At 39.5% G+C, this 60948-nt stretch overlaps 6 protein-coding genes across 7 annotated transcripts; 4 read left to right on the forward strand and 2 right to left on the reverse strand.

The window, feature by feature from the left end:
• Positions 1 to 2734: 2734 nt before the first annotated feature.
• On the reverse strand, positions 2735 to 20474 carry LOC116311466 (centrosomal protein of 63 kDa). 2 transcript variants are annotated; one of them, XM_031728591.2, is made up of 8 exons: positions 20235 to 20474; positions 17986 to 18143; positions 16668 to 16900; positions 15036 to 15123; positions 12443 to 12555; positions 10052 to 10201; positions 9853 to 9940; positions 2735 to 3346 (listed from the first exon to the last, which is right to left on the reverse strand). In XM_031728591.2, exons 1-8 carry the CDS (start codon positions 20329 to 20331, stop codon positions 3308 to 3310), a joined length of 966 nt encoding a protein of 321 aa, XP_031584451.1. In that variant the 5' UTR covers positions 20332 to 20474; the 3' UTR covers positions 2735 to 3307. The 2 variants fall into 2 exon arrangements, with proteins under 2 accessions (XP_031584451.1, XP_031584450.1); XM_031728590.2 differs by having other exon boundaries at positions 2737 to 3346; positions 9853 to 9943.
• A 1711-nt stretch (positions 20475 to 22185) lies between these two features.
• Positions 22186 to 29366, reverse strand: leprotl1 (leptin receptor overlapping transcript like 1). The gene is made up of 4 exons (XM_031728607.2): positions 29246 to 29366; positions 28516 to 28591; positions 26399 to 26585; positions 22186 to 25117 (listed from the first exon to the last, which is right to left on the reverse strand). Exons 1-4 carry the CDS (start codon positions 29259 to 29261, stop codon positions 25001 to 25003), a joined length of 396 nt encoding a protein of 131 aa, XP_031584467.1. The 5' UTR covers positions 29262 to 29366; the 3' UTR covers positions 22186 to 25000.
• Positions 29367 to 29792: 426 nt separating this feature from the next.
• On the forward strand, positions 29793 to 39113 carry srp72 (signal recognition particle 72). The gene is made up of 19 exons (XM_031728605.2): positions 29793 to 29931; positions 30405 to 30525; positions 30738 to 30858; positions 32486 to 32629; positions 32789 to 32900; positions 32999 to 33030; positions 33346 to 33470; positions 33614 to 33671; positions 33777 to 33908; positions 33995 to 34123; positions 35262 to 35334; positions 35598 to 35662; positions 35813 to 35908; positions 36103 to 36206; positions 36366 to 36443; positions 36834 to 36971; positions 37101 to 37138; positions 37462 to 37621; positions 38465 to 39113. The coding sequence occupies exons 1-19, from the start codon at positions 29832 to 29834 to the stop codon at positions 38643 to 38645; spliced, it is 2007 nt and encodes a 668-aa protein (XP_031584465.2). The 5' UTR covers positions 29793 to 29831; the 3' UTR covers positions 38646 to 39113.
• A 1984-nt stretch (positions 39114 to 41097) lies between these two features.
• LOC116311468 (snRNA-activating protein complex subunit 1-like) lies at positions 41098 to 42192 on the forward strand. Its single transcript, XM_031728593.2, has one exon. The coding sequence runs from the start codon at positions 41098 to 41100 to the stop codon at positions 42190 to 42192; it is 1095 nt and encodes a 364-aa protein (XP_031584453.1).
• A 1319-nt stretch (positions 42193 to 43511) lies between these two features.
• arl9 (ADP-ribosylation factor-like 9) lies at positions 43512 to 48568 on the forward strand. Its single transcript, XM_031728589.2, has 4 exons — positions 43512 to 44025; positions 45407 to 45584; positions 45736 to 45911; positions 47468 to 48568. Exons 1-4 carry the CDS (start codon positions 43741 to 43743, stop codon positions 47642 to 47644), a joined length of 816 nt encoding a protein of 271 aa, XP_031584449.1. The 5' UTR covers positions 43512 to 43740; the 3' UTR covers positions 47645 to 48568.
• A 1083-nt stretch (positions 48569 to 49651) lies between these two features.
• LOC120443206 (testicular haploid expressed gene protein-like) lies at positions 49652 to 60369 on the forward strand. The gene is made up of 8 exons (XM_039621367.1): positions 49652 to 51262; positions 51353 to 51383; positions 52491 to 52547; positions 52991 to 53125; positions 55084 to 55212; positions 58275 to 58416; positions 58945 to 59079; positions 59779 to 60369. Exons 1-8 carry the CDS (start codon positions 51244 to 51246, stop codon positions 59908 to 59910), a joined length of 780 nt encoding a protein of 259 aa, XP_039477301.1. The 5' UTR covers positions 49652 to 51243; the 3' UTR covers positions 59911 to 60369.
• Positions 60370 to 60948: the final 579 nt, after the last annotated feature.

Below are 60948 nucleotides of genomic sequence, written 5' to 3' on the forward strand. Positions count from 1 at the left end.
GTGTTTTGTGCAGCCAACAATAAAGGCTCACTTTCTGTTAGACATCCACCTTCATCTCTCTGTTTTCTGCATTTGGATCCACTTCATTCTCTCCACACTATCTGCCCTACAGAAAATCGTGAGAGTTCACTTGCACATTGCTGCGGTCGCCTGCAGTTTGCCTCTAACACTCTGACTCATCTGCAACTCTTGGAAACAACAAAAAGCAGGTGACCACTGCAATCTGCTAGTGACCAAAGCAATCACCGTATATCGCTTTGCTACTAATTTCCCTTCGCGACTGTCAGCACCCACTTGCCAACCATTGAGGGAGTCCACATTTTTACCTAGCAACTGGTGGTAGAAGGGGGGTCACTGACCTGTCTCTAAACCTGTGTTACTGAAGTCAAATTGCCTTAAAAAAAAAACCCCAGCCTGAAATTGAAAAACTGAGTTTTCACTATCTACTGTAGAAATTTTAAACCTTTCTGTCATATTATTGTTTCTGTTACTTAGTTACTTTGGTGTAGTATGAATGGCCATGGGAGGAGTTTTTTATTAGTAGGAAAGCTGTAAAATGTACACAGTTAAAAGTCCAGAATTTATAAGCCATCCAGTGGATGAAGAGAAACTTTGACCTTGAATGCCACCAGATAAGATCCTCAAATGGAAATCTGCCTAATTATCACATGGATACTAGAAAAACTTGGCTGAAGTGTTCATAAATATTCTTTCATGATGAGCGGAGAATTTTAAAATTACAAAAAGACTTTAATTATTGCCTGAGTAATGAGTACCATCATCAGTATTCACTCCAGTGTCTCCACTTTGTGTAAGTGTGATTTCACAAAAAAATCTGCCATTTTATTATGAGTTGTTCTTTTCTTTCTTTTCTTCTCTGTTTTTGCTTTTAGTTTTTTCCACGGTACTTCTTAGAAGATATTTACACTTTTATGACCCATCAAACTCCTCTTTAAATCCTCACATTCCCCTGCTGTTGGGTGCTTAATAGATGTGTGACCCATCTGGCATCAGTAGGAGAGTAAATGAAGAACACAACGACTGTGATTCAACTTCATGCAAAGTCAGCCTCAGTGTGCAGCGACCTCAATATGCAGGATTAACTTTGGTGTGTAGTCTAATTATCACACAGGAAGAGGTGATGAAATTCAGTGTTTTGGTTGATGACTAAGATGCTGAACTAATCCTCAGACTGAAAAATAAAGAGTCAGTAGAAAGTATTTGCTTAAAAAGTTTTGTGAAAAGTTTTGGTCGGTCTCGAAGGTTAATCGTATTACATCTCCTTAAAAGGTATAAAGTGTTATCCATTATTCACACACACACACCCTTAAGCATTAATTTAGATCTTATTTATATGTTACTGGTACTGCCTTTTGTTAACTGCCAGATGTGTCTTGGTCCTTTCGAATTCAAAGAAGTACATCTAAAAAGATTACATAATATATATCCCACAAATATGTACAAAGAAAAATATAATTGAAGGTTAGCATAAGTATTTGTGATTTTTTTTTTTTTTTAATTTGTTTTATCCATAAAGCTAACCTTTTCATCAGTTTCTAATTGACACTGATGTTATTAATATCATTTGGAACAGGTTATGTTCCAAAGCAGGTTACCTCCAATGTACCCTGGTAAGAAATGAACCAGGAAACCCAGGGTTACCCTAAAGTTACCTGGACAAAACAAAGTTCTGCTTCGTAGAACTGAGGTGGATGTTCAGAGCTTTATTTGCTGTCAGACAGGCTTGTAACCTGTTATTAATTCATTTTTAATGAGCAAACATTCATTTGGCAAAAGGAAGAATTCTACGGTAGCATAAACTACCAATTCAGTCACTGCCTTTTCTGTCACTTTGTTACCATAACAACTAAGCAAAAGAGTCAATATACCTTTCGATTTGGGGGGTTTACGATCAAGCAAAGGCAGAGCTCTAAGATGGATGTGGTCCTGGTGTGATTTAGTCGCAATATGTCCTCCAGTTCTGAAATGTAGAATTTCATTTTTATAACAAAATTCATAGGTTAATGCCCAACTATCTCTCCTCTGCAATACACCATGTAAATTTATGATCTGATAGGCTATGGGCCAACATAACTTAATGATGTAAGTTATGAATATATATATATATATGCATTATTTTTATTTCACATAGAGAATTAGCAATATTTCCAGGCTAAAAACTGATTACCTCAAATACTGGATCAAGCCCTGAAACCAGTAAGAACTGTAATGGTTCACTCATCATGAAGTCAGCAGGTTTTTGGTTGTGAGATTTAGACATAAAATGTAGCAACATACCCAAAGTTTTAGATATGTTTGATATTTGCAAACAAATTGCTATTCAGCATCATCGGACTGAGTGCAGGAGCTTGGTGGTCGTGCCATTAAAGCTATGAGACTGTGGTGTAGTTTGTATAAAGCCTACAGAACATGGAGTCAAAACTTAAATCACACAGGCCTTCTTGTCCACTGTTGGTCAAACGAACCCCTGTCATGCTAACTTTAAGGTGGGCAAAGAAAAAAATGTTGTCCCAGCACCACCGATGAAATATAATGATGGTTCCAGTGTCATTAATGGTTTAGTGATATTAAGATTTCTTATGCATGTTGAAAGTTTGCTGTAGTCCTGAATAAACGTGTAGCTCCTCATGTTGATTGCAGTGTAATGTTTGTAGTGTGACACAATGCATACTTTAAAAGTCTTGGCTCACCGTGTGTAAACTGCGTTTGCAATATGTGTGTATCATATGGTTCACATATGATAAAGCGTCTGAGTCACTGTGTTTAATGTGAGCCACATGCAAACTGATGAATGAAGAGATCTGATCATCAGAGTCAAGCTGTACCAGTGGGGGGATAATCAGTATAGCTTCATTTTGTTGAAAAGAACATTTGTTGCTTCCTCTGCACGCCAGCTGCTGGTTGTCCTGCAACGTTTCATTGGCAAAACAACAAAAGAGAACATTTGCAGGTGCTTGTGCTCTTGTTAGTGGTGTTGATTACAAGGTTTGAACAATGGACAATTACTGAAAAATGTGACCAGACAGACTCGAGGCACATGTGATGTGCATGTGTGACACCAAAAGCGGGACAGGAGCACATTGTATTTTAATTCGGTCATATATCACAGTGAACAATAGTGGAAACAAAACAATGCGTGTGTGGCTTCACGGGTGTGTTTTTCCAAGGGTGTTTGGTTTTTCAAAACAATGACTGGAAGGTAAGCTAACCACAAACACATAAAACATTGCATCTCCTGGCTTGCAGAAGGTGAGAAAAGAAAGCAAAGACATCCAGGCTTCTGTCCTCATGGAGGTTTTTGGTATCCGTTGATAGGGCTCCCTGCCTGAGGGCAGAAAAATAAAATGTAAGTGAAGATGACCAAAGACAATAAACATAAGAGTGCACAAGAAGGGAATTGAGAGTGAGAAAAAACCTCAAAGAAAGTAAGTACAGGTCAAAGGATGGCTGGAAATGAATGCTAAAAGTGAGATTGAAGGATATTTCTATTTTAACCAGCTGTATTTTCCTGTTAATGTGGCTGTCGTAACTCTGTGCTGTGTATTCTCCACAGATTGTAAAAAGCAAATCTACTTGCAAGCAGCATATATTATAGCAAAAAGTGCAAGCTCTCTGCAGCTTTCCAAAACACACGATTTTACATATAACAGGTTAGTCTACTTTGTAATTTAAGTCAAAACTCAAAATGGCACTCAGTAGTTGTTCCTATGGTGTCTCCTCCCTGATCTGGACAGGGCATCACTGAGCTCCTGATAGTCTGAGGTGTAATCTGGTGCGTCAGATGGACAAGCATAATGTCCCAGAGGCATTCTATTAGATTTAGGTCAGATGTGCGTGGGGGTCAGTGGTATCAATTCCTTCATCCTCCAGGATCTGCTTGTAAAGTTTTGCCTCATGAGCTAGGGCTTTGTCACACATCGGGAGGAAGCCCAGGGCCCACTGCACCAGTGTATGGTCTGATAGTGGGGCCAAGGATTTCACCCCGATATTTAATGGCAGTCAGGATGCCGTTGCTGAGCCTGCAGAGGTCTGTGCATCCCTCTGTGGTCCCTCCCTGAACAGTGTTACAGGCAGCATAATGTTCCCCACAGCTTCTCCAGATCCTTTCATATCTGTCACACATCTTCAAGGTGAAGCTGCCCTCATTTGAGAAAAGCACAGGGCACTAGTGGTGGACCTGCCAATTCTGGTATTCTGTGGCGAATGCCAATCAGACTATATGGTATCAGCCAGTGAGCACAGGGCCCAAAAGAGCACGTTGGATCCCTCAGGCAATTTTCATGAAGTCTGTTTCTGAATGTTTGGTCAGAGACCTTCACACCAGTGGCCCACTGGGAGTCATTTTTTAGGGCTCTGGCCGTGCTCATCCTGTTCCTCCTTGCACAAAGAAGCAGATACCGGTCCTGCTGATTGGTTAAGGATCTTGTACGGCCCTGTTCAGTACTCCCAGAGTAATAGCCTGTCTCCTGAAATCTATTCCATGCTCTCTCTTGAGACTGTGCTGGGAGACACAGCAAACCTTCCAATGGCATGTATTGACGTATTGATACTGAGCAATCGGAAAAAATGGTCAGTGACCTCCACCTGTAAAACCATTCCTGTTTTCGGGTTGTCTCATCGTTCCTCATCTAGTAGACCTGTTGTAAATTTAATTAACACAAAGGAACCAGAATTTAATTAAGAATCCTCTCTGTTATTCAACTGAACAGATCAATATCCCAGAATTTTAACTGAGTTGATGCTATACTTTGATATAAAAGGGTTTCTTATTTTTTCAAAGGCAGAGTATCTTCTCCTATATTTCCAAAACTACCCAGAGAACCAGAGTTAGACTTATTGGCCTTTCAATGAGTTACTTAATCTAAACACTAGAAGAAGATTCATATTGATATTTAGCCAAGAATTTGAGACTTTTTTATTCACCTGTACTTCAGCGACACCATTCTGTCTGAAATAGCACATCTCTCTATCTCTGCAGATGTCAGCCCAATGAACAGTAAGCGTCCTCCTTTCCTCTCTTTCTGTCATCTAACAATACTTATGTCTACACAATGTGAATCTCCCATTTGTATAAATCATGTCAGAGCTGGTAATGTGTTTTTTCATGGCTGTTTCCTCCATGACTCCGCTGCTCCCTGCTCCTCCAGCTAAATTTCTTCCCTCTCTCAGCTCAGCAGGGACTGCAAAAAAAACCACTCTGCATCATCTGCACTCAATCAGAATAATTATCCCAAGAAATGCACTGCAGAGCCTGTGAGAGGTGAGGGGAATGAAGCACAGAGGCTATTGGCAATCACCTCCCTCCAGTCATTATTAGTCATCTCTTTGCTGCTTTGGAAAAGGACTCGAATGGCTTGGGAGGAAGCCATGTGCAGCCGACAGACAGACAGACAGACAGTGAAAAGGTCTGATGTGAATGCAGAGCCCAAAAAATATCAGCCACCTCTGAAGGCTCTGGCAGCCTGGCAGCTCATCTGGGGGACTGGCAGCCATCCGCACACGATTATTAGCCTTATGTTCTGTCTGTCAGGCTTCCTCTTATCCCCATTTTTTAAAACACTGAACTTGTCATTCTGAAGATGTGAGGGCTTTGAAAAATCCCCAAAGTGGCCAGGCAGACACCTTCCACTATAAAAATCCTGCAGGAGGATGAAGTGTTTGAGGTCCTGTCAGGATTTGTGAGCGCTTCCTGAAGGACTTCTTTGTGAGACATCGTGGGGTTCCTGTTTGATTGCAAAATGGCTTTGAAACTTCAAGTTCCTCAAAGCCCTCTAACGTTTTAAAGCATGCTGCAGACAGAAAAATAAAACACTGATTAGGCTCTGGTACCCATGAAGTATCAGTTATATGAATGTTCTGGCTGTTCTGCAAGTCCACAGGGGACTGGCAGCCATCCTCGCATGACTATCACTGTTTTGAATGTCTGTTTTGCTCTTGAGTTGTGCATTCTTCTTTTATCCAAAGATTTTAAAACATTAGACTGGTCACTCTTAAAGAATCCTTTCAAACAATCCCAAGGCTGCTACTATCTGCACACTGCTCTTCAAATGAATACACTCAGGAGAAATATGGTTAGTTAGCATAAAGACTGGAAAAACTAAACTGGAAAAACATAACGTTCTGGTTTTATGGGGATTAAGCGGAGGACTTTTCTTGGCTTGGAGCAGTGACTCACTGGAGAATCTGCTGAGTGATGGAAAACGTCCCAGTAATGACATATTTGTTATTTTCACACTGTTTATTTTATAGATTAAACAAACAATATAAAACACAATAATTAGTAAGCTTAAAAGCCAGTGGTAGATTTATGCTACCTTTGCACAAAACTAGTCTGTTTCCTTGTATTTCGGTTCTGAATACTAAGATAACTAGTTGCTCGCTCCAGATTCATATTTAGTAGAAAGAGGTGGCAATTCTTTCAACTAGCCTTTGAAAATAAACCCATTAAGCTTATCTCTCAGAATTTTACATTTTAACAAACACAACACGTCAGACATATGAATCCTCCTCTTTCAATTCAGCTTTTCAGTGATTTGCATCAAAGACATTTCAGAAAATTCAGCAAATGTGACGCAATGCCATCACAGCAACAACAACAGAAAACTGGGTGTACCAAGTTCTGAGTGTAGCATACTATGGATGTGTATAAATAAAATAATAAAAGCCACGATTATACAAAGAATTAAAAACTACTAACAAAATCTAAACTGGTACTTTGATTTAATCCAATATGCAATCAACATGTCACAAACTAAGCTGCAACTTTCAGTGCATAAAAATTAGGTAGTGGGAAAGAAGAACTCCCCTTTAACCACTTGTTGGAGGGTGAGGAGGAAAGAGAAGACAGAAAAGGAGAACATAAAGACACCAGCTAACTCAAACTTGTAGCCTGTTATGAGGTACAGACTGTTCAGTAACTTTACACTTAAGTGTTGATGAGAACATTCTAATGTTTTATTATTCTGTTACTTAGCAGTTATCTCTGTGTATCTATGGGAACAACTTTGCTAACCAAGCTTGCTACTGCTAGCTGTTAATTGCTTAGAGTAAAAACAGCACAGCAATCTCCTTGAGACCAGGAAAACTCTCGTTGTTTGGTGATTGCATTGAATTTTTTCACCTTTTGTGACCAGTTTTCAAGCAGTTGTGGCAAATAACCGATCGCCCAGAGGTTGAACATGCATCATCCTCAGACTCTAAGTGACTATTGTCGATAGCGATATTGTCAATCGCAGTCTGTCTTAGACTGACTACAGTCACTCTAAAACAGACTGGTGAAGGTTTGAGTGAGTTTGTGTCAATGAATGCAACTTGTTTGCAATATTCGACCAAACTGGTTTTAGTTGTGTTGTGGTTATATTCTTGTATAAATACAAGGGTACCAAGCACCTGTGCCGTGTTGCTCTGCGTCAACTATGTCACTATTTGTGGAGGAATTTCTGTTTCAAATCTATGAGGTTTTGTTGGACTCTGGTGTGTTAAGACAGTGATAAAACACCAGTGAGACAGTCGGTTTGACGATAACAACTGATTGCGAGTGGTTGCACACCTGGTTCCCATCTTAAGAGCAACCATTTCAATGGCAACAAGATCACTAGTTCATTGCACACAGTTGTAATAACATCTTTTCTTGCTACAGACTCCGACCACTGTTCTTCCTAATGTTACTGTGGCATTTAGAACACCATCCTGTGGTCTGAATATATTTTGGGGGGAGTTTTGTGACACATGGCTCACTGGCTTGAAGCTTTGTAAGAAGTTACTGTAGACACTAATAAAAGGAGCGTCTGACCCAGCAGGTAAAAACTTTGGATTTCTGTGCAGTAACCATATTTATGAGAATGCAATGCTTTGATGCAACTGATTTCCTCTTCAGTTAGTCTGGACTCCACCTTGGAGATTGGATAAGTTCAGACATCCAGAAAGAGCTTGGAGTAAAGCTGCTGTCTCTTCACGTTACAAGGAGACAGCATAGATGGTTCAACAACATCATTTAAACAAAAACAACATGGCAGTGACCAAAAACGTTAAAGTTGATGCTTCAAAATGGAACAATCCAGAAATCAGTGGGTGAGGTCACTGTGCCTACACCATCTTTTAGATACAGCCTATAATCATAACTAATTTATTTATATCTGTTTTCATCTGTTTCATTGGTTATGCTACCTCAACTTTTTCAGATGTGTTTCACTATTGGATTCTCCAAAGACCTAAAAAGTCAACGACTGTCATCAGTTATTATTGGAAGCAGTCCTCCAGGGTGACTTTCTAAAACTTTAAATGGTTCCACTTTATGTGCTGAGTGGATATTTTTAAATCCAGTTTTTACCCAGACTGTTATTTTTTCAATGTTCTGTTTTTTGGCTTATTTAGTCCTCCTATATGCATGCAGTCTGCTGTACAGACTCGTGTGTCCATGTTTAAAAACACTGATGATACTTCAGTGCACATGAATGTTCAGAGTCTTTTGGAAAACTCTCTGGCACCGCAATGAGCCCACAGCGGACTGGCAGCTGTGACCAGATGAATATGGTTTGGATTTCTAATATTTCAACACGAGTCTGCTCTTGTTTTTGATCCAAATATTTCGAAACACTGAAAAGATGGCTGTAGAGATAGAGGTGACATTCGAGGGGGAAAAAAAGGGGGAAAATACAGACTGGTTTGTGAATTCTAAGGCCAAAGGAAACAGCCGATGTTTCAGGTGTCCCAAAGAAAGCACAGCACGAGCCGATTGTTCAAACAGCCTACTTTTATGTTTAGCGGCCAACAAGAACTCCATCTATATGATTAAATTGGGCCTTTTTTCTGCAGTTCCATGCAGAAGTGTTTAAGCAGAGATTGTTGACCTAGGAGGCAGTACATCTGACTGCCCCCCACAAGGGTCCTAATACAAGGATTCAAGGAAGGAGATGGTGGTTTGGGTTGAAATACGCTGAGTTACAGTGTATTATCAGATTAGAAAGGTCAGCTTCCTTGGTGTTCTGAGCGATGAATTTGGATATATGTAAAAGTGGCAATACAAGCACACATTTACATGCACATATTATCCCAACTGTCACAGTTTCTTCATGAAGAGGACACTAGAACTGTATGTATGTAATCTTGGTTATTTGGGGAACGCACTGCGGTTACTCACTGATTACTTGAAGACTACTCAACCATATAAAGTAAAAAAAGAAAAAATCAATTATTAGACTGCGGTTCTGTGAGTCTCCTGGATATTTGACAATTCCTTCAGGGACTGGCAGTCACATCCAGATGAATGCTAGCTCTCTTTTTTCATGTCTTCTATTTCAGTCCTGAGATCACCACCAGATTTCTTAAAATAAAGGTTCATCTGAGGGCTGCAGTGACACGCGAAGAGAGCCAACAAGCATTTGAATTCTCTTTCACGAAACTTCGAGCTGCCACGAAACTTCAGTTTGTCATAACATTATTACAGAAGATAATCACCACCGTGCTTCACACATGAGAAGTAACAGAGCTTTACGCAACCCACACAGGTACCTTAAAGTGAGCCCTTTAGACGATCCACAGCAGAAATGTTAGACACGTTTATCCAAAGCACACTTGTAATTTCTGGAAGAACTGACAGCACGGCAGCTCCTCTGGGGATTGGCAGCCATACTCGAATGAATATTGGCACTGTAATGAAGGTCTAATGTTTCACGTCCAAGGTTTCCACGTGTCATCAAAGATTTCACGAGACCGAACAGGCGTGGAGACATTTTGAGTAACCTTTAAGTTGCCGTGAGAAGATTTCTTCTTCGGGAACTGCAGCAAATGTCGATAAGAAAACCATTCAGGAAGAAAAACTTAAAATGATACCTGGTCGAGGAGCTCTTCGTACAGCACGCTTGACTTCTCCACCTGAGACTCCAGGTTGGTCACTGCGTCTGCCTCCCATGATGTTATACTGCTTTAAGAGACGAGAAGTTTAAATGTGTTATAAGGTGAGTAAAAGTTGAAAAAGACACTCAGACAATAATGAACTAGTTCCTCATTAAATCTGTTCATCTATCACTACCTGTCACAGCTCTCGGCGTCCTGAAGGGGGCAGACAAGCCTCCGTGTTGGACTGCCATCGTGTGAACGCTTTAGTTTCTCAGCTTTCTTTTCCAACCTGCTGACCTGTCGCAGCAGAGCTTCTCTCTCCTCCATGAGGCAGTCTTTGAACCTGTAGAATATGATAACTCAGCAACTCGTCAAGCACAGTGTACATAATCTCATGAGTTTCTAAATATTTGCTAATTAATCTATAAAGGAAGCAGCAGCAGCATGAAGCCTGGCTGAAGGAGGGGGTTATAAATTGTAGGGTTGATTTCCAGACCTTCCTATCCACATGTAAAAATGTCCTAAAGCAAGATGTTGAACCCCCGTGTGCTTTCTGAATTTTAGCTGCTTTGGATACGAGTTTGCCAACGATTCTAATGCAATGTGCTTAAGCAGGGCCCAGAATATGAATTATGTGCAGCACCTGCACTGATTGCATTAGAAATTTCTAGAGTGGGGCTTGTAATCTATCAATTTGAAGTGAAAGATAAAAAAAAAAATACAAATTTACGCTCTCAGTCAAAATTCCTCTGATGTAAACACCAGACTAACAAAGAATAATACAATTCGGTTTCTTACCCTGCCCCTGACAGACTGTCATACGATCCAACTTATCCTCAACATGAAATCTGTATTAATCTTTTGGAGAGTTTAATGTGAGGAATTCTGGGGCCTAAGGCTGGGACACTAACAGGAAACATTTGGGTCGCAGAGGGGAGATGTTTGAAAGCACTTAACTTTCTTCAAGAATCATCAATCTCTATTTTTTTTTTATAAAGTTGATCTAGTGACTCACGAAAACAGGTTTTAAGCGATTCCTTAAGGCTGCAATGTTTCTTGTTTCAGTTATAAAGGCAAAACATGGAAGATGCTTTAAAAATATCATCCAGTGTGTTAGAAGGGCTTTCAGGGATTCTAGCAGAGCTTTCTGACTGATGAACAAACATTGCTGGTTAGTTAACTTTTCAAGAAACTAATGGTTACTTCTGTGACCTAAATGCATGACGATGAGTGGTATCCTACCCACATACACTATAGTACTTGGTTAATTACTAGCAAACTCAGCTGTCAGACCTCTATCTCAACTTATTGATCTTTCTTTAATTACAAGAGATATATAAAAGTCTTTAAAAAAGGGGGTTTTGTGATATTTTTGGAAGCTACACCATTCTTTCCAGATCTCTTGTCTGTAACATTTTAGCACCTTTAAGCATATTGTTTCAGTTTTACAACCTGTAGCAGCTTATGTGCTGTGGTGCACCCTCGCTGCTGTTTCCAGCTGGTGCAGACAGCTGTTTTCAGCTCTGACAAACCAACCTGCATGGCAGCACAAAGATGCAGTCAGAGGCTTGTTGGGACTTGAATTTTGAAGTTTTTTCCCCAGAGAAGATGGTGAAGACGGAGTTAAAGTAAATAAGATGGGTAGAAAGCAGACTACAAAGTAAATTAGGTCCCTCTGTGTCTGCTTAAGTGAGTACGTGTAGCTCATACTAACACAGTGCTACCAGTAACATCATAACAAGGCCAAAACATACCATGGGAATTTTAGGTAGCTTTGTAGTTCTGCCACAAAAAACACAGACAGATCAAAGATATTAATGCTTAAAAAATAGTTTCAAAACTTTTTAAATTCATCCAAATCTCTCAACAACAGCTATGATGTTACATGTCTTTGTATTGTGTTACAGTGATATCAAGAAATCAGGATGAGCTGTGCTCTCTTGTAATACCACTTTGATCCACATGATGGTGCACTGAGTGTCTAATCTGATTTAAGTCCAAAAACACCCATTACAGCAATATACATGCAACAATTTACAGAATTATTGTTACTATCACACTTTTGTTGTGTTTTAGGTGGACAACTACAGTAGAACTTTCTGGTAAAACACTGCCATCTTGTGGTGAAATGTTTAATGACATTTGCAGAGGGTAATTGCAAAAAGTACCTTTAATCACTGTTTAGAATAAATCAAGTATTTCTATACAAATAAAAAATAATTGTGTCTGAGTAAATGACAGTCAGTTAAACAACTGGAATAGTTTGCTTGTTTATTTTAATCACATTTGACATGCATTAACTCTGGTAGATGCTTTGTATATTATAAGAAATCAGAACGTTACTCACTTCCAGTCAGATAAAAATGCAAGTAGATAAGTCTCCTTTCCAATAATCATTTACAAATGTATTTTCTATGCAGATCCACATTATTTATATCAAGAAGGGGTTTTCAGGGTTTCGTTTACATCAACTTTGAGCATGTGTGCAGACAAAAAAGACTTTAAAAATCTGATCCTGTTATGTTTTTTGGTACACACAGCTGAGATATATTTAAAAACAAAACAAAAAAAGAACCCTGCTCACCTCTTCACACAAGACATCCAGTAACGCTGTTGCTGACAAAGCCACTCGAACTGCTCTGCCGTCTCCTGAAGTTTCCTCAGGCTTCCCTCATTTTCCTGCTGCAGTTCTCTCACCTCAAAAAAAATAAAAATAAATAAATATATTTCTCCCAAAACCAGGATGTGACCAAGACAACAAAATTAGAAAATTATGATGGGGGCGTGTAAATATAAATCAGGAAAAGAAGACATGTCATGTGGAAAGATGAGCGGGTCCAGTGGAGTCAGACTTAATCTTCTGCTCCCAGGCCTTTCACAATAATTTACAGGCCTTATCCCCTGCAAATAATTGTTCTCATTAAGTTTCTCACTGACTCTGCAGTCTGTTGTTCTCTTCTCTTGGCCTTGTGAAGATGTCTCAAAGGAAAGATAATTGTAGACCTGGATTGTTTGCTGTTTGATGGACTGGATGAAGCAGACGCCAATGCGGGAGTGAGTCTTTGAAGCCGAGTGTAAATAAAGGAGGAATGTTCCGCTAATGCCCGGACCCAACACACACCAACACACCGACACACACCAATGCAGACCTAATGCCAGCAACATCTGAATTAGTGCTCTCACTTGGGTGGTTGTAGTTTTTAAAATTTGGACAGAGTACATAAATTTGAACCCTGAGGTTTTCGGAATCCAGCGGCAGATCATTATTCACAGCTGGCACTCTGCCACACTGACCTGAACTAACCTGAGACCGCACAAACAGTGTTAATCCATTACTTCTGATTGGAGGAGCCGGCTGTAGAGAAATAATCCCCGTTCACTGCAAATCCATTAAAGCTCTGTCACTCATCAACAGTTTTATTTGTGTTTGAACCCAAAAAAGGCCAAAGCAGTGTTTAAGTAAGTGTCTGATCCTGACATCTGCTGGACAAAACTGGCACTGCAATCACCAAACTGATGATTTTATTGAACCTCCTCATTAGCCAAAGTCTTGCATTGCACACTTTTTTTCTTTTCCAGCAGCATTTGTCTTGACGAAGGGATGTGTCCTCCGGTGCTTCTGCTGAGATTTCTCCCATCATGTACAGCTAATAGGTTGTTTTAGAGGGTGGTTGTTTAAGGTGTCCAAGAATACAGGATTTTGATGTTATATGTGATGGTCCTGAGCCCTATACTCCTTGTTTTGCCTGCATGCTGCACCTTTCAGGTACAAATGCTTGACTGCCCTTACCTCAATAAGGAAATTACTTTACTTTCTGAATTTTCCTAATTGAATGAAGTGACCCGTGAGTATCTGCGTAGCAGCCATAATAAGAGCTGGTCAGATTCTTTACTACTAAGGAATGTTGCTCTGATGCTTCCTTTATTACCTGCTTGACCAAAAGAAACACTGGCTTATCCTTTATGAAAGGAAATGCAATAAGGTCATCTTATAAGTCAAAGTGACACACTATCCGACGATCGTTAAAAACAAATAATCAACATAACTGACAAAACCCATGAGCATCTCAACGTTCTTTTTTTATTGTCTTACAGTTTTTTGTTTAAGCCAGAAATGTTTGACTTTGTTAAATAAATGTTAACTTAATTAAAATTCTTGCCGCGTGGGTCCACCGTCTTTATAACATCAGGATAAGCTTATTCAGAATTTGAACCTGTGGCTTTGCTCATACCAAGCAAGATCACACTCAACAATGTCCAAGCACATGGACACTTTCACACAGGAAACTTCTTGCCTCCTTTATTATTTGATTTAAATTCAATTAATTTAATAAAGCACTGTGTACTTTTTGTTATGATGCAATGGACAGTTTGCTTTTACCGACAGCAGTATTTACTTTAGTGCTTCAGAGGCCTGATATGAGTTTGTTTCTTCAGCAGTGTTTATCTTACAGTTCTCAGATCACAGCAGAGAATCATTTTAAAATACTTTTGCTTTTTCCATAAATCATAATCATCAGTAAGGACGCGTATCAGATCTCCAGACGCAGTGCAAACCCTGCAGCTCTCTCCGTTTGGCTCATCCTGGACTACTCATCAAAAACTGAACATAGTGAAGCTGCTCAAATGTGGAACAAATTACCAAAGGAGCTCAGGCTGGAGAGACAGTGCCGACTACTTTTAAAATAGTTTTATATTCAAACTATAGACCTGCACATTTACCACCGATTTCAATAAAACGTACTGTATTCAGATTTTTTACAGCGGACTCCCCTCCTGACGCAAACCCCAAAGGGATTTGGCAAATGTGTAAACTGCTACACAATAAAGAGAACTAAAAGTAGGGTAGGTTTTGCAAGGTATGAGTAGCTTGTTGTGTGTTACTAACATCATGAGTGTGCAGCGTCCCCTCACTGCCCCCTCACCTATGAGATCTACTTTCAAAGAATGAAGATGACTTTTTATGGTTTTGAACCATAAAAAGTTGATGGTTCAAAACAGGACCTCACAACACGGTGGCTGTGTCCATCCTTTGTGTACAGTCTCTGCATGACTTTTCAGAGACACTTTTTAAGTCTTTGCGCCGCAAATATTACACCTTCAGCCTTTTGTTTCGAATTTATATGCAGTAAACTCTGAGCTTTGACCCACGTCAATCCTAAACTCTTCCTTCTCACCTCCTTCTGATAAGTTCTGCGCAGATCCGTCAGCTCTTCTGTCAGCGTCCTGTTAGTTTCTTCTAGCTTTTCCAGCTCCACTGTCTTACTGTTGATGACAAATAGAAAAATATCTTATTTACCTGTGTCAGCTCATTAAACTCTGCTTGTAGCCAGTTTAACTTTAGTATCTTTATTTGATCTTTAATCAGTGTAAAGTGTACTATAAGATAAACACTCATACTTAAAATTTACAGTACTAAAGTAACTAAAATACTCACTCTTATCATAGTGTGTTTAGATGTATTTTATTTTTTTCACAGTCCATTTATTCATTTCTTTGTAGCCATCAGATAAGGAAATGTGTTGGTCTTGATAAAAGTTTTAGGGTAAATATTTTGCTCTCTGCGAACGCCCAAATTTCTTTCATCTGTATTTCTGGAGTCATGACGTGATAACAAACTCTGACACTAAGCCGACACTCTGCAGGGATTTAACGTCAGCAGACTGAAGCGCGCCGCTGCTCGGAGGACTTTTCAGCTGATTTAAAGTCGCGGGTCCGGGCTCGATGTTTTCGTTCAGCCTTGAAACAACAGTCTGAGACAATTTTCTTCTCTGTGCCGGGCAGCCCGTGACAGCTTTGCTTGGCTTCAGTTTCCACCAGATGGTAATCAAGAGTCAACCGTTTTAATGTTTTTTCTTTTTCTGTCTGCAGCCTTATCTGGGTTAATGTTCATTGTGTATGTTTAATGTCGATAAGGTTTTAATCAAGTCATTAACAATTCAGCAATACAGAGGACAGGCGGCTGTTTTAAGGTAGTTTCTCCAGAGCTATGCAATTTAAAAAAATGGAAACTGCACACAGAAAGGTCCCAGCCGGGGTTTAAATCTCTTCTTGCTGTGAGGTGACAGTGCTAACCACTGTACCACTGTGCCACCCACAGTATTTAGTGGATTAGTCCATTTTTTTGTTTAGAATACGAAGTAAGAACACAGCATTATAATGACAGCTTTAAAGCCCGGAGTAGTCGTGAGGTCCTGAGCCTCTGACATCTGAAGTCAAATGTTAGAATGTTAAAAATGGCAAAAATGACTCCAGACAACCACAAAAAGAAAATAAAGTTAAAAAGTAATCCATGATTTCTACTAAAAATAACAACAAAGAGTTTTAAAACAGTTATAAAGAGCAACAAAATGACCACAAAGAGACACAAAACTTATAAATTGTTTCAGAACTAGCTGATGTCAGTTACAGAGAGATGCAAAACAACCACAGGAGATGCAAAGAGATTTAAAAGTTAATACATAACATAGATACCTTAAATTATAAAAATGGCATGAAAAAAAATGTAACAGTGTGAAAAAGATGCAAAGCTACTGTCTTCATCAAACATCAGGAGGTATTTTTACTGTCTCAGAACCCATCTGTTGTCTAAATTTTGGAGCAGTTTTGGAGCATGTCAGAACATTAACTTAAAGTTTAAAAATCATCTCTTAAAAAAATGTATTCCTATATTACATGAACTCATTGTGTGTTTTGCGGCTTATCTCTGCAAGTTTTTCTAAGTAAACGTAAACCAAATTGTACTGTGTAAAGTAAAGAAAGAAAACATGATTCAGTGTTTTGTTATACTGGAGAGACTGAAGACCTACCTGCGCAGCTCTGCGTGGAGGCTCTCAGTGAGTGCAGCTCTGTGCTGGAGATTTTCTGCCACCTCAGTTCTATGTTGGGCCTCAGCCTGCAGCTCCTCCACCAGGCCCTCCAGCTTCACCTCAGAGCTCTGCAGGCAAAGCAGCTCTGCGCCGACCTGCCGCAGTAGCTCTGCATCCCGGGAGCTCGCCTCCACTAGCAGGACCACGCGCTGCCGAAGCAGGTTCACCAGGTCCTGCGGGGAAGACACGGACATACTGAGAATACTGCAGATGTGCTCACATGAACACTTCAGCACTTCCTACCCTTTTCAAATCTCACTGGAGACATGCTATTCTCCAATACAGTCTGCATAAGTGATATCAGACACACCTTTAGGTCAAAGAGTTTGGGACAAGCCCAAACCTGATACTGTCTTTGAGGGGAAAGTGAGGGAGTCAAGCTCTCCAAAACTCTAACAAATACCACTGACGTCTCTAAGAGGGCTGATAATTTGTTACTGTGCAGCCTTAAAGTAAGACACGGGATAAATGCTGAGCTGTGCCCTGCTGAAAAATTACTTGTGTCTCTAAAAGCATGAAAAATATTCCTTCTGACCACTTTAATAAGCTGCTGAAACAACTTTAAACTAATTTTAGAAGTTCCAGGGAGATTAATATGACAAGAAAGCTGTTTTGATGCTCATTAGATTTCTTTAGTTCAGTGAAATCTCTCTTTGGTTCAAAACTCTTACTTCTTGCAGCTCATACTTATGCAGTTTGTAAGTAACCAATGCCAAAACATCTGCATTTTCCACGTGCAAACACATTTACACATTTCCAGTGTAACTAACAGACAGCAAAGATAAGCTGATCTGTTGATGTCAGAGGTACAGATATGGTGGATAAATGGAAAGTTTCATATTCATTTCATAGGCTGTATTTATCCACCACATCTTAAGAATATTGAAACTAGAAGCAATATATTTAAAAGAGAGAGATTTCTGTACAGAAACCAACCAATAGGAAAATCCAACAAATACTTATATCGTGCAAAATTTAATTTATTTCCACTTCCACTGTAAAATGAGTAGCGTATGAATGAACAAGAACTATTGGGAAGTGGCAGTGATTACAGATTCGACTGAAAGCGAATACCTCAGAGCTTTGTGCAAGTAAGATGTGAAGGTAAAAGACACTGAAACTGCAACTTTAAGTTGTATTTATTAGTTAATTATTAGCAACTTATTCTATTTGATCTATTTTGAATATATAAATTGAACATTTATAGCAGGCAGCCTTGTTCTGTCTACATGTAACAGATAAATCATAATCGGTCCACCTGCTGCTGCTGGATCCTGCTGATGAGTTGGGTCTGGTTCATCCTGAGTTCTATATTGAGCTGGTCTTGCTCGAGGAGTCGGGCGGTCACAGCTTCCAGATCATTCTGCAGCCTTCTCTCCCTCTCTCGGGACACCAGAAACTCTCTGTCCAACACCGCTGCCGCCACGAAACCAAGAAGAGTTAGTTCAACTGTGCACAATAGATGTAACTGTGTGGCTGACTTTACTTAAACACTTAATATTAAAAAGTCAATTTTGTACTGCAGACACTTCACGCTTATCACTCCAAAGTTATTAATCGCTGATATCGCTCATATTTTAAAAATAAAATATGGACAGTGTATCAGAACTTCTCTATAGGTTGTATAATAGTTGCCAGTGTGTCTAATATAATACTTAATGCACTTAATGTAATAACTAAATTTTGCTTAAAAACGGATGCATCAGTTTTATCAAGCTGAAAATGTACTGCATAGACTACTTTTGATCCCTAAAAAGTACTGATTCAGTCAGTACTTAATTAGCTCAGTTATTTAAAAGTTCTATATTTAAACCATTATTGATGTAGCTGCTCAGTAATTTGTTTTTGCTGCAACAAGTTATTTTTTATTCAAGATTAACATTTTCTTAAAGAATAAATAAATATAAATAACTGAAATTTAAAAACAAAGTTAAGATGTGAAATTTAACCACTGATTGTTTTAGTTTTGCTTGTACTTGTTTTTGTGTGTGATATGTTTAAGAAGCAGTAAAAAGTTATAACGTAGCGCATTTTTTAGAGTATAATACTTACGTTCGGATTTTTTCTACCAAAACAATAAACACATAACTAGAAATGCTCTCAAGTACTAACATCAGTACTAATGTAGGATTTAGCCTGTTACAATATTTTTTAATTTTATAACATGGAATAAAATTAAAATGAAACATGGAATTTAATTGAATTAAAAAAGTAGATAACACCACTGTCACCACTCGCTACCCTTACATCTTATTACAGAGGTAAATGTGCATTGTAACTCAGTATGGGCTTTAAGTAGATCAACACTGACCCAGATTGCAATAAAAACAGATAATACAAACTGTAGTTATATTACATATTAAAAAAAACTGTATATACCAGAACTTTCTGTAAATAAACTTATTTTTTGCACTTTGCACTAGTCAGATACTCTGTAAATGTGACTGCATTGACTTGGAAACTGTTGCACAATGACTATAAAGTTGATTCTGTTAAAGTGTAATCTGCTGCAGGAAACATGCACCTTGTTTTCTGTTTATTAAGAACACCGGGCTAAAACTAATGCAGCGACTCTGCAATAAAGCCTGTTTTCATTAAAGATCAGTGTTTTAGTTCATCACATTTTACTTGACAGCGTAAAGATGAACGCATTTCTTTTCATGCAAAACATGTGTGGTTCTTCTAACAACTCTGTGACCTTCGATTGAATTTGATGTTTATTTGGCAAGCGTGTTTTTCCATTCAGGAAATTTGACTGTGGGTGAAGTGGATTCCAATTCACTCACACACAATGCAACAGCACATAAAGAGATATTTACATATAAATAGATGAAACAGCAGGTCAGACTGTTCCTATAAATTTTACAGAGATGGTGTCCATGGAATGCCGAATGTATTAATATGCACTCACATATGCTCTTTATCATAGCGTAAAATAAAATTAATACATTTTATAAATTAAGCTAAATTAAGTTTAGAACTTAAGCTAAACTGAAGCTAATCAATTTATATTTTGAAACATGTTTGCTATGTTTCATGCAGTTTTTTTCTTTTTTTCAAGACTTACTGGCATTTTTCAAATTATTGTTCCTTTATTTTTCAGATTTATTAGTAAAGTCTAACTATGGACATTTGTGACGGGCATTTTTTTTTATTACCTTTAGTATTTTTACAAACAAAACAATCTTTAAAAACTCGTGAATCCATAAGTAAGTAGCAGCACTTCCATTTTCAACAGTCACATAATTATACTAAGCAACATTTTCTGTGCAGGACTTTGACTTGTAGCAAAGCATGATAATTAAACTGTTTAAACTGTTAGCTGTATAGAGATTGCGTGGTGCTGATCTGATCTACTAGTTGACCATAATCCGAACGCCTCAGTGGAGTCAACATTATAGCCTTCCTGAAGGGAGAAGAGGTTTATTGCTTTGTAGTAAACTAGCAGTTTTCATGTAGATAAGAGATTGACAGTCAACTGAACCCGTCTTGACCTTTGTGACTTACCTTTGTCATGAGCTAGGCGGGTGCACTTGGCCGTCAGATACTGGATCTGACTGAAGTCCTCGTCCCGGTGTGCTCGGAAAAACCGCCTCATGATCATCTGTGTCTCATCTGCTCCCTGAAAGACCTAAAACCGCCTTCCCATGATCCTCGGGGCAGGGCGGGTGTGTCCCACATGGTCTGAGAGGACATAGCGTGCACATTTCCCGCAATATTTAACCTTACCTGAAGGTCTTAAAGAGGACTCCTACCTGGTGCACACCTACAAGGGGCAGGTTTCAGCATTAAAACAAGCTGCTGTTGTCACAACATGGAAGCGAGGTGTGCTGCTGCCGTGTCTCTCTGTGGATTTTCTTGCCATCTGGCTTGTTACTTGAATAAAGAGTGAAAACTAAAGTTTGCATCATGCACAAAGTAAAAGGCTGATCTTATGCTATATGCAAATTGTGTTGTGAAGTTCTCCCCTGAAGCAGTGGCTGAGCTGAAGGAGTCGGGCATGTTGTATCTAGCAGGCAGGAGTCTTTATGGCATCAGCCTCAGGTTAGTGCTTTATTATATATGACTGCATAAGAGGTTTAATAAAAGAAAATCCCATGAATGTGCATTAAATCTAGAGCTTTATCAAATGTACTGTGTTAAAGTGTTTATGTGTTGGTTTAGGTTTGATACATTGCCATGGAGATGAGCTCACTGTGTTTTCAGTATTTTGTTGCTAGCAAGTAAAAAATCCAGAGGACGGTGCATCCGTGGTGAAGGTGAACGTGTTTAGGTCACTGACTGTTATTTACTTTACAAACAACATGGAAAAGCCTTCTCTGTAAGTGAGACACAGCTTTTCCATTTATTTGAGGTCACCTAAAGGAAGTCTTGAACTTTGTAGGACAAATTTACCTTCAGCGGTGTGAGGCCGCAGCTCATTGGTGCTCATATGTCTATAAAGGAGACGCTTTGTCTTTATTTTCCTAAATCGTTTCTTTTGCTTTATATAACAGAGCTGGACACAGCGAGAGGGGACTGTGGTCAGGTTTTCTGCCACCAGAGGGAGACACACTTCCTCTAAGAACCACTTCCCTGTGTGTACAATCGAAGACATTGTTTGGATTAGGTTTACATTCATGGATTTTTAAAATGAAGACAGCCAGAGAGCTTGTTACAAACCCAGCAAAGGAACAATAAAATAATAAATAATAAAATGTTGAAATAATTAAAAAAAAAAATAATAAAAATGAGTTGATATTTTAATTAATTAACTGGTACTATTATTTATTTAGTTTGCTTTTTATGGTGACAATCTGGACATTTTCCACCATAATGGAGCACCATGTCACAAAGCAAATGTAGCAGACAGCTACGAGGCTCGGAGATTCCCATTCTGGATCTACAATCAGGCCTAAAAAGGCAGGAGAAGAACCCACAAACTGATCAATGTGGAGCACTGATAATCCCGGATGGATCGCCATCAATTAGGATTTGATTATCTGAATAAAAACTGAAACAAAAAAGTTCTGCCACTATCAAAATTTGTGTTCATAACTGCAGAGCTAGAAAATTAACTGGGAGATATTTTTTGATAAGTTTTTAAAGCAAGCAGGAGATATTTACCAAGCTTCTGAGAAGTGACACCTTTCTTCTTTTTATTATTTTACACAAGAGTGAACTGGATATTTGGGGGATTTTGTGCAGCTGATTAGACAAAAATAAGATACTGGAAGACATCGGAGTCCGTGTTTCTGTGTCTTTAAAAATAACTATGAAAATGTTAAGCATCTCAGAATACTATCTTTTGCAACCTACAGAGGGTTTATAAGAAGATTTCGCTGGTTTTTCTTCTCACACTCATGAGCGTCTCTTAACAACATCACTGACTCAGTTATTCCCTCTGAAGACAAATCAGCATCTCTCCACCTGATGCAGCTGTGCTAAGTGAAATGCATCTGTAGTCATTCAAATGAAGAAGACTTTCAAAAATGGCGTTTATTAAAAAAAAAAGAAACCACCATGCTGACTTCCTCATCTTCAACATAACAGTTGAGATAGAAAATGGCGTTGAACCTTGACACAAAGCATCCAGTGAAATAAATAAATACAACATCCTTCAAAGATCTGTGAGAGAAACCTAAGAATAATCCCACATCTTCATGCCAGAGTGACAGTTCAGAATTAACGGCAGACTACAAAACAGAAAATCTGAGAACATTTGACACGTTTAGCTAAAAACCCAGTGTCATACAGATGCGCACGTCCCAGAAACGCCATCTGGAGTTACCCTGCTTGTCTGAACCACAGACAGGCTCACAGACTGCCACCAGAGGATTCATCCATGGGATTACATCATGATACTCACAAATCATGTCAGTAGTACATTTTAAAGCATGTTTTTAACATAAAACAAAAATCTGCCGTCAATGTGGTGCTTTTAAAACAATCGATATCTTTCGTAGGGCTGAACGAAGGCCGGAAATATGAGCTCCGTGATCACAAGTTCAAATTAACCCTGCACAAAGGTCAGTCAGCCCATATTTTTCAGCCAGAGGTTCACTCAAATGGTTCCTAATGATTTTCTTGGATGGTCTTTGACTAATGCAGGAAATACTGTAAGAGTCATACTCGAATTCTGTTAATGAGCCAATTACACAAATTCAGTTTACAGTAAAAGTCTGATGTGACAAAGCTCAAATACAGATCTGATTAATTTACCATTAAAGACTGGAACAAGGGGGTACACAGCTATAATACAGCTCTGCTAAAATACCTAAAGTTTACTTTTTAAATTGTAAGTAAAGGGAAATTAAACTAAAATACAAAATTACCAATATTTCTTAACAAAGAGTAGTTAGAGCTCAAAAACTAACTCTGAAATCACAAATAGGTTTAAACTTTAGTTTGTGTACAGATTAAAACAAATTCAGTCAATTCTGATAAATGCTGAAGCTTGGACTTGTTGACAGGCTTGGTTTTCTTTCAGAGCCCAGATGTCCTCCTGTTAAAGTCCTTATGACAAGCAATCAATCACGTCTAGCTTCATATGCAACACATGTGAGTGAGTTCACCAAAATGCTAAACTATTCCTGTAGGACTGTTTCTGTTTTATTTGCTGGATGTGTGCTTCTAAAACCCTAAAAATACGATTTAAATATGGAAATGAAACTGATTGAGGGCCAAAACGTGTGAAGATGTCCACTGGAAATTTGCATGGAAACAAAACATTTGATTCTTGTAATGGCTGGAGAAACTCAGAGATTTTCAAACAGTGCCATCTACAAAAAAACAACAAAAAACAAAAAGAAAAAACTCAAACAAAACAACAAAACACACCTGAAGCTCCATTAGTCACTGCAGTTCTTTACAGGGTAGCATTATCTTCACTCCTCGTTTAGTCACCACTAATGCAGTTTAAATGTAACAGCAGTCTGAGGCGCTGCACCTGACTGACTGCAGGCCCTGATTATCAAGAAGCTGCAGCAGATTACATAAACCAGCATGCAGACTTTGTTTACACAACCCAATACTTTCAAACTTTATTCATACGGCGTGTTTTTTGTTCCTTTTTTTTTTGCTGGTGTGAGGAAATACAGTATGTGCCAGAGCTGGAATGCAGAGCAAAGTCACTGGATTCTTTCACTTTTAGGGAGTCGCATTCAAAAGCTTAAAGGCTGTTAAATGGGCCTCGGTTATAAGTAGCCCGGCTCTTAGGGTAGCTTGGCCGAGTTTCCAACAAGGCTGCTGTCCTTGAGCTAATCCAATGCTAGCTGGTGGCTGCTACGGGCTTTGCATGCTTTCTTGACCTAACTGAAAAACGCTAACTCACACTAACTGGAACACGAGCCGACTGGATGCAGAAAAACTTGGTGAATAAGCAGCCCACCATGTTGGTACCTGGAAAATCACTAAGTCAGTTTAATTTGATCTCTGGTGTGATAGAGAGAGAGTTTAAAATGAATCCTTGCACACTGCTCCTGAACACCACCTCCTCACTTTGTGTCATGAGAAAGATTTATATCACATTTACACATAATAGAGTTCGCATGTTAGGTACTGTTGGTGGCAATAACAGCCCGCTACTTTCACAAGAACACTCAAGCTTAGTGTTGTTCACATTTTACTGACTGAAAGCTGAGAAAAGCCTGCATTATATCAGCTGAACTGTTGACACTTAAATCCAGTAAGACCTGTATGAAACAGAGACGTGTCTGATGAAATTTTGGCTCATATTGTGCAGATTTTTCCTCAATTTCCAGCTGACTTACATTAATTTCACAAAGAAGAAGCTCCTTCCAGTGTTTTTAAGTGTCTCTGTTAATTGCAAAAAGAAGGCCAGACATCACTGACCATATCCTTTTGGTCCGTGCCATTAATTTTGAATTCTTTTTAACACATCTTCAAAGATACTACGCTGTAAAAGCTGTTCACCAGCTTGTAATCCTTTAAATAAAAGTGGATACATACAAAAAGATGGAAAACAAAGACTCACAGCACAGAAGTCAGAAAGAGTAAAACTTAAAAATGGGAAAAAATCCAACTGAAAGTCAGCATTTTCCATCCCACTTGTGTCAGTTCAGCATGATGCGAGTGGTAAAAACAAAACAAAACAAAACACAAAAAAAAGTATTGCACTGGTTTGATGTGAGTCTATGGATGGGCGGTCATCATATAAATAACAACAAGAACGGTAATACCATAACAGTAATAATAATAATAATAATAATAATAATAATAATTGTAACGCTAATAAAAACAGTTCAGACTAAGGTCCCCCTCCAGCTGCCGTTTTACCACTGCTGCCAACTGAAGTCATCGTTGGATCCAAAGACCAGGAAGAAGCCCAGGATCGTCCCAAAGATGACTACGTTACCTGTTAGCACGAGTGCACATGCTCCCCAGGCAATCTGTACAGTGACAAAGGAAATTCAGGTGAATGCTGAATGCTACAGAGCTTATTTGGGTTACTGAGACATTTAATTTTGTTGATTTAAAGATCTGCTTTCTGTAGAATTCAGCTCTAAATCATTAACGTGCAAAGCGCTTTTTCAGAGTTGGACAAAAAGGAACTGACAGTTAAACTTGGACAATCATTCACACACCCTTGCTGCACTGCTTTCCACATTTTATGAAACAAGGCAGCGACTCGTTGACAAACGGTATTTAGCAGTTGCTAAATTGTCCGATCAGGTGGTACAGTAAACATTAACTAAAAAGTCATATTTAAAAAACAGATCAAAGACTGTATATGCTGTTGTGCACCCTGATCATTTAATAGCATATGTTATTGTTCTTTTAATTATTCCAACTGATTATGTTATTTAGGCCCCTTTGCTGGCTGCTTTCGTCCAATTTAAAACCAAAATAAACCAAAATTGGTGATATTCTTTTTTTCTTTCTTTGCAACAAGCTGTGTCATGAATGCTTTAGAGCAAACTGCATATAATATAGTCTACTATCTTTTTTTTGGAGAAACTATATAGAGACTGCTAAGGACCAGAAAGTCAAATCAGACTTCCTCAAACTAATGACTGAGCTCCAGCACTCTACCCAAGATGCCCTAAGAAATGATGTGCTTGCATGCATGTCACTCATAGAGAACTGCAGAACCTCTGCATTTATCTGCATAACTGATAATCATTTGAAACACTGGATGCTGTTTGCAGCACCTTTGCAGTCATTTATCACTTGCTGATGGTGAATATAATCTGTTTATAATTAGCCCTGCTGGCTGACCACACAATGAAACTGTCTCTTTCATTGGGTGTAAATACTGAAAGATACAGGAAGTCTGTGACCGCACAACACAATACATGCAGTTATCTGTCAGAGTTTAGCTCTTTATTGTTTTACACTTAGATTTTTGATTAACTGAGCTCTTCTGCTTTCGCCATTTTTCCATACTTTTGTGCTCCTTTTGTATAGCTTTTTTTTAGCCATCTTGTTTTGTGTCATTGTATTCATTTTATTGAGTAAGGCAGTTTTTTCATGTTTTGGCTGCTGTTGCTTTTAGCTTATCTTAAAAATAAGCCCTTATGCAGTTGTGTGGAATTTATAATTTGAAAAACAGACAAAAGTCAGACCATTTAAAGTAAGCCCAATGCAGAGGGTTCAGACCCTTGGTTTGGGAACCACTGCTTTAAATAACCATGCAGTACACACTGAATTAACAGGTTTCAGTTACTTACTACTTCAGCTCTTGCGAAGACGATCGGCAGGCCGAAAGCTGAGATGACGATGCCCGTCGTGAGGAAGATGGCCAGCTCTTTGCAGGCATTACTGGCCGAGTCTGTGTCATCGACCACTCTCCGCGAGATGCAGTAAGGGATGGGAGAGAGGATGTAGAAAAAGAGCAGGAACAAAGGCCAGTATTTGCTGCAGAGAGGAGAAAAAGCGAGAGAAACAGGGGACATAAATACCCACATGCTATGATGACAAAGGGTGCAGTGAAGTGAATCGAAGGATAAAGAAGGAATCGCTGCAGAGCACTCCACACGCCAACTTAAGGGGTTTCTTTCATGAGACAGGAGCTATGTTTCTGTAACCTCTAGATTGGAATACAGATCAGATGCAGGCCTGCAAAAAAACATATCCATCTATATGGTTTTTAACACTAGCACGTAATTGACAAGAATCTCGAAGAGCCGGATTATTATACAGTTGCGAGAAAGCTCTGTACCTGGGGAGATATTTCACTGATGAAAAACGAACAAAACAAAAAAAAAAAACTGTAAAAATAAAACTGTGTGCAAAACATAGTATTATAAATATCCAAGGAATTACGCATTTTCTTGTCATTTGTAGGCTGATAAATACGCATTATGCTGAAGTGAAGCTGTCATTTACTGTAAATACAATGGCTGAAATGGAAATTAGATGAAAAGAGCCAAATATGTTGCTGTTGCTCATCCCACATACAGCAAATGAGAAACTGTCTGCACTCATTAGAATAATAACCAAGAGGTGTGATGGCGTGCACACACACAAAGCTGATCAGGTTGTCTTGTAAGTACAGAGTATAGTTATCCTGCAAACTGCAAGAACTTATATTATCCTATCAGTCTTTAAAAAGTGCTATAATTCTAAAACAGGCTTTGTACTAAGGCTGTGCAATTACACATCACTTACAATTATAATGCACATATTATTATAACAATATAACTGAGATAGATGCTTATTTAGTTTTTGCTCCAGGTTTAGTTCAGTTTACATATATTTAATTAATTATTTATCTTATTAAGGTGAATTATAATTAACGTTGACGGCAAAAAGTAAGCTTGTACTTTTAAATAAATCCACTGTTTTTCCAGAGTGTGAGTAATTCTAACAAATAAATGTTTCTCATTAATGGCCAAAATAACTGTGATTTCTGCCAAAACTGAACAGCCCTACTTTCATAAAAGCATCAGTAAATCAGCCTACTTACTGTTTTAAATCGCACCTTTAGAACAGTTAACACCATCAAGACTCCAGCTTCAAGAATAAGACTAAAACTGTCCTGCACACCATCGGGAAACATCTAAGCAGCACGTCAATTTAATGAAAATGATACACAGTTTACACATCTACCCATCACTAAATAATTGTGCAACGTGGTTTTTTTTTTCCAGTTTTCCTTCTTATCTTTAAACAGACTGCATGTGTAGAGCTTCTCCAGTCTAACAAACCACTAACTGCACTTACACTAAAAGGCACATGAACACATTAACACAGCACTTTTCCTATCACATACATTATGTGTTTAACTTCTTCACTCTTCTCCACTAGGATCATTTTCTCTCTGTTTGTTGCCAGTGTACATTTATAGACCTAAAAACCCAGGATTATTTAATCATCAAACACCTTCATATGACCACTACATCTGACTGGCAATGTTAGGATTAGTTAAGCCACAAAAGGAAAAGATATCCTGGGTATGTTGAACTTGCCTCTATTTTTTTGTTATTCTTTTTTGGGGGGGTGACACGTGAAGATAATGTGAGTCACAATTAACCTAAAGTTATGATGGTTCAAAAAGGCATGAGAAAATAAGGTAAATTAAAAAGTACCACATTTCAGCCCACATTCATGTACTTCAAGAGCCTGTAACTCTGATAATTGCTTAATTTAATACAGTCCTGCTTTCCTCCACTAAAAGTGGTCAGGTTCTGTCAGACTTCCCTGGTTTTATATGGTGTCCTTATGCGTTCTAAGAACGCTAATCTGGTCATGAATGCAGCTATAGTTAAAGCTGTGAAGCTGTGATGGGATCATCAAAGGTGCCAGGAAGTACTAGGCTCACATGGTCTGTGATGGTTATACTCACTCATACACAGGGAGGGCACATCCAAGCATGAGGAACATGAGGCCGATGGCCCCTCCAAAGGAAAGGCTGATGAGAGCTGCAAGAGAAACAGAGGAGATCAGCACTGACAGGGGGACCCCAGCGTTAGCACAGGGTATATCCACAGGAAATCACTAGTCTCATGGTGGCTGCAGGGCCCCTGGAGACTTGGGGCTACCATGTGATGAATCAGCTGATTTCACGTGTGTGACAGCTACGTTAGCAGCATAAACCCTGCTAACATGGGTCCATGTTAAACCCAGACAGCCATAGAGTCCGTGCGGCCACTGGTTAAATTCAATTAAAATCCCAGCGGCTGCCTGGAATCAGTCAGCGCCTGTGGGAAGTTAAGGCGCAGCTAGCATTAGCATTACGGTTATTTCTGCGTTGTTTTAGTATTAAACAAGAATGGCGTTAACTGTGGCGCAATAATGCCGCACTTTGCACTGCTACAGTGTTTTCATTACGAAACGCAGAAGTTGGTTTGGTTATTTTTGCCATGTTGCGGTTGCTTCTACCGAAACAGTGCAGGTTCATCACCGAGCTAATGCTACCGTCTGTCAGTACTGGCCCTGCGCTAACTCCTTCTATCATTACTTATCTGAGCGTTACAAATGCGCAAACATGCCTCGTGCACATTTTGTTGAAATTATATAAACAGAGGCTGAGTTCAGAAGCTTTCTGAAAGGAATGAAAATCTCATGCTGCTTACCTTTAATCCCGGCCATCTCTGCTGGACAAAAGCTCGCCACACAGCCCGGACGAATGACAACAGTCCCCCCTCTGTAGCCGAGTCCGACCGAAGCCAACCGAGTCCTCCCGAAGCTCCTACCCTGCCCACCGTGCTGCTTTCAGATGCTGACACAAATGTAGGAATTCTGATGATTATCACTACGGTCCTAAAAGCACCCAAGTTAAAAGCACTGACACCGCAGAACTGTCCGTTTTAGAATTATATAAAGTCCTCCAAAAGTATTCATAAATATTCTTTCCTTAATGTGTAGGCTAATAAATGTAGTTTAATATAAAGTACTATGTTTGCACTTCAAATTAATGTGGAGTGGGAACAAAAAGTAGGGTTAGCCGTGAATGCGTCAGTTGCATGCGTCATTTTGAAATTAAAAACTAGATGCCCCCCAAATAGTAGGCTTTTATTAACATTGAAAGAGCGTCGCAATTTGTGACTACGGTTCATTTATTTCGCCTAGAAATTATTTTAAAATTAATAAACGTATTTGTTGCTGTCCCGGATGTAAACACATTCTGTTTCCGGCACCGAGAGCGTCCACTCAGCGGAGATGGCGAGTGGAGGAGTATCGGTGGCTTCGCTTTGGACCGACGTGAACCGCTGCGGACAGAATGGAGACTACACCAGAGCCCTCAAAGCTCTCACTAAAAGTAGGTATACTGGCTGACTCTGAAAACGGAACCAGAGAGGGGGTCAGAGAGCGGACACGCGGCGGATTTTCCCATCTGCTCCCGCAGAGCAGCTCCAGCTGTTAGCATGTGTCTGAGCTAACGGCAGTCAGGGTGTTAAATACACCTTTGGAGCTTTGTGTATTAAGCTCTGGTTAACGATGTGTAATTTAAAAAAAAAATATCTGCTGAATTAGCTACTTGTTGTGTGATTTTGAGCCATCGTTAAATAATATTTAGCCCCCTAAATCCACTGTCTCATGACTGACGTGTCCCTAGCCAACCACGACAGCTAACCCATGATTAGCCAGGCGACTGTACTGGAAACGTTCAGCGGCTGCTTTACACTCCTCCTCTGTCTTTGCACAATCACATCAGTGTCTGGGCGAAACCTGTTTTTGTTCGTCTGCATAGCGAGTGATGTTCACTGCTGCTTTCTTTCTGTCCTGTCGCAGTTTTGCACGAAAACAGGGACGATGTGACGGCACTGCACTGTAAAGTGGTTTGCCTTATCCAGAATGGGAGCTTCAAAGAGGCGCTAAATGTGATGAACACCCACTCAAAGATGCTCGGCAGGTAAGCGGCACGCTGTCACTCACCTGTGGTTGACGTATAAATTACCCCTGTAGTTCACTGTTGACATTTAAGTGTAACGGTGTATAGTTTCACAGCAATCCTGCCATGCTCTAAGAAAAACTTACAAAATTCTTGTAAGGTTTGTTCTATATAGTGTGTTACACATTTAAACCCTTGTTGGGGGGATGGGTGGGGGTCTTTTTTCCACTCAGTGAGGTGGTGTTTGAGAAGGCGTACTGTGAGTACCGGCTGAACAGAGTGGACAGCTCCCTGAAGACCATCGAGAGTGCTCCTGAGCAGACAGACAAGCTGAAGGAGCTTTACGGTCAAGTGGTGAGGCTTATATTGTATTATATTATATTATTACTGTGTGTAATCATACAGTTGATGGAAGCTGTAGGAAAGAGTTGATGAAGCTTGGTTAAGACCTTAAGACACTATAGAATTTTGCTTTAAGAGTGGCAGAGAAATATGTGAGGGTAGTTTAGTACATGTATGAGGACAGTAAGGAGGTGGCAATAATGACTTACAGGTCGACAGATGAGGTCAGGCAAGAGCCTCAGTGGACTGATGTTCACAAATAAGACTGTGATTTGTAGTAAGACAGAAATACAGCAAGACAGAGAATCAAGACAGAATATATGATGTAACAGTGAAGACGCAAGGAGCAGAGGTCGTGTATCTGGATTAGTTTAAATATTTGTGGTCAGTCATCCAAAGCAACAGACAGTACACCAGAGAGCTGTATAAGAGAGTGTAGGCAGGTTGGAGTGAGTGTTTGGGGTGATTTGTGACAAAAAGATAGTAGCAAGAGTGAAGGGGAAGGTTCACAAGATGGTGGTGACTTCTATGATGTATGGTTTGAAGATCTTGGCGGCACTGACCAAAAGAAAGGAGAGCGAGCCAAAGATGTTAAGATTTTCATTGGGAGTGACCAAGATAGGAGTTAGAGACTCAAGGCTGAGATGGTTTGGACATGTGCAGAGCAGGGATAGTGGATATATTGGACAAAGGATGATGAACAAGGAGCTGCCAGGCAGGAGGAAAAGAGAAAGACCACAGAGAAGTTTCATGAATGGTAGTGAAGGAGGACATGCAGAGGGTTGATCTGACAGTAGAGGATGCTGGAATATGGTGAGATGGAAGCAGATGATCCCTAAAGGGAGCAGTTGATAGAAGTAGATCATATTACTGTATTTTTGTTTTCTTTTGTTTTTTGTTTTTTTATACAGTTTAGTGTATATTTACTGTTTGAAATCAGAAGTCAGTCATTGGTCATCTACTTGTTGAAAAGAGCAGCAAAGTTAGAAGAAGAGAAAGTGTTGAGGCCTTTAAAGCTGCTGATTGTTAATATGTGGCATTTTAAAATCTGATCATCTAGCATCAGAACTGCAAACAAATCATACTCAAATTAAACGGTGTACGATAAATGCAAACAGCTTGCTGTTTGAATATGTGGCTTCTGTTTTTGAAACGTGATTGTAAAAACATTTAAATGTTGTTAAGTAAAGTAACATTGTATAAAAACTATGTTTTTATTTCGCAACCAAATACATCAGATAGCAAAAGTATAATTGAACAATTTTTCTCTGAAACAGAGACATCAGGGTCGTAGAGCGTAGCATTTTCACCTCTTAACGCCACTGCTCTATTTTGTTTGTCTTAAAGTGACTTTAATGTTGTTAAAATTATCCCCAATATTCGTGAATATCAGCTTGTTACAGTCTTTATGCAGTCTATATGATTTACTATTATTATTTATTACAGTGAGATATTCTTTTGAGAACACACTAGTGTTTTGGGTTTTGTTGGTTGGTGAGTGAGAATGAGAGATTTGTAATAAATGGTCAGCTTGGTATTTTGGCAATTTCTGTGTATTTCTAACAGGATATTATTTTTGTCTTGTTGTGAGAAGTGTGACGACGTCTGCTAATCTGAACCAGCTCTTTTCTTTATACAGTTGTACAGACTGGAGCGCTACGATGAGTGCAAGTCTGTCTACACGGATCTGATCAGGAACTCCCAGGACGAGTACGAGGAGGAGAGGAAGACCAACCTCGCCGCTGTGGTGGCTGCAATGAGTCAGTGGGAGAAGGCTCCAACGGTAAGCATTCATTGGCACAGTTCATCAATCAGCTTTTCATTTGAGTTTTTAAATCAAAAACTTACTCTCTCCACTTTGTTGCACAGAACTGGGGTCAGACTTGTTTGATTAGAATTAGAATAAACTCATATTTGAACATGTTGTGTTTTCCTTCTGCAGGAAGATCTGGGTCTGCCTGAGTCAACGTATGAGCTCTGCTACAATGCTGCCTGTTCTCTGATTGGCCAAGGAAAGCTTACAGAGGCCCTCAATAAACTACAGCAAGCAGAAGGTCAGTTTATATTCAATCTCTCCTATCGAGCTGGTGTTTGATGTATTTTTTAAATGATTTAATGATCTCAGACATAAACTTATCGTTTCTTCTGACAGAGCTTTGTAGAGTCTCGCTGGCAGATGATTCTGTAAGTGTGCCTTGTTTTTGAGATCTATTTCACTTTCACTTCTAGTAGTTTCATCCAAAAGATGGTCCAGCAGTATTTCACAAGTCTAGTGAAACTTAGTCCACTGTTAACATACTTTTAAGTCTTAAAATATTCTCCATTTATGCATTATTTGCATATAAATTGTATGGGAATAACCTTGCTGTAATCATATTTCGGCCATATATGTGTATTCATTTGCTACGCTTGTTCATAATTATCTTGTCTTGTTTTTGTAACACTTAGTTTTCACTGTTTTCCAGCTAATCACCATCATTTCTTGTTTGTCCCTTTCAGGATATGACTGAGGAGGACATCCAGTCGGAGCTGGCTGTCATCCATTCTCAGATGGCGTACGTCATGCAGTTGCAGGGTCGCACAGATGAGGCTCTGCAGCTCTACAACCAGGTCATCAAGCTCAAGTGAGTTGAGGCATCATCGCATCAAATTTAGTCCCAAAAAAGATGATGGGGATGCATTTAGACAGTTCAGAAGCATCTAGAAGGCAGGCATTAAGTTGTTAAATAGATTTTCAGCTTGCTCTAATTCTCTGATTTAATTTCAGACCATCTGACGTGGGGCTGCTTGCTGTGACTGCCAACAATATCATCACCATAAACAAGGTGGGTTTAAACCTCCCTGATCTCCACTTTCAGACGCTAAACAGGGATCATAAAACTAAAATTTCAGCCACGACGCTGGTGTTAAGGCTCAGTCTCTTTCCTCAGGACCAAAACGTGTTTGACTCAAAGAAAAAGGTGAAGCTGACGAATGCTGAAGGTGTTGAATACAAGCTGGCAAAGAAACAGCTGCAGGCCATTGACTTCAACAAAGCCTTGCTGGCCATGTACACTAACCAGGTACGGGTGTGATTTGGAGGAGGAATAAACAATAATCAATAATAGGTAATTATTTTCACACCGATGGTGCTTTTGCCCGTTAACAGGCTGACCAGTGCAGGAAGCTGTCATCCAGTCTTCAGGCTCAAAATCCAGGACATCCACGGCCGGTCCTCATCCAGGTGGCTCAGCTGTGCAGAGAGAAGCAGCACAGCAGGGCCATAGAGCTGCTCCAGGTATTAATGATGCACACTGCTCCTTATTATCAGAACGGATACACATTCTCCTCCTTTTGTCTGATTATGAGAAAATAATCAAATGACGTACCAGTTAACCTAAAAATCACTCGTGGGGTTGGGGTTTTTTTGGGTTTTTTTGTTTTTTACAAGAATTCATCTACGAAATGTTTTCACTGTGGTTGCATGGTTTTTAAAAATACTGATAAATGGCTTCACAGTTAAAAGTGACACTAAACTGTGAAGACAAGCATACAAAAAAGGCATACAAAAAAAAGGTGCCCTAAAACACTTAAGCTGGGCATACACTGTGCAATTATTTTTTTTTTTTTTTTTTTTTTTTTTTTTTTTTTCAGTCGCGTTATTCAGCTCCTGCTCAAACTGTACGACTGACTCGCAGGGGTTAGAAGTTCATAGGTCACGATGCAGGGTCTCACACTATACGGCCCGATGCCGCATCCATAACATGAAGGTTATAACACAAAATCTGTCTCTTGCTTTCCCTCTCTCTCCTTCTCTGTCTTTAACTGACACGCACACCACCACCATCAACTTTGCTAAATTGCTAATGAAAAACATTGATCAGGCAGCTGTGATTGAGCAGCAACGTCCATCCAACTATTTTCACGGTTGTTGTGGTCGTGATAATTTTGTGAGGCCTATTGAAAGGCTCAGATGAGCTTGCCAGAGTTCTACAAGTTGTGCCTCCATCGCTTGTGTCCAGATCACACGCTGCACTGCCGTGCTGCTCCGTCTTTTCACTTTCATTTCTGTGTTTGCGCGTGCGCAGTGTGAGAGGCTGCGTTGACACCCTCAAGACGGCCGACAGGGTTTCAAACAGGTTTGATTTTCTTACGACCAAACGATTGATGATCGGGAGCTGGTCGTGAGGTGTTAATCGCTTCTCGTTACCCCATGTATACTACACGATGCACGATGAAGGCGAAACTTGAGCCGATCACCAAAACGGTCGCACGACTGAAAAATCGGCTCAAAATGGGCCAAAAATCGCACAGTTTATGCCCAGCATTACAAGACTATTGGGTTTGGATGAAAATGTTCATATTTTGTCACTCAGTAATTAATAGTTTCATTAATTCTGTTAGTCTGTTAACTGATCTTTCTTTTTATTTTGCAGCAATTCTCCGATCAGAATCCAGAGAGTGCGTCTGGCATCAAACTGACAATGGCACAACTCTATTTAGTACAAGGTAGTGATCTGCATTCAAACACACACAACCCGCTCTGTCTTACTGTTTTTTTCCTCTGTGGACATGATAGTATTTCATATTTCTAGCTTCCTAAAACAAACACACACATTGATTATTATCGCCTGAGTACTGAAACAATCATTAACAAAGAAACAAACAAGTGCAACTTTAAAAGTTTTTTTTACCTTTAAACTTTGAGCACTTTAATTTTGATACATGCTCCTCATTAGATGTTATAATCCAATGAATGGTTTGGTCTTCAGGTCATGTGACAAAAGCCTGTGATGTCCTGAGGTCCATTGAAGAGTTCAAGCACAAACCAGGGATGGTAAGACTAAAAATGCTACTTTGTCTTTTTTTTTTTTCTTAAATTGTTGTTTTTCTTAATTAAAATTCCCCGTTAATTAAAAAAATTGTTGACTTCTACGTTTTTTTGTTCCCTCATATATTTATTTTGACCATGTCATCGTCTCTTCAGGTTTCAGCTCTGGTAACAATGTACTCCCATGAAGAAGACATCGACAGCGCCATCGATGTTTTCAAACAAGCTATTGAGCATTACCAGTCTGAACAGGTTTGTGTGTCACGGATGGTGGTTCGTGTTGTGCAAGTCTGAACCACTGTTTTATACCTTAATTTCTGTTGTGTATAGGTCAAACAGTTAGTTTTCTAAGTGCGCACTTTGATTTCAGTTTTTGCTTTTTTCAAAGGTCTAGCTTTCATTTATACGTGTAAACGTGTTCCCACTGTGTCTTTTCTCCTGCACAGCCTGGATCTGCTACACATTTGGCTCTTGTAAGAGAAGCTGCCAATTTCAAGCTGAAGTATGGGCGGAAAAAAGAAGCCATTAGTGATCTGGAGCAGCTGTGGAAGTGAGTTAAATCCCTGCTAAACACTCGGCTGGTTCAACATCTGTCAAGTCTTTTTTTTTTTTTTCTTTTAAATCTCACAGATGCTGGTTTTGTTTCTTTATAACATATACCTCAAATGTCATCAAACTATTTTCATAAAAATCACTTTTCTCAAAACAGACAAAACACCAAGGACGTCCACACATTGGCACAACTCATCTCTGCATATTCTCTAGTGGACACGGATAAAGCCAAATCGTATCCTTTCACATTATTAAATACAACTTATGGGCGCTTAAACCATTTTGTTTTATGTTTTTTTTTACTAACTGGAACATATTTGGATTCTCAAATAATATTTGTTTTGTGAAAAATCTCAAATATATTCTGATTTTTAGCTCCTTAAATGTGGGGATTTGTTATTTTTCTCTGTGAGAAACTAATGTTTTTCTGTTTGGAAGTCAGAGAGAAAACAAAGAAGATAAAAAGACCTTTAGCTCATTTTCAACAAAGCTTGGTATTTTGTTGACAAAATAGTTTATTAATTTTACAAATGACCCATACCTTATTAAAGTAAATGTAACCCAAGAAGACCAGGATGTAATCTGGATGTCAGCAGTTGTTGCATCCTTAGCTTTTTTTCTACAGGCTCAGCAAACACCTACCGTCTGCAGACACCATGTCTTTCAACGTGGATGTGGACGAGCTGGAGAATTCCCACGGAGCCACATACGTCAGGAAAAAAGCCGCTAAAGTTGTGGGAGAAAACCCTCCCAAAGAACAAGGGTACACATCTGTTACTCTCTTCTGTGGCTACTTCTGTTATTTTGGGGGGGGGGTTTTTAAACAAAACATTCAAAAGAACAAGCAACACATTGACAAGGTTTTTTTTTTCTTCTTCATTTTCTTTAACAGCCATGGTGAAGTCAAAAAGAAGAAGAAGAAAAAGAAAGGTACGTCTTTCAATCACTTGGTAAGATTTAGAGTGAATCTATTCTGGAAGTGTTTATTTACGGTACACATAAAGAAGGCCATGAAATTATTTCTTCTAAATGAGCAAAAACATCTAATTGTATCTTTTTTGTTCTCCTTAGAGAAAAACTGAGAGTTTGGTTAATGATGTAGGAACTTCAGATGCACACTGAGCGGTCGAAACATTAAAACCACTGTTAGGAAAAGAGAATAATTCTGATTATTTTTGTTTTCTCTCTTGAAGATATTTTATTTGTCTAGTTATTGCTCATAAAGTACTCACTCCATACTATCTTCCTTTTAGGAAAATTGCCCAAGAACTATGACCCCAAAGTGACCCCTGACCCCGAGAGGTGGCTTCCTATGAAGGAGCGCTCCTACTACAGAGGGAAGAAGAAGGGCAAGAAGAAGGATCAAATAGGAAAAGGCACACAGGGAGCGACAGCAGGAGCTTCAGCAGAGCTGTGAGTAAACTCCGCAGTCACACGCACATCCAGCCGAGGCGTCTGGGTGCAATTTCCTGTAATTGTAAACCCAGTTATTAACAGCACTAATGGAGGAAAAGCAACCGAGATTGTTCTTTTGTTTTCATGCCAATTAACTCTGAAATCAGATCAGAGCCGCAGCTGCTTTGCAGGAGGAAGGGCTCATCTGTTGTTGAGAACAAAATTATTCTCAGTTTCTCCTAAAGGAGAAATCCATCTGCCAGCATTCAGCTGAACTACCGCAGCTCCAAAGCAGAACAGGGGAGAGAGAACGACTCCATCTACAACAGATTTTTCTGCGCATACCCTCACTTTTACTTTGAAATTTCAATTGCTATTAACCAGCTATTGCTTGAGTTTCCCTATTAGCGAACTTAGCAGGTTACTCTTTGATGCCCTCCAGTTTCTCTTTTACAGAAGCTAAAATTATTTATTAATAATCCTAACAAAATTTATGCTGTTGTTGCACCACCGAAGGATGTCTGAAGATGCAGATGCAACTTATTGCTCTTATTTTGAAAGTTCAGTCGCCGTTAACCAGCTGAACTTGGACCCTAATGGCAGGCTGAGCAGGTCACTGTTGAAAGTCAGTTATTCAAACATGGATGATAAACTTATCAAACATCATGCTGCTACCTGAATTTATAAATACATGAAAAGTGGAGGTGGTGGGAGACACTGTCCAACAAACGCTTTGTTGCTAATCAAACGTTTATTTCACTCATCCATGTCACAGAAGGAAACTCAGATCCTGAATAAACAAACTCAGCGCTGTAATTTTCCGACCCTTCTAACAACACTGTGGCTCTTTTCTCTCTTCAGGGATGCCAGTAAGACTGCCAGCAGCCCCCCTACCTCACCGAGACCAGGGTCTGCGTCCGGCTCTTCTACAGCCCCCGCCAGCGGAGTAGTTCCCCCACGACAGCAGAAACCATCGTCCTCAGGCACCACTCGCAAGAAAGCACCGCAAAAGAAGAAGAAAGGAGGCAAAGGAGGCTGGTAGTCAGAGGGAAGCAATGTGAGGAAGAAGGCTGTTGGCATCTGAGCAGCAGAGAATTTAAAAGCTTTTTTTTTTCCTTCGTTTTTTTTAAAATTCAGTTTTATTTTTTTTCTTTCATTTTTTCTGTTCAGGTCATTTGATCAAACCAAAATCCTCCCCGCTGCTCATCGACACCATGAATCTGATTTTTTTTTACAAAGTAAAGGAGAAAAAAAAGAGTTGACAATTTAAAGGACAGTTCCACTGAAATTGACTTTTTGTTGCTCTGCAAAACCAGCGTTTGTTTTCACTGAATCAATAACACCACAGATATCCATATTCTCATTAAATGTGCATTGAATTGTCTTCTTGGCTGCATATTTCTACACCTTAACAGCTGCACTGTATTTAGCATTTTTCTTTATTTTTAAGCAGAAACAAATTCTGATCAATCAAAAGTGAATTAAGTGTTTAAATCATGTATGCAATAAGGAACTGAGTCATGTCTTTATTGTATTTTAAGCATTGTTAAGTACTCTTAAAACAGCGGGTATCCTTCATTAGAATTAGTTATAAAACTAATTTATATTCTAGTTATAAAACTGCTTTTGCAGAGTAACTCAAAGTTCAGAATTTAGGGTAATGGTGCTTGAACCTGTTGAGTTTCAGTATTAGCGTGTCCAGCTCCACCGTTTCTTTAATATTTCAATGTATTTTCAGTTAGCTACAGTAAAGTAACAGATATTTATTTTTGAATTCATTTGTCTGAATTGAAGCAAAAGGATTTTGATTCTGTCACATGATTGTGTTCAGAAAGACACTATTTTGGCCAAACAGGTTTCCATTTTGTTAAGTCTAAATAAAACTGAACAGCGACGCTCCTGCTGTGAGTTTTTTTTCCTAGTATGGCTCATTTTGAGGCATTGTGCATGGATGGAGATGGTTATAGAAGAGACTGGATGTGTTTGTTAATGTTTACTGAAAATTATCTGCAGGCCTTCTTAAAGATGGGTTGCTGTTTAAATTTTATCCATCACTCCAAAGTTCTTACTCTCACACATTAGAAAACAAATTTCACCTTAGATCTGAAACTTTTTTCAGGGGCAAATTGTCCACAACAACATACCTCCTGGGGTCATTAGAGCACACAAAACTAGATCTTGCAACTCATAAATCATTAAATTATTTGGGTGTGCTTGTGCAGCTGATTTGAAGAATAATTATTTGTTGCACCAGCAAAACAGGCAGTGCTGAAGATTTTCATTGAGAGTGACCGTGTTGGACGGGATTAGATCGTGTATGAGAGGAACCCCTCAGATTTAGCAGTTTGGAGATAAAGTTAGAGAGACGAGGCTGAGATGGTTTGAACGTGTATGGAGAATAGTGGATGTGCTGGAAAAGAGGAAGACCACAGCAATGAATGTGAGATGGAGCCAAATGATCCAGATGATGATAAAGAAAAAGATCAGAACTTTGACATTTAAGACTAAATGTAGCTGAAATTAAATTATGCAATGCCTTAAAATGTCCTGTTAATGTAATATTTGTTTTTAAAATGGTTAACGCAGGTCATTTTTATAACTTTTAAGTAAAGGAAGTTAAACTGCACCTTAAATTTTCTCATACTCTCTATTGCTCTGTGAGATATGAAGCCCCCATGTGGTCACAGAGAAAAATTACACGTGTAGCCATTTATTTAAAATCTCCAAAAATCCCTTTTTTGCTTGTTATTGTAGGAGGAACTTCTATTATACTGAAAGTCAGATTACTGTGGTGTGCTTGTAATATTTTAATCCAACATGTTTGGAAAGAAAAAAACAACAGAATAAACCAAAATCAGATTTTACCTGGATTTTACTTGCTGTAGTAGCACATAATCAAAAGGTCACTGGTGCATCTTTTCTAAGTGATTATCAGCAAGAAATGTCAATTTACCAACCAAAAGCCGGTTCGCTTCCTGATGCTCTTGCCTGGACTCGGCCTCGCCTCTCTAACGTTGGTCCAAAACCACTAAATCTGAGCTGTCCCTCTGATAAGCTTCTATCTAATCTTGTCCACCCTGGTTACTCCCAGTCTTATCATTTTCAGTTCTGCCATGTCCAGCTCACCCTCCTATCTTTTTGCCAGTACAACTCCATGCTGGTCCTACTCCTGCCTACCTACCTGTATGGCATGAGGTTCCCATAGCACTGCTTTACTCTTACAAAATGTCATAATAAAGGAAATGTTAAGTTTGTCAAAATAAGCTGTTAATAAGAAAAATCCAACCTCTCATTGTGCAAAGTCATCCCCTGGGCCAATTTAGGGCCCAGTATGTTTGATGCACCCGGTTTAAATGGTTTTTACTTGGTTCATCCTGCCACTAGTGGGCGCTCCTGCTTGGTAATTTGCCATCAATGCACTACACCTGCTTTGACCACAGCTTACTTGTGGAGCAGCCAGCCTGAGAGATTCTCTATGGGTTTTGGAGGACACGATGCCTCGTTTGCCGTGTATTTACTCAGACTTCTTCTATGGCCCTCTGACTGAAGATGTGGAGGAGCTACTGGGGCGCTTCCAGCAGATAGACTCGGTCAGGTATGAGGATTTTTCAGCCCTCTGGAGAGAGATGGGCTTCTCCGATCTCTTCATTGGCACCATCAATGCGGGTGAACTGAAGCGGCTCTGCAGGGTGACTCTGGCCACAGCTGTAAAGTACTTCCTACCTCCATACAGCTACCAGATCCGAGTGGGGGGCTTGTACCTGATGTTTGGTTTCTACCACACGCAGCTTGCTGAACCACCTGTGATGATCCGGCTCGCTCTGAGGGACTGGACCCACGTGCAAGCCTTCCTCAAGGAATCTGTAGAATCCGGCCATCTTGATGTAGTTTATATCTACAAGAAGCTTGTGGCATCCAAAGCCATCCACTACACGGCCATGCCGCATTTTCTGACCTTCCAGAAGCAGCAGAAGCCAAAGAAGGAACATGTGTGCCCTGAGTTTCTGAGCAGGACAACCGCGGTGCGCGAGCTCATCACTGCAGACACCCTGGAGGAGATAGCCAACCTCCAGAGCCTGTACGAGAAGCTGAAGGAGACCACCAAGGAGGTGGGTTCCCAGATCACCATGACCCACAGAGACTTCACCTCAGGCCTCAGAGACTGCATGTCAGAGTTCATCACCTGGCAGAACAAAACTTTCACCTCAGAGCTACTCAAAGACAAGAAGGAAAGAGATGAAGAAGAGGAGGAGGAAGAAGAGGACGAAGAAAATGAGAAGGAATCCTGCAGCAAAAGAGCGAGGCTTCTGTCCTCCATCAAGCAGAAGAGCTACAGCAATGTTCAGAAGGCGCCCAAATCCAGGAGGCACCGGCAGGGTGAGCCAGCGGACTCGTCCAGTTCGGGGCCTGAGCAGGTCCAGCGGGTCCCACAGAAAAAAAGACCTCCTTCTCTCCGGGCCCGGACCCGGAAGAACCTCAGGGTGAAACAGGAGGACAGCAACCTGCCACCCTGGCTCCTGAGTGCTCCTGAGCTGGAGGACGGAGTGGCAGTGAGGAGGACCAACCAGGCAGAGCCCTACAGGATGTGAAGGAGGAGGAGAGAAGATCATTAAAATCAGTTAATCTACTGTGTTTGTCACTGTTCAACTGGAATAAGTTAAACTATAAATAAATGTTTTTGTTATAGCTAATAAAAAATCATAATTTGAAAGGCTTCAATATATCTAAAATAATTTTTCTATACATTTTCAAAGCTAAAATTAGAAACCAGTTAACTGTGTTTTGTGTTAATTTAATGATAAACTGTTGCAGGTCTGAATCCTTTTGTAATCCTTAATGAATCAAGTGGAAATAGAAAGAGAGAATAATATAATAGGTACCACCTTTGCAATGGGGAAAAAATAAATGAGGAGGAAACTTTTATCATAGTTAAAATTAGGTTATAAGAATTGTAAAATGACCAAATTTTGTCTTTTTTATTTGATTTAGCCTGTTTTTGTGTTACTAAGCCAGATTTATTCAAATTTTTAAGGACCACATTGTAACCGTTTTGAGTTTGATTTAATATAAACTCGGAATTACTTCTGGAGTTATCCCCTTTGTATAACAAAAACAATATAAAATACATTCTGAGAACACATCTAATGCCCTATCCATTTGCAAAAAAAAGGGGGGGCGGGGGACTAAGAGGGTTTATTTATATATTTAATTAAAATGTATGGATCCTAGTCTTTAAATCACAAAATGCTTAGATTTCAAATAAGAAGGGAAGCATTTTGTGTATGCTTTGTTATTCAAGCAATTAAAATGTTAAACATTTTAATTTTATTTTTTTTTCTTGTGTATGAGTTCAGGTATCTCCACTGCAGGAATAGTAGTTCATTTTATTAATGACACTTGGATTAAAGCCACCTAGCGGTCTGGATTCGACCAGATTTTGTGGCCAATTTGATCCCCAGTTTGCTATCCCCCCTTTAACATTTTCACGATTTTTAATTTTTGAAAATAAATATTTAATTTTTCCAACATTAAAAATAAAGAAGGTGTGACATTGGGTAAAATTACAGTTAAACTAATATTAGCACTTAGCTCAAATAAGTGATCAATAAAATAACATGGAATAATGACAAAACAATGAAAAAACATGGGGTAAAAATAAAAATATATAAAACCATCAAATATCGCAAATTAAATAAAAATGATACTTTGACTAAGCAGGATAATTAGAACAGTTACTGCAGCAAAAAAAGAAGCAGTAATTGTTCTTAAAATTTTAACTTTATATTGGCTACTAGTAATTTATATATTTTAAATGCAAGCGTATGATAGTTGGACACCCTAGCTGTCAGAGTGCGAATAACAGCGTTAAAGAAATGGTTGTATTAAAACATTTCAAGATTATTTGCGCCATCTGGCGGACGGTCTCAGAACTGCATCAACACCTCCGCGCACTTTATCCGGAAATATCGTTTTGAGAAGTTCCTCCGGAGCTTCCTGTCTGTTAATCCACTTGTTGAGCAGAGGAGAGGGGCGGGGAAGCGCTTACGGACTTATATTTTCGCCAGAACTCCAATCATGTCGCAGGCAAACGGGTAAACGGCGCCCAGACAGAGCAGCAAAGCCGGCAGTTGAGCACCATGTTGAGTTTGAGCAGAGCTGGTGTCCTCGGCGCCTCCGTCGCTGTGGCGGGAGGAGTCGCTTATCTTATCTGGAACTATGCGTCCTCCTCCGGGGAGGAGAAGCCCGAAACACGCCTGGGAGAGGACGGTGAAAGTGACAGAGAGCAGAGAGAAGGAGAGGAGGAGATAAGAGAGGAAGAGACTCCGGTGATTAAAGCTGAGCAGCAGCAGACACAGTTTACTGAGCCCTCAACCGCCGTGGTTGAACCTGTAGCAGCTGCTGAAGCTCGGAACACATCACAGGTAAAGAGGCACGTTTTGTCAGAACACCGGACACACCTGTGTGGAAATGTTCAGACTGCTGCTCCTAAAACACTACATCTGTGCCTTCACCCCCCCGGGTTTTACACTTAAGACGAGACGAAGAAGCGTTTCAGTAAAATAACTTATTTTACATGTTGCGTAAAGTTTTACATCTTTCAGCGGCAAATGCATAGGCACGTTCTTTGGGGTTCCCGCGTGGTGTTCTGGGAAATGTAGGCTGTTCCATTCAACTCAAAGGCGGTTTTCGGGACAGTTTAGTGAGGCAGCAGCTGGATTAATCCACACATTTTATATATTAATTCATTAATTTTTTTTATTTACATCCCAAGAGAAGTTATTAAATAAAATAATTAAATAAATACAATAGTAAAATAAATTAATTTCACTGAGTAAATGGACATTTTGAAATATCTAAAACAAAATATTGGAGGTTTTTTTAGGTTATTATTGTTATTATTATTATTGCATATTACATTTTACTAACTAAACTAAAACAATGTCTGAGCTCGACCTGCTGGACGGAAGTTTATTAAAGTTAACAAAAAAAAAAATTCTGTGTCTAATTTTATTTAACGAATATAAAAATAATAAGAATAAAATTTGAAAAACTAAGTATTTTTTAAAAAGAGCAATTAAATGTGCTAAGTTTTGTTATTTTGGTAAAAAAAAATCTGCTATCGCAAACTGTCTGTTTAGACTTTGCACATCTAAAAGACTGGAATCAACTGCTTTCAAAAAGTTCTGTGTTGTAACATCTATAGTGAATTTCCTAAATCCTGCATCTGGCATGTACCCGAAATACAATAGTACTTTAAAAGACTAAAACTCTGGCCCTGAAACTTACAAAAACTAAACTAAAACTAGTCATTTTTCAGACAATAAAAATAAACTAAAATGAACAAACACACTCTGGGAATTAACTGAGACTAAACTGAAATAAAAACAAACATCATATTATATATATTAGAGTTATATTATATATTAGAGTTATATGCTAATCAATATCTGAAACATTAAGACATTTATTTGGTATATATTATCAATATTAGCTGTTCCTAAATAATAGTTTTCTAAAGAATACATTTTGGCGTTTCTTTCAGATTGAGAAACCGTCTACAGTACTTCTAGCCTGAGATTTATTTTTAATTACTAACCTGCAATATCAGTGCTGTGTCTGCTAATATCTGATTTTCTTCTTAAGATAATAATTAAACATCTTTTTAAGATAATAATTATTAAAATTAAAACTCAACTAATTTTTACATTTACATTTCCTGAAGCAATGACAACATAGAGGAAATAATCCTTTTTAATATTGGTGTGAATATCAGGCTCTGATCCAGTGTGGTCTGTGTTCCAGTCCCAGCCTGTGGAGTCAGGGGGAACACAGGTTCTGGTTCTGGGTCTCGATGGATCCGGAAAGACCAGCCTGCTGCAGTCTTTGTCCACCGGCCGCCTGGAGCAGGACGTACAGTCGACACAGGGCTTCAACGCTGTCTCCATCAACAGAGATGAGTGCTATATCGAGTTTCTGGAAAGTAAGCCCATCTTTAGTATGCTCTGATCCCTACTGTCTCATATGAGCCAGTTGAAAATCACATATGTGTTGCTGTCTAATGCATAAAATGTAACAGAAATAAACACGGGAGTCGTGTTTGAACATTGTGTGTTGTGTCTCTCTTTTGACAGTTGGAGGTAAAGAGGATCTGCGGCCATACTGGCAGAAATACATGCCCAAAGCACTGCTGCTGGTGTTTGTAGTCGACTCGTCCAACCCGCAGCTCTTTCCAGTGGCGAAGAAACACCTACACGAGCTGCTGGCCTCTTACCCGAGCCTGCCTTTAATGGTGCTGGCCAACAAACAGGTGGGCGTGAAAGAAACAAGTTCGATTGATTTGTTTTAGACTTGCAACTGATGCAACTAAAGTAAACACAAAATGGAACTGGCTTTTACTGTTTTCATTCGTCTCTTTTTTGTCATGTACAAATCAAACATAAAGTTACTTTGAACATAAAATTCACACATGTAACTGCCAAACAAAATGAGCTTTACATTCATGACATGACAGTTTTATTCTGACTTCTGTGTTCTGTGTAGTGAAGAATTACATTTATTCATTTATTTTTATCCTGAACTCTTATCTTGTAACATGTCAACAGCAGGAAACGACTAAATGGAGATTTTCAGATATCAAGATAAGCTGCAGCTGCATTAGGCTTCGATGAACACACCTCATCACAGTCTTGTGACATTGATATCACTCCCACTAAGCTCCTCTGTACGACATGTTCAGCTTTTTAGTAAAATACATGTCTGTGCCACATAAACATTTTAACGTGCACCAGTGATGTTACTGGTAGATGTGTGCTCCTTCCCTCTGCACGAGCTGCGATCCAAAGGATAGAACACCTTGGCCAGGGTTCAAAGCGAGCTAAGTTGATCTGAAAATGTGACGTCAACAGACTGCGTGCCACCGATTGGCCAGTCAATGGCGTCACTCGATAAGTCATGAGAGCAACTTGCCATTTTTAAACCCCGGTAATGAGAAAAATGGCTGCACGAGAACCAACACCATGGTCCAGTGATGAGGTGCAGACGTTTTTGAGCTCTATGGCTGATAATGGAATCCAGAGGAAGCTAGATGGAGCGGCAGAGTCAGACAGAGCTTGCTATGTGACGACAAAATGGAGGAACATGTTGGTGTCCTCCACAGGCAGCTTATGCTTAATCTATACTTATGGAACCAATCTCCATCCATATTTGGGATATAGCCAAGAAATGAGGGTTAAAAAGTGATGACATCTGGCATCACCTTCATGGATATTTAATACATCCAACCAGTGCATAAGTAAAATATTGGTTCACATATGCTAAGCATTTAGTTGCAGACAGCCAGGTCTGCAGCATTTGTGCATGCACATTGTCTGGAGCTGTAAACTTGCAAGCACAGTATAAACAGATTCAGGTAAAAAACTGTTAGATTTGTGCATAAAGTGTACAGTTAAAGTACAGAGTTGTGCTGTAGTATCCTTATAGCAAATGCACAGTTCAGAAAAGTGCAGGTGTTTTAAAACTGAAGGATATGGCAGTTTATCACTTGCATTTCCTTTTGACTTGTATCTGTTTGCATTTTCTGTCCATCTAAAAAGCACGTTTGTCAATTTAGATGTCACAAAATAAAATCTGAAAGATGGCTTCCATCCTTTTCTCATTTTCATATTTTGGGTTAAAATCAGTGAAGCAGCAGACCCTGCAAATTTTTTTCTGCTGTAATTCGGTGGTGGATAAATTGTCAGCAAAGATTTCTCAGACATTACGCATATCCCTTCAAATATGTTCACCTTTATATTTTTTAGATAATATAGTAGTATATCATCCTTATCTTACTTAATGCTCATTGTTTTGTTTTTCTTTCTCCAGGATCTTCCAGGTTCCTGCAGCATCACTGACCTCCACGACGCTCTGTCTCTGTCCGAGCTCGGAGACCGGCGCTTGTTCCTCATCGGTACCCACGTGAAGAAGGGCGAGACGGAGCAGAGCTCTGGCGTGCAGGACGCTCAGGCCCTGATCTCCCAGTTGGTTTGTGACGGTTTATGAAACGCACTGTTAACTCCTGTCACTTAATCACATTCAGTGAGCTCTTTGCACTTTTTTTTTTTACTTTACTGTTTTCACTACATCTGTAGGCTAAACCTCTGGTATTTATTTCTGTTGGTATTTCTGTTGGAGAAAAACAACCCTCACTGTGTTTGTTGCCCTGTTAAATTTTTTATTGATTTGTATCAAACTGGGAGAACAAAACCATTATCTCTATTTTTGTCCCAGCAGGTGATGTATGGAGCCACAAATGTTAACATTTACAAGACTGTTACTGTGTTTTAAATCTTTAATTCCTTCTAATGTTGTTTGGAGCTGCAGTTGCAGTAGTTTTCAAATCGATCTTAATGATTTTAATGTGTCAGAGTATTTCATACTTGCATACAAATCTCAAGCTGCTTAAATTCGTCATATCAGCTGAGACAAGTGGCCCAAACTAACTTTCACTGACTGAGATCTCAAATTAAAACATAACATTTTGTGCTTTTGGACTGCACAACACCACAGTGAACATCAAGTCCAGACTTTCAGCTTTAATTCGTGGGTTTTAATAGAAGTGCTGCATGAACTGTTGAGGAATTACAGTCATTTTTATACACACCTCTCCTTCTCCATTGTCTACCCCTTATTCTGGTAAAAGTTAGTCTTGGTTTAATCTGTTCAAAGGTATATATATTTATATGATTTTTGATAAAGTGTGATCGGGCTTTCCTTGATTGTACACTACAGTGATATGCCCACCTCCCTGAGAGCAGTCTTGACTTGGTTAGATGTTGTAATGCTGTTTCGTAACCATGGAAAGCAGGGCTCGCAAAATTTCAAAATCTCTGGTAGCCCTTCGGGCAGGCCCTCTTCGGTTTTTGGTAGCCCAAAATAAATTTAAGTAGCCCGAATAAAAAAGAGAGCAATTTTTTAATGTTTTGTTTCCTTTACAGTATTATACATTAAAGTATAATATTGTAACGGAAACAAAAATTAATCAGAAAATTGTTAAAATACAAATCACAACAACTGTATAAAAATTACAATCATCAACTCAAATACTTGGTTCTAATTGAGCAGGAATTTCTATGAACTTGCAAGAACTGTGTAGAACATGAATCAGTCTGTGTCAGATCCTGAATCTGAAATTTCCACTGAAGTCAAGGGTAAGGGGTGAGTGGAACCAAGATCGAGGCCATTTGCTTTTTGAAGTTTGCAAAAACTGCTAAATTTGGCCAATGGTGGTTCACTCTTTGCAACATAGTACGCTTCTGAAAGATTTTTCAGGACTTCTGCTTGTGCTTGGTTTATTTTTAGTATGTTTTTTGCAATTGCTGTTTGTTCTGGGAAAGATATTGCAGACTGGGCAATAATGCATTTCTTGTGTTTCTCATGGGTTCTGATGGGGTCTTTCTTAAAATTACTGGTCCCAGTTACAAAGGCGCTTGTCGACTCAAATGAAATGAAACTCACGACACACCCGGCAGAACATGATGTTATTTAGCTCGTCATATTCCAGCCACAGAAATTCTTTTGTCCATGAAACCAAAAAAGCTGAGCTTTCTTTTTGCCTCATAGTCTGATTTGTCATAACTTTTCCGTTTTGTGGTAGGCTTTTATTTGGCTGCCCCTCTTCACCCTGACCTGTCTTATTTGGCTCTGCAGCACTAAAATACCGGCGTAAATCCTGCTGCTTTTACACACGTACTTACATAACGGTCAGCGATTCTCTGCGCAATCAACCTCTCACATGTTTAAGCTTGCTGTGGGAGATTTCACTTGTCGCGTTTGAATAGTAAGCTAATGAGTGATAAGATGATGCCAGAGGAATTGGTGTGCAATTAATCGTCACTCACCAATCAGTGCTGCCGCTCTCTATACACCGTTCGCGCGATCGCAAAGTGAAAGTGAAAGCAAAAAACAAGCGCAAATTCAAACGCGATTTCAATATGTCGTATATTGATAGTGGCTCATCGATGCCAATAACATAATTACTCAGCTACATTTGCGAAAGAAAATGCAAAAGCATTGACACATATTTTTCCTTCCTATGATAGCCCGACGGGCAGGGCTGAGATGGATTTTGGTAGCCCGACTGGAAAAATCGCTAGCCCCGGGACGTCGGGCTAGCGATTTTGCGAGCCCTGGAAAGAATTCTGGGATCATTCTCACTGATTTTTCCTCCCTGGTCTTCCAGGCCTTTAGGTTTTGCTGAGCTGGCCGATACCACATTATTGATTTGGCCTCTCCTCAAGTGTTTGCTCTCTCTCTCTCTCTGATAGGTTTAGTTTGATTTTCAGATCAATGATGGCCTTCTTCGCTTTAATCGACATTTCTTTGGACCTCATATTGAGAAATACAGCGAACGGCTATCAGATGCAAGTTAAACACTTGGAAGCAACTTCAAATCTTTTATCTGCTGAATTTCTATTGAATAACGAGCAGGGAATTGTTCATCAGTCAACTGTCCAATTACTTTTGAGACTGGACTGTGTATTAAAAGGCTGTAATTCCTAAACAGTTGAAATTTTTTTGTTGAAGCCCTTAAATTTAAGATAGAAGTCTGTTCTTCAAACACATCTGGACTGTTTGATTTAAAATCCTCCGTGGTGGTGGCAAAATTACAACAACAAAAAATTCATGAAGGGTTTAACTGTTAAAATGCTAGAAAGTGACACCTTTCTGCCATGTGGGGCCGCTAAAGTGGAAACTTTGACTCTGTTCTGCCGTTAATATCAAAACCTTGAAACATTTAAGCATAACTGAAAAAACAAACGTGGAGATGGATCTCTGCTGCAATACTGCTGCTTTATTTTGAGGTTATTATCGCTCAGGAGTGTTACAGCTTTAAAAACACACACATGTAATACGTTCATTGTTACTTTATTCATTGTGTGTCGTCTTAATGCTTTAAAAGGGAGTTTGTTTGTTTGTTTTAATCTTAAAAACTGAATAAAACAATTTTTTTTTGTTAATGTCTGTTTAAAACTCTGTACTGTCAGATAAAGACGAAGCACATCACTGAAGTCCTTCATATGTAACACTTTGGTGATTTAAAGGGCGCATTACTTTTTATTTTGTATGACTCCTATTTTTCCAAAACCAAAACATGCATTTTACAGTAATGTGTAAACAGTTTGATGATGTCTTATTGGCCATTTTTTTCACATTTAAATAAACAGTTTCCACTGAATTATTCTTTTGCAATAAATTTTTAGGGTTGTGAACCCTTGACCTTTCATAGAACATAAACATAGTTTTGTTTATGACAGCACAGCTCTGTGTCGTTGCTCATGTGAGCACAAAGCCCCATCACAAACATAGCGCTTGACATTTAGTCACTTCACACCATTGGAGCACATTTATATTTTGAATCCAGCTCTCCAGAATGCCACAGCAACAGTCGGCCTCCCAACTGACCTAGAAGTGTCCACTTTCCTTACAACGTCCAGCTTCTGAAGTCTTGAGTGGGCCGGATGGTTGAGTTAACCACACAGACTCCAGTTTCAGGGCGTCCTCAGGTGTGGAGCTGGTTGCTAAGGACTCCTGCTGTGGCTATGGAGAGAGTAATGTGACATCAAGCTGACACATCCAGCTCACAGCAGCCGCAAGGGGAGATGGTGTCTGGAAAACAAGGTAAATTTATCACTTCATACATGCAAAATAGTCATCAAATATTTGGGGGGGATTTAGCCTTAACTCATTTTTGTTTTTTTATTCTTGCAGCTGTTCAGTCCACATTTGGTCCATCACAGAGGTGAAATGGTTTTGATCTTTATGCATTTCTCAGAAAGTTAATCATTCTCAATAGATTTGGTGTGTTTGTGTAAAATATTGACCACTATAAGGAGAAATTGTGCTTTGCAACATTCCTACCAACTATAAACTCAGGAATAAACAGCAGATAAAGCATTTTCTTGCTCAAGGGTTTTCCACCATATCGGGTGTAACAAAATGTAGGTTTTGAGGGGAAAAAATGTGTCCCCCGATAGGTTGGCGAAAGGAAATCGGCCGCAGAGAGGATACTTTAAAAAAAAAAACGCCTTTGTAATTGTGTTAGTTGTGTGCAGATTGCTGCACTGCCTATAATTTTCATAGAAGATGCCAACTTGTCTGCAAACTGAGCAGTGGCACAACTTTACTGCAAAATAATAAATATAGCTAAAAGTATTAAAAAGTCTGGAAGAAACATTTAGCTTGAAGTCTGGCAAAGGAATTTGAAACTAAATGTCAGCAATAAACAGTTAAAAAACCAAAACTCTTAACCAGTTAGGTAAAATCATGATAAAACCATCTAACTTAAAGTCATTAAAAAGAGTAGAAACGTTAAGCTAAAAGTCAGGATTAAACCATTTAAAAGAGCTAAAAGTGTAACCAGCTGAAAAATCATAATGAATAAATGGGGGAAATAGTTTGCCTACAGTTTTAGATTAAGCCTTTGAGGCTAACACTGATGCAAGCTTAAAACCAACACCTGAAAATTCAAAGCTATGTTGTAAAAATCCATGTTTTATATAATCAGTAACCTCTAGTAGGGAGTATTTTTGGAACATGGCAGATATTAAAGGGGTTAAATGGAGGTGGTGCTGCAAAATAGGAAACCACTGTCATGAAAATGAATGACTCACGGTCAAATTCTGGCAGTCGCGTCTTTGCTTTTTGATTGGTGGTAAAGATTTAAAGTTGAAACCAAGCTTTAAAAAATGAGCGAGACTGTTTGGAAGCCAAAATATGGAAAACCCTCAACAGAGAAGGGAAACTCACTGAGCGATTACACAGCCCCCCTTTGGGCCCACAGTCCCTGAAATACACTCGTATTTATTGCTAGTTTTTGCTGTTTTGTGAATGCTGTGTTGTTTGACAGAATCTTGGAGCTGGCTCAACACAAAACCTCAAAAACAGTCTGGGCCACGACTCCTTGGTGCGTAGCTGACTCACACGAACATCTTCCCCTTGATTAAAATCGAATTCTTTCTGCACACAGACTTTTTGTAACGCCACAATGGCCGCTATTCATCACACGTCTGTTTTTAAAGCCCTAAACATTTTGAGCATACTTAGTTCTCGTCCAGCTGTTACATCATTTGAAAATTGACTTAAAACTGACTCCCAAGAATTCAGGAGCCTATGTGGTCAGTGTTTCCTTCTTTTGAGTGCAATTTCTCCAAAGTGCATAATTAAAGACAGATGTCTGGCACCCACCGAATGTGTGTTTAAAAGAGAAAAACAATAGAGAAATGAGAAGAATTTATGCTTGGTTGATTGAATGGATCATTTTTTTTTCTTTGGGAAAATATTTATTCTGCCTCTGCACAAAGATGCTTATCATCACAGCTCCTTTTTGGAAACCTTTCCATTGATCAGTGAGAAGCTGAGCTGGGGCAACCAGGAGCCTGTATGGCCCATCTCTGCTTCAGCGCTCGGAGCCGCTCCAAGTGCAAGAATCCAATACCTATCCAGGCACAAAAGAGATTTCTCAGCAAGGGAGGACCACCGGAGGTAACTGTAGCCCGCCTGTTCCTCCAACATTATTGATGACTCTATCAAAAAGACATGAGAGGGAGGGCTGTTTGTGATCAGAGCAGTGTACACAAGCCTTTTATGTTGTGCAGCATCAACATATTTGTGTGGAAATCTTCACAGAGCTCTTTAGCACAGAGTAAAGTGATGTTCAGGACTGATGCCAGATGATCACCCTCGAGAGCTGTCAGGCTCGATTAGTGCTAGCTACAGGTCCACAGCTCTTCTGTTTGTTGTTTCTCCCGCATCAGCTGTCGGATTAAAAGAGCAGCGACGTTCGGTGTAACTCAATCAGAAGCCCACGCGCAGGAAGTGCAGCTCACTGAACTACAGTAATAATTCAATGTAACTGAAGATGACACTGATTACCTGCTGGTTTGGTTCAGAGCATCAGCTATAGAGGAGCTTTATTCACGATGCTCACTCCATACATAGTGATCCTTTTTTTCCCCGACTCTGATTTGCTGTAAGCTACATCAGTTAAATGTATTTGCACGTCTGTTGTATCTGAGAATTAGCCTCAATGTCTAATTTAATGAGAGTGCAGGCAAGATGTCTAGTCCGCTTTGTTAATTTCTAATCTGATTATTTGGCTCTGTGCTCAAGATTTATGTTCTTTTATGAATACAATTGCTGTAAAGCCTTGGTATCATTAGTGTCATGTTATTTATTTTAGCTGCTTTACTTTAGCTATTTGTAGATTGTACTTTTGAACTTTGTGTGCCAATTAGGTGTGCAACTAATTATTATTTATTTATTATAATCACTATTTGATTTGAAATCCCCAAGTCCAGACAGATGATGTCAGTGTTAATATAAAACAACGAAAATCAACAAGTCCATATGTTTGAGAAGCTTTTTTGGCATCTGAGCCGGAAAATAGTCCAAAAAAGAAGGTGATCTTTAGAAATCTTTAAGATGCATTAGAAAATTTATATGTTAACATGTAAAATTCTTTAATTAAAGGTATGTTTTGTATTTACCCTCTGTAGGTTTTAATTAAAACTTTAACCACAAGGGGGCAGTGTTGAAATGTGCGATTTCTTTTTGCTCGCCCTCATTTCCTCAAGAGTTTTTTGACTTTTCCGGGTCACCATTTAAGTTAAGATACCTTTCTGAAAAAGACTACATTACTTAACTACACCATCTTGTGGTATAAATTTGTATTGCACAAAATACAGCCCAGCCCCATTTCAACTTCAGCAAACGTCTCCCCAATATAATACATAGACACTATGGACATGAAGTCACAGCAGTTGTTTCTTCACATTATAGCGACAACTATAACTATTTTAAGCTCACAAATTTACAATAGTTACCTTTAACAATTAAATATTTTCTGATTTCTGCTTTTTAATAGAAAATCGCTCAAATTTGAACTGTTGTGTGGATAAATTGTTTGTGGTGGCAATTTCGTACTTTTTACTCAGCCTTTTTCAGTTTAGAGGAGTGGATCGTTAGTTCAAGATAACAGCATTAACAACAAAAGAGCAACATTTTGTATTTTTTATTGTTAATGTCAACAAATGCCATGAAAAGTCCAAAACCAATTTGTTAATCTTTCTAATATGTTTGCCATTCGTCTTTTTTATTGATATAAAAAGTTTGATCAGATTTTTTCCTCGTTATTTGAATCAGGAAGGATTCTGCATCGGTGACACACCGTCGAGGAGCAAAACAATGCGAAGCGAGCATTTAACCTCGAGTGTCACTCCGCAGTCTCGACTGTTTAATGACATTTAAATGTTTTTCCGGCTGCATTTTCCACTCATGCCCCCGTCATCAGCTGAACACTGACACTTAACCATTGTTCTGAATCGCCCCTTCATCATCATCTCCTCCTCCTACTTTTTTCTTTCTGGCTCAAGACAATGTTTTGTTCCAGACACACAACACAGCACATAATGGGCGCGGTAATGGCTTCCATTTTCCTGCAGGAAGGAGGAGGAGGCGACGGCGAGCCTCTTCAGGAAGACCCAGCGACCTTCCTCCAAGACGTCCCAGTACAAAAACACCCTGCGTTTGTCGACACCCAGAACCAGGACTCGTAGCTCCCAGGATGCAGGGTAAAAGCCTCAGTGCATGCTAAACTTAATCCATGTGTGTTCATTTACATGCAAACACATTATCTTTGCAGCTGAACAGTCCTGCACAATAAGCATCTTCTAGACTTCTCTATTTCAACATGAACCATTTCCAAATTATCTGTCTGAAACAGCTGTTACATGTAACTCAAGGAATACTATTTCCTCTGACGTCTAGGCATAAGAAGCACCAAACCCGTGCTTGGTTTAAATTTTTTTATGCAATACAAGATGGGATGAAAATGTTTTTTGTTTCTTTACATAAAAAATGAAAACACAAAACCTTCTCCTTCACGGTTGTCTCTTTGGAGGCTATCGCCAGATCCTCCTGTTTCAGGAATACCAGGTCCATCACAGGTGATGCCTCGCACCCCACCCACCACCAGTTTCACCTGTTTGACCCTTTGCCCTTTGGTCAGTGCCTCAGGGCAGTCAGGTCCCACACCTCCAGACTCACAACACCTTCTTCCCCTGAGCCATTTAGACTGTTAACAAACACTATCCCCCCACAAACCACCACTGCCCACCCACCTCACCAATCTGAGCCACGGTCTGAGTAACTCTCATCACTCATGTCACTCGCATACAGACTCCATTCAGACCAAGTCTTTTCTTTGCACTACCTCCAACCACTTTGCTCTCCAATGTGTGCCTTTCCATTGTTTTGTATATATTCCTCCAGTTTCTATGTATTCCTCTAGACTGTATATATCTCTTCTGTTTGCTATTTATTCCTGATGTTTTTACTATTTATATATATTTTTTTACTCCTGCACAGTTGGCGTGGAGCACACATAATTTCGTTTTACATGTAGAATGGCAATAAAGGGCTATTCTATTCTATTCTTGATCTTTCCTCAAGTGCTTCAAACGGTTTGAAGGTCCCTGGTGTTTTTGCATCATCTGCAAAAACACCAGGGACCTCAAATTTGCACAGAGGGCAAACATCAACCACTGTATCAAATACAAGGAGGGACTATGATCAACTTTCCTAGTCATGGTTTAAGTCCCAGGCTATAAGGAAAAATTCCACAAAGATCACCACTGATAATGTTTTTAGTCTAGGACTAGGCTTAATCTTAGTCTGGGAAACAAAGACCATAATTTTTCTTATCAGAGATTAACAGAGAGCTAGATGTCCGATTGCAACTCCCAGGTATTTAACCTCTAGTGAGGTAGACATCTTTGCACATGACGACCTTCAGGACCACCTTGAAGGTGATAGCCCCACCACAGGTTAAATACCAAGACTCATCCAAATCCTAACATCCTGACGAGTCTGAGAGAAGACATTCAACAAAAAATGGCCTTAACTGTGCACAGCACTGTTAAAATATCTTTCCTTGGTCGCCACTGGAAGCTGTCCAGAGGTGCTCAAGGAGAGGGCCTCAAAGGGGCAGCAGACACAGTGAAAGGTTTTCTTTTTGCGGAGTCTTTCTTTCCCTATTATATGAGCCATGCTGCTGTTTTAGAGATTAACATGATCAGTAATATAATTTCTCATATATCACACAATTAAGGACCTACCGTCTACCAGTTTTCCAGATGTGAGGTGTCTTAACATGGAGCTTACTTACCGTAGATTAGTCCTGCATTGATGCAAATAAAATCACGAGTCTTTTATTTTGTTGCAATACTTTGGCAACTCTGAGCTTTTTAAGACTAAACAATAAATAAATAAATTGTGCAGTAAGAAGTTAATTAATAGGTGAGGCCCTAAATGCATGTTAATTAAGTAAACGCTGATGTGACTCAGTTTGGTTTGGTGGATTTGAAATTTTACATGGTATATTTATATATTTCCCCCATTTGCCATCATGTCAAACTGCTCGTTACTGCTTCAACATTGAGAAGCATATAAGCAGCAGCCAGACAAACTCTTTGAGCTGTCTGTTTTAAAGAATATTTCCACGGCCCCCCATCACATGTCAAACTCCAAAGCCTTTATTCTCCCTGCGGGAGCCCACATGCAAACCAAAGTCTCGAGTTTAATTCCAGCAGAATGTAACATATCATAAAGTTAAATCTGAGAAGGCCGAGCAGAGGATCAGGCCCAACACCGTGCAGTGTGAGGAAGCCAGCGTTCGGACATCTGTTATTTCAGTGACAGACTGTGGGAGAGCGAGAAGAGGAGACAATAGAGCTTACTGTCGAAAGCTCGGTACCTCTGGGACCCTCGTAGACCGCCGCGGAAGTCTTTTTATAAATCCCGAGCCCAGCGGCAGCAGCTGAATGTGTAGTTGGATGGAGCGAGATGCATCCCAGGTTTTTTTGTTTTTTGTTTTTTTCCAAATCAGTACAAGTTGATGTCTGCATTTTTTTAGGCTACAAACATCACAGTGATTGCTGTTTTAATGTCCTGTATAAGAAGTAACCATCGCCAGACTCTCATCTTGTTGCTCTAAAAAGATACAGACGGATAAATGAGTGAGACAAAACAAAGCAGATAAAAATCATACCCAAAAAGGTAAGCCAAAATGATTTGGGAGCATTTCCATATCTGATCCTGTAGTGAAGATAAGCTGAACTACTGAGGCAATAATAATACATAAATGGAAGGACACAAAGACTGAATAATAACAAGCAAGCTGGACACACGGTCAGACAATAAACTACCGAAAAAAAAAGGTTAAATGTTGTAAATATTCTCTTTGACATTTTTCCTTTATTAGGCTGTGACAGAGTTTTGTTGTACTTACATGACGCACATCTTAGTCACTTTCCCAGTAAGGCTTACTCATTTAGCTTTGTCTGTTTGTTTTCTCGCTTTTGGCCTTATCCTGGCCTTCTATGGGAATGAAAGTTTCACCATACCATAGTGTTTAGAATACTTATCACCTTATCTTTAACATGTATTTGCATATTTTTTGAAGCTGCGTGGCAGAGAGCTGCTGGTACTGAGAAGAAAAAATAGAGATTTTAAGGATTATTTGAGGAACACGATTGTGCAAGGCCTAATGTAAGAAGAATGTGAGAATTATGAAGCCCTGCATTATCAGGGGTTTATTTCTCATGGTATAAGGTGCCGTCTGCTTGTCCCACAGGCCTCCTCACACGCCTCAGTGTGAAAAAAACTGTCCTGTGTGGCACACTGAACCCAGGGTGAAAAGTGCCGTGATCACACCTCGACTGCTGCAGCTTTCCAAACCCAAACTCGCACATCCGGACTTCCAGAGGAGCGGGGAGGTAAGAGGAGCAGAGCAGATCATTTCAGAAACAAATCCGTGCAAACATCCATGCTCCTTTTCAGTTTGACGCCTCGTGGCTTCTTGCGTAATCACAGTGAGGCTTAATTTCACACTGTTTTGAGAAATATGCATTCAATATTTTATTGGCACAGATTCAGCGTGAAAATTGTTGTTTTTTTGGTGGTGAAAGAATTTGTTTAATGGGGTTTACACTGCATTAAATTAGCTATAATAGTAAAGAGAGAAGCGAATGGATGGATGGATGGATGGAGTAAAGAGAGAAATAAAAGCCACATATTTGTAGCTTAGAGTAATAAAAATAAAATCTTTTTATTTTGGGTAATTAGTAACTTTTCTTCCATGTAATCGTCAGCAGCCACTTTGATCTGATCTGTTTTGACCCTCGGGCTATTTTTTTGCACCTAAATGTGAAGTGGTCGAGCAGATTTATAAAAAATCAGCCTTCCTCTGTCTCTGCAGGGATGTGTTGTGAAAGTAGAAACGAATACGTTCTGTTTGTCTGCAGAGCGTTGCTTCCATCGTCTCTCTCTCATCCAGAAAAGCTCGCATCTCGCAGAGACTCGTCCAGCTGTCGCTGCCCAGACTGAAGGAGAGCAACATCTGCTGCACACTTGGACGTCCAGAGGAATCCATCTGGACTGTAAGTGTTTTCACTAACACAGCATCGTCCCATGTCACTAAATACTGTACTACTTTTAGTCTAGCATGTAGACTCCAAGAACAAGAAGTGTGTTCTTATTTTATCATTTCTTCGTCCTCTTGGAGGCTGCTTGAAGGAGCCGGTGTTGCTTGTGGCCTTATTTTACACCTTTGCAACCTCTGAAATTTCCTTGAACCCCAGCAAACCCTCACATACTCTCAGTTACAGAAAGTATAACACCAACATTAGTCTAACCCCAAGTTTATGATGCCAAATAAATACCATCAGGAGGCTCAAAGACCAGCAATGTGCGGCTTTTAAGGAACACTAGAAAAGTCTTTCAGCAAAGCATAAATTAAAACTGTTTGTTAGGGTTGTGTATTCAACATCACACTGTCAATTCAAATATTTTCCAGCTGTGTGAAGCAGTTGTTTTACATCATAAAAACCTTTTTTTAATGAACTGTGACACTTTCCAATAATTATAATCAGGCAAATGAATATTTAATGTCATTCTGCTGATGGAGAAATTCTGGGACTTGTTGTTTTCCAAGATGCCTTTTATGTTTTGGTGAAGGTCATAAAAATGCAGCATAATTACCAGCTTTTACCACTAGAGTTTAAATTTTTATTGCTCACTTATTTTTTTTCCAAGTGGCTGTGATTAATGGAATTTAATGTCTGAATCTCAATAATCAGGTTTCAAGAGCAGCGAGGAGAGCCACAGCGAGCGCTCGCATTGAGATGCTGGCAGAACCAAAGCAGCTTTCCAAGGACTACATCCCACCACGAGACCCAGAGTGGAGCCGGAAAAACGTCCAGTCCATCTGAGTGCGTGTCACCATCGAGTCGGTGTTTCACCAGACTGAACTCTTTGTGTTTTCCACCCCAGACTAAAGCAGAAACATTTAAAGGTTGAAATTCAGATCCTGTATTCATGTTTCTGTGCTTTATTTACATTCACAGTCTCTTTAATGATAATAATGGCAGTTATTTCAAGCGAGTTATCACAGCTTGTGAACAGAAAAAGTAGTACCAAGAATGAACCCCTGCATCTACCTGCAGAGTGAGTTAAAGTCAGTTACTGTGAAATTAATGATGAGCCAGAGAGATCCAACAGGGAAACACTGGAGTGTCTGTCTCTGTGTGGCTCTGTTATCATCATCATCAGCATGTCTATGAAATCTTAAATGAGTTAGCGTTGGACTGGATATGGCTGACATGATATATTGCTGGTTTAAATCTCTGATGCCTTGGCAGATTGAGGGAGTAATGTTAAGAATAAAAACATGTCTGTGGCTCTCTCTGTCTACAGTCTGCAGCTTTTGTCTGAGCCTCGGCACGATACTGCGATCCACGTGGTTTTTCCTTTGCAGCCGAGCAGGATTCTGCATTTTATTACAACCATGTGTGTATGAATCCATAAACACTGTCAGAGTCATGACACAAATCTCTCAGTATTTTTTCCAGGGTAAAGTAGAAGCCATTCAGAAGCTGCTCCTATGTCAAAGGTCATGACTTTGACATAGGATGCCGGGTGCTGGGACATCATCGTGAAAATCCTGCTGTTATCTTATGTACACCACTGGCTGCTGTAACTAAGTGCTTTGTAAAAATTGCTCATCCATTATTCTAGAGTGAACCTACAGCCCACTGTGAGGCTAATCAGGGATTAGCCGGCTGCAATCACGACATCCAACCGTGAGGTGTAAAGAAGGCAGAGGAGGTGGCGAGGATGGAGGCAAAGCAAAGCAAATAATAAAAAGTAGAAATCCTGTTAGCTGAGAAAACGTTCTCAGAGGTGGGAATTTGACTGAGATGCAAGAGGAGTCAAAAAATCTTTTAGTTTCTCCATTCGTGCTTTGCATT

Source organism: Oreochromis aureus, linkage group 2 (genome assembly GCF_013358895.1).
Source record: "Oreochromis aureus strain Israel breed Guangdong linkage group 2, ZZ_aureus, whole genome shotgun sequence".
NCBI classification, from domain to species: Eukaryota; Metazoa; Chordata; class Actinopteri; order Cichliformes; family Cichlidae; genus Oreochromis; species Oreochromis aureus.

Bases quoted from the DNA above. Each gene is read 5' to 3' on its own strand.
- LOC116311466 (XM_031728590.2), bottom strand. From the start codon at position 20,331: ATGATCATGAGGCGGTTTTTCCGAGCACACCGGGACGAGGACTTCAGT. The intron at 9,944-10,051 runs GTAGTGATAGAT...CGTCTCTTAAAG, and splicing joins GACGCCGAGAGCTGTGACAG to CAGTATAACATCATGGGAGG. The intron at 3,347-9,852 runs GTATCATTTTAA...TTCTGCCCTCAG, and splicing joins ACGAAGAGCTCCTCGACCAG to GCAGGGAGCCCTATCAACGG.
- leprotl1 (XM_031728607.2), bottom strand. The intron at 26,586-28,515 runs GTGAGTATAACC...TCCTCTCTGCAG, and splicing joins TGTGCCCTCCCTGTGTATGA to CAAATACTGGCCTTTGTTCC. The intron at 25,118-26,398 runs GTAAGTAACTGA...GTCACTGTACAG, and splicing joins TCTTCGCAAGAGCTGAAGTA to ATTGCCTGGGGAGCATGTGC.
- srp72 (XM_031728605.2), top strand. From the start codon at position 29,832: ATGGCGAGTGGAGGAGTATCGGTGGCTTCGCTTTGGACCGACGTGAAC. The intron at 32,630-32,788 runs GTAAGCATTCAT...TTCCTTCTGCAG, and splicing joins AGTGGGAGAAGGCTCCAACG to GAAGATCTGGGTCTGCCTGA. The intron at 36,207-36,365 runs GTGAGTTAAATC...TTCTCAAAACAG, and splicing joins GATCTGGAGCAGCTGTGGAA to ACAAAACACCAAGGACGTCC.
- LOC116311468 (XM_031728593.2), top strand. From the start codon at position 41,098: ATGCCTCGTTTGCCGTGTATTTACTCAGACTTCTTCTATGGCCCTCTG.
- arl9 (XM_031728589.2), top strand. From the start codon at position 43,741: ATGTTGAGTTTGAGCAGAGCTGGTGTCCTCGGCGCCTCCGTCGCTGTG. The intron at 44,026-45,406 runs GTAAAGAGGCAC...TCTGTGTTCCAG, and splicing joins AAGCTCGGAACACATCACAG to TCCCAGCCTGTGGAGTCAGG. The intron at 45,912-47,467 runs GTGGGCGTGAAA...TTCTTTCTCCAG, and splicing joins TGGTGCTGGCCAACAAACAG to GATCTTCCAGGTTCCTGCAG.
- LOC120443206 (XM_039621367.1), top strand. The intron at 52,548-52,990 runs GTGCGTAGCTGA...TCCATTGATCAG, and splicing joins GTCTGGGCCACGACTCCTTG to TGAGAAGCTGAGCTGGGGCA. The intron at 59,080-59,778 runs GTAAGTGTTTTC...CTCAATAATCAG, and splicing joins CAGAGGAATCCATCTGGACT to GTTTCAAGAGCAGCGAGGAG.